General features: G+C 35.9%; 3 protein-coding genes and 3 pseudogenes across 4 annotated transcripts; 4 read left to right on the top strand and 2 right to left on the bottom strand.

The window, feature by feature from the left end:
* The first annotated feature begins 1,660 nt into the window (after positions 1-1,660).
* LOC129375901 (MHC class I-like protein MILL2) lies at positions 1,661-4,914 on the top strand. Its single transcript, XM_055055265.1, has 7 exons — positions 1,661-1,770; positions 1,880-2,134; positions 2,212-2,484; positions 2,959-3,249; positions 3,336-3,497; positions 4,088-4,129; positions 4,478-4,914. The coding sequence occupies exons 1-7, from the start codon at positions 1,710-1,712 to the stop codon at positions 4,516-4,518; spliced, it is 1,125 nt and encodes a 374-aa protein (XP_054911240.1). The 5' UTR covers positions 1,661-1,709; the 3' UTR covers positions 4,519-4,914.
* A 4,576-nt stretch (positions 4,915-9,490) lies between these two features.
* Positions 9,491-14,269, bottom strand: LOC129375900 (major histocompatibility complex class I-related gene protein-like; annotated as a pseudogene).
* Positions 14,270-19,154: 4,885 nt separating this feature from the next.
* Positions 19,155-22,518, top strand: LOC129375892 (uncharacterized; annotated as a pseudogene).
* Positions 22,519-24,320: 1,802 nt separating this feature from the next.
* On the bottom strand, positions 24,321-35,785 carry LOC129375678 (uncharacterized; annotated as a pseudogene).
* Positions 35,786-36,599: 814 nt separating this feature from the next.
* Positions 36,600-42,727, top strand: slc39a7 (solute carrier family 39 member 7). Of its 2 annotated transcripts, none has more exons than XM_055055259.1 (8): positions 36,600-36,669; positions 37,904-38,319; positions 38,739-38,907; positions 39,177-39,257; positions 39,359-39,487; positions 39,874-39,987; positions 40,876-41,072; positions 41,911-42,727. In XM_055055259.1, exons 1-8 carry the CDS (start codon positions 36,600-36,602, stop codon positions 42,163-42,165), a joined length of 1,431 nt encoding a protein of 476 aa, XP_054911234.1. In that variant the 3' UTR covers positions 42,166-42,727. The 2 variants fall into 2 exon arrangements, with proteins under 2 accessions (XP_054911234.1, XP_054911235.1); XM_055055260.1 differs by lacking the exon at positions 36,600-36,669 and adding an exon at positions 36,732-36,952.
* A 3,266-nt stretch (positions 42,728-45,993) lies between these two features.
* On the top strand, positions 45,994-54,243 carry LOC129375924 (chitin synthase chs-2-like). The gene is made up of 21 exons (XM_055055300.1): positions 45,994-46,018; positions 46,349-46,535; positions 46,649-47,529; positions 47,654-47,840; positions 47,974-48,072; positions 48,229-48,390; positions 48,793-48,967; positions 49,046-49,147; positions 49,266-49,407; positions 49,489-49,689; positions 50,195-50,310; positions 50,784-50,952; positions 51,091-51,270; positions 51,354-51,632; positions 51,719-51,884; positions 51,989-52,035; positions 52,174-52,238; positions 52,542-52,652; positions 52,759-52,970; positions 53,070-53,145; positions 53,547-54,243. The coding sequence occupies exons 3-21, from the start codon at positions 47,055-47,057 to the stop codon at positions 53,706-53,708; spliced, it is 3,126 nt and encodes a 1,041-aa protein (XP_054911275.1). The 5' UTR covers positions 45,994-46,018; positions 46,349-46,535; positions 46,649-47,054; the 3' UTR covers positions 53,709-54,243.
* Positions 54,244-60,948: the final 6,705 nt, after the last annotated feature.

Consider the following 60,948-nt stretch of genomic DNA (forward strand, 5'->3'; position numbering starts at 1 on the left):
ACCATCTACAAATGGCTTGAAATTCATAATACGTTCCAGCCGAAGAGGTTTATGTTTATAAATGGATGACAAGAAATATGGAGGATGAGCTGTGGTAAAAGACTCAAACAAAGGCCAAGGTGAAGTGCATCATTGATATGGCAACAAATCCTGTTTGACAAGATAAAATGCAGGAAACACAAAATATATTTACTGGAAAAGTGCAGGAACCATTTCAAGTCAAAACAGTCTTTTAGCACCACATTAAAACACAATGTAGCTTTTTAAAAAATCACACCAAATGATAATGAAGACATTTTAAAAAAAGATAGTTACAAAAAATTGTTTTTCTGTCTCCTTTTGAGCATTTTTAGTAAACACATTGAATTTATTTCATACTCCAGCACCACTGATTCTGTCCTCACTTTATCAGAGGGACATTTCAAACTTCTTTTTGTGAGAAGTGATGTCTGCATGAGATTAATTGACTCAATAATAAATATCAATATATGCTAATTATGCATGCTAAAATACAATACAAGGTCACATTTTTGAAAAATCTATTTCTTTTAAATGCATGTGGTACATAGCTTTAACCATAGAGGTCCATTCTCATAAAGTGAACAATTTACTACATATGAAGATGAATAACTTCTGAAAATATCTATTTTTAGCTGTCAGACTCTTCACAATAGCAAGAAAATACACTGCTCAAAAAATAAAGAGAACACTCAAATGACACATCCTAGATATGAATGAATGAAATATTCTCATATTTCATTCATTCAATGAATTTTATTTCCATTGATGATTTTTGTTGTCAGCACATTCAACTTTGTACAGGACAAAATATTCAATGAGAATATTTAATTCATTCAGATCTAGGATGTGTTATTTGAGTGTTCCCTTTATTTTTTGAGCAGTGTATATTTTTATTACTTTCTGGAGAAAACACTTCTGAAACACAGAAATTTAGTTATGTTCAATGCTCCACAGTCTACCAGGAGGAACCAAAGAACCTCCAGTTTAAAAAGGAACAAGAGGAAGTTGAAATTACCACCATGTTTAGTGGTTCTGTCCAGGTGAAGACAGAAGAACAGGAGGTGGAACCTCAGTGTGCTGAGCTTCATGGCAGCCAGACTGAAGAAATTCTGGAGGAAGAGGGCAGTGGAGATCCTGAGACTTTTATCAGTTACACTGATGCAGACTTAATGGCACCAAAAACTGACCCAGGAGATGATGAGTGTGATGTAATCCAGGATCATAAAAATCCTCTGAACGACATTGGGTCTAATGTTCTGAACTCATTCCTGTGCTCTGAATGTCACTGTCTTTGTTGTCATTAACAGTAGCTTTAAGAAAAACATTCCTCATTTATTGATGTCTTTGCAGTTATCCTCAATGTGCCAAATGGGTAAGTGTTTACAATGGGAAATGAAAGTCAGCGCGTACAAATCTAACTAAGAGGCAGCCCAAGAACAAGGGTATTTAAAACTTAATGCATAAAATAATAAATTATGTTTTAAGAAACAAACAAATGAAAATGATGTATCTGTTAACAGCAGACTCTTGCTGCTGCCTGTACTCCTCCTCAAACACTGTGGGAGGGGCAATTATTGACAGTCGTTCATATTTCAAGTGTCTGCAGTGATTTTTGTTTTAATCTTCGTTTGTGCTCTCAGCTCAACAAACAGTTTGAGAGGATTTAAAAGCTCAGCTTTCTGGGAAAGATGTGTCTTCAGACAAACAAAATATTAATAGTGCTCCTTCTCTGCCAGGCTTCATCATCAGGTATAGTAACCAGTTTTAATGTCACTAATAAAACAATTTATGCATGGAGGAGCATGTGTGTAGCTAATACTAACAATATTGACCATATATCTTCATCTTTTCCTCACAGTAAAAAATTCATTGACAATTTTTGCCATTATTTCGACTGGAATCAGGGATCTTCCAGATCTGTTTACAATAGTAATTGATGAAATTCAAGTGGATTACTATGAGGGCAACGGATTTAGAAAACCAAGCTCAGTTCTCTGGAAGAACATATCAGATTTCTATCAGTCGCCGATATTCTCTAAAGAAGTATTAAACTCTCTGGATGTTGGTTTTACTGAATACTTAATCAGGCTGGGAACCTTAAATCCAGATGAAGGTACTGTGCAGATACTTTGCATAATAAATGTTAAATACTTTAAACAAACTACTATAATTCTTTGCTGTCTGTCTTAGATGTTCATGTTTTACAGTGTATGCTTGGCTGTGGACTGGATGAAACGCCTCCTGAAAATGTCATTTTTCAGCAGTGTGGCTACAATGGAGAAGATTTCATGAAACTATACTCCACAAATATGACATGGACTGCTCAACAACCTTTGGCTGAACAATTAAAACCGCTGTGGGACTCTGCCCAGGACGGATTAAACAACATAACACTGTTTTTGACACTGATTTGCCCCCAAATGCTAAAACAGTTTGTGTCTCTTAGCGCTCTGCAGAGAGAAGGTATAACATTCATTGTTTAATCAGTTTAATTTTAACATTCAGTTTCTGATTTTCTGAGAGTAAGATTACATTTAGCACTAAGAATACAGTAGATCATACTACTGTTTATTATCTCACTTCATTTATGATGATCTTCAGTATGACAAAAATACATAGTAGCTTTTAGTAGCAAAACAAAAAGGATAAAAATGTTTAACTTTTGCATTTGCTGTTTAGAACTTTTGTTTTTATATGAGCAATTGACAAATGCCATGTAAGATTTTGAATAAATTAAGATTAAATCTCTTTTGTCTTTTATACATCAAAATTATTCTTAAACCTATTTTTTGATTTTTGCTTACTGTGGTTCAGCATTGTGGTCAAAGGTTGACGCAGACGCAAGCAACGTCCATTTATTGCATCTTTGCACCATTTCATTTTCTCTTTTGCCTTAACCCTCTGTCCTCTTCTCTCTGCATTGTCTCCCTCATACAGATCTCACTTCTGTCGCTCTCCTCCAGAAGACCCCTTCCTCTCCTGTCCGCTGTTTTGCCACAGGTTTCTACCCAAACACAGCTGAGATGTTCTGGAGGAGAGATGGAGTGGGGATTCAAGAGAAGCCCAGTGAGATCCTACCAAACCCCAATAACACTTACCAGATGAGTGTTGACCTCAATGTTTCGTCAATTGAATCTGAAGACTGGAAGAGATATGACTGTGTGTTTAAGCTCAATAATAAAACCATACTAACCAGACTGGAAAAAGGAGCAATCATTACCAACTGGGGTAAGCTGCTTCTTCTCACAAATTGCACAGATTAAATATCTATTCTACAACTGTTTCATAAAAAGAATGTCTGGTCCTTCTTTCAGATCCAGCATCTCCTCCCCCTTCCCCATCATCTTCCCCTTCCTCTTCCTCTTCTTCCTCTTCCTCTGAGTTTCCTCTTGGTTTGGCCATTGGACTTGTTGTCGGATTGATTCTGTTGTGCTTCTGCATAAGTGGACTCTTTCTTTGGAAAAATGCCAACAACGGTACTGGAAGATTTTTCTATACACTGAAATAGAGTTTATAAAATTTACAAAAAAGTCAGTTAAATACATGTGACTGAAAAATAATTAATAGTAATTATTGATCTTTTTAAATATTTATATTTCATGGTTTTTATTATAGGGTGCCATTTAAAAAGTTACACAATAAAAAAATTAAATATTGCTGTTAGTTTATGTAACCTGTCAGACAAACAATGTGTGTTCATTTTCTATATGCTATTCGTACGTAATATAAATAACAGTCTTCCAAACTAAACATTTAATTAACAAACTAAATATTTAGCATTCAAATTAAATATTCAGCTTGTAAGCTAAATATTGTATTTAGTTTGCAAACTAAATATTTCCAAATCTTAATGTTCAGATTAATATTTAGCATAATTTAGTTTCTGAACTAAGTATTTATGTGCAAATTGAATATTTATTTTGCTGACAAAATTTTTGATGCCTGTTAAAACTGCAATTCATTAATTTGCAGTTGTAAAGTTCCTGTATCAGTTACTAAATAGTGTGTTATTTAACATAAAACAAGGTGTTGTGTTATGAAATAACCAGTTTTTTTCTTCTTATAGCTTCAAAACTTCCTGACACAAGCTCATATCCCACCTATCCAAGTAAGTATTGCAATATAGTTGCTGGCAATATTTCTTGAAGTCCTCTTTTGTGTGACTGGAAATACATTTTGAAACTCAATCATATTAAAGAAATTTACAAAACAACAAACATTTCACCAGAACTGAGTTATGTTAGATTATGCTTGATGGATGTCTGTGCTTCTTAGATTTCAAATGAAAATATATAGCCTCCTAGAGGTAAAACATTCTTACTTTTTAATATAAGCAAATGTTTTATTGACTTTGGTCTTTTAAATATGAATTTTAAAACAGCTGTATACTAGGATTTAAAATCCTAAACAGGACTGATTTCAAATAATTAAGATGTCTTTTTTTCTGTCTTGACAGGAACCATTGAAAATTGTCAGCGTAATTTTGAAATACAATAAGTTTATGATTGAAATCTGCTTGTGTGTGGGATCAAAAGGAAAGACACAGCAAAAACTATTATAAAACCAAACTTACTTGTGACTGATTTCTTAATAATCACAAGTATGTGAGCAATTAAATTGTCATGTAGGATAATCGGACGTGGCAAGAGTTAGATAAATATATTGTCTTAACTTTTATATAAACTGAAATAAAAGGATTATTTTAATGAGTAAACATGCAGCTTTTATCCATCTTGCTGGCAGTTCCAAACTTTAAGTTCTGTTTATAATTATACTGTATATTTTGCACATGATTATCTTGAAATAAGTTGCTTTGCATGACAATTTGTCAGATCAGTGTATAACCTGAATGATGAACAATGTCCTAATTAATTAACTTCTTCCTGCTTTTTATTTTGTGCCTGTTTAATGAATTATTAAAGAATATGTTTTATTGTAATGGTTTGTTTCTTGTTCTTGAGCTCTTTTACTAGAGCGTGTACATTAAAACTAGTAACTACATTTTAACAATAGATTATTTACCTTGTTTGTTAAAACTTATGTTGAACAGTTTATAGAAATGGAGTGAACAGGTGATAGGTGCTTTCTCAACCTAAAAAGGAACTACTTTGTTTTCAACCAAGATTTTGCAAAAGCAAGAAGACACAGGAACCCTGGCATTTCTTCCAGCCTGGCCTCCGCCAGCTGTTCAGTTCACTGAGCGTTCTGACTCTCTGCTTCAGAGCTTGACTTTTTATTGGCCTAACAGGAGGGGAGCAGGGGGGGACAGGATAGCTACCCTGATAACAAGGAAAAGGGGGAACACAGAAATTAAATCTTAGTTTTACTGTCTGAACTTTCTCAGCATCTCAGAAAGTTCTCCTAAAGAGGATTAAGACACCACCTGCAATAACATGTCCGAGGTTAAAGAAAGGTTAGTTATGTCTTACACAGTTTAACAAATTCCTCCTCTGTGGGGTGAGAACACTAAACTGACCTTTAAATGAAAAACTACTAATAATATAAACTACTAATGTAAGAAAGATAAGAAACATATTAATTCTAATAACAGGCAGAAAAAAACAGCAAAAAACAAAGAATACTACAGGTTCTGTTGTTAGCTTCTACTAACCTAAGCAACAAGAAGCTTTGGTAAAGCATCGGAAAGAGGAATGCACTGATGTTTGTGAGGGATTTTAAAATGTTAATAAAGCTCCTGTATCAATAGCAGTGAAATACTGAACATGATAGATGGAATAATATGTCATCTATTTTAATATTTAAAACATAATGATCACTCTCACACTGCGTTATCGAGATGCCCGTTCCCCACTTTGAACCACATGACAGGTTCGCTTCGTGAACCAGAACTGATGCAGAAGAACAATCAACTACAGTCGATTTCATGGGATGGCAAAACATACAGTTCTTTGTTGCTTATTTACTTAAGAATGAAGAAATTAGAGGCAAAAATGGCTAATAATAAAATTTCTGAGTATTTGTAACAAATGATGGACCCAGAATAAAGCCGACAATTCACGCAGACTCTATTCAGAACCAATGACAACCTACACTTCTGATTCTAGTTGATCACCAAATAAAGAAACGGATATTATGAGTGACGTTTCATGATATGAATTGATACAGATTTTCTAAAATTACCCTTTTGAAAAAACAGATACTTGGACACTAACAGGGAAATACCAATTCAAACCTGTTCTTTTTCCTTAAACAGAAACCAAATACTATTTGTTGGCCTATAAGGGAGAGTCAAAACCTGTTCTGGTTCAATTTAACTTTCAAGTGCAAGTGATCTTATCATTGTCATAGCTTCTAATTTTAGCTTTGGGATTCCTGGTTTAGTTATTTTTTTGTTTTGCTTCTTTGTTCCTGATTCTTTTGTTTTGTGATTTTGCTCTAAAAACTCTGTTCTCCTTTCTGATCTGGTGTCAAGTGTGGCTACTGGAAGAACAAAATGCAGACAAGATAGCAGTGGATATGTTTTTAGTTTAATAATAAATAAAGAAGATATGCAATACAGGTGCACAAAACCAGTCCTGGAGAATTACTGTCCTACTTTCAGATGCATTCCATGTTCAATACATCTGAATCTGAATAAGCCATTTAGAGATTGAACAAAGTATTGTAGTCTATAAATGGGAAACGGAAGACTGGTTGATAGACATAAATGTCTATCAAAGGCATCTGGTCGTTATGTAGTTACAAATTTTAACTTGTCAGCCACTTTTATTTTATGATAATCTCTGTTTGTCAGACTGGAACTATTAAACTAAAATTGATGTTTACATGGAGTCCAGGTTTTCCATTATAGGGATGAAACATCATTTCTGTCACAACGGCACTTAATCAAGTCAACATTATCAGCCCCTGGTTGCTTTTCAAGATGTCACAACCCTGAAAAAAACAGATGCAATATTAAAGTGTTAGTTATGTAAAACCATATGGTGAATACAAGTTCCTTGATTTCTTTCCCACTTTTCATCTAAAATAAAGCATACAGTTGTTCTTTATATACACATTGACAGACCGTGCTTTTCAGGTTTAATGATAACAGAAGCCTGAAGCACAAATGCTCATTATTGTAAAATGGTCAGACTCTAGTTTGACCATTAAATATTTTAGGTTTTGAACTATAGAGATGTACAACTGTACTCCACACTCTTTAAAAACAATGGAACAAGTCCATAAGAAACTCTTAGGCAGATGCCAGTTGTGGTTCTTGCAGCAGATTGGTTGAGGCTTCTTCTTTAATTAATAAACAAAAGCTAAAAAGGGCATTTTCAATGTTTTTTTAAGCTTTAGAAGCACCACAGTTAGAGAATTTGTGAAACCTCAATTTTACTGTGGAAAACTAATGTTCACTAGTTTGATTCTTGTTTGGGTTCTTCTGAATCCAAAATCATGTATTATCTTATGAACTGGATGAATCTTTAGATCTCCATTATCTTCTTTAATAGACTTTTAATGTACTAACTGAAAGTGTCGTTATAATGGTTGAACAAAACAATAAAATATTAGTTTAACAAATTTTAAGTTGGAATTTGGCATTTTTTTCATATTTAAAATGAAGGGATATGTGGTGGGCATGAAATGCTAAGACCTATAGAGTCAACATAGATTAGTAAAGTAGCCTGGAGCCATTTATAGTTTATAATGAACTAAATAAAATCATTTTTTTAACCTTTATTCATGGGTAGCTTGTGAATTTTTCCAATCATTGTCCTAAAAGAATAAAACTTCCAGCAGTTTAAATGAACTTCCCCGACAGGGTGGATCCACCTTTGAAGTGATGAGGAAAGCTAATAGGGAACTGAAATAATTTTTCTGTGGGTATTATTTTCTGTGACTTTAAAATATGCTTTAGTTTGTTCTGTATTGCATCTTGTTGAAGGTAATTTGATTCCATTGAAATGGAATAAATCAGATGTGAAGGAAACTTATGAAATGCTGCTGGCTTCATTTAACAAAGTGAAAGAACTGATCAGAAGTAGGAAAAACTGGTTTTACTGCATTATGTTTGCTAGCACCATGTTTTTATGTAAGACACATCAATCTTGTGTTGTCTTTGTTACTTTTGTGTTTAGCAAAATAATCTACATCGGATGGTTTTAAAAAGACACATTTATGTAGATGAAGGTCACCTGTCTTTGTTGAAACATGAATGTTTTTATCTTGTATAAAATATCAAAACATGCAATAGAAACTTTCACCTCATAAGTCAAGAAATAATATTTTTTATTATTATAATTGCATATTTTTTCAATCAATCAATCAATCAATCAAATTTTATTTGCATAGCACATTTCAGCAAGGCATTTCAAAGTGCTTTACATCATAAACACAAGAACACAAAGTCATGCATCATGGAATAAACAATATATTGTTACATATTACATTTCAAAAACAATTCTAAACAGGTGTGTTTTTAATTGCGATTTAAAAGAAGTCAGGGTTTTCGCTGTTTTACAGTTTTCTGGAAGTTTGTTCCAAAGTTTTGGTGCGTAGATGCTGAAAGCTGCTTCTCCTCTTTTGGTTCTGGTTCTGGGGATGCAGAGCAGAACCAGAACCAGAACCTGAGAGTCTGGAAGGTTGATACAACAACAGCAGATCTTTGATGTATTGTGGTGCTAAACCGTTCAGTGATTTATAAACTAACAACAGTATTTTAAAATCTATTCTTTGAGCTACAGGGAGCCAGTGGAGGGACTTTAAGACTGGTGTTTTTATGGATTTGTGACTCTGCAAACATGTTAAGTAAATTTATTCAAATGTTTCAATTCCCAAAGGGGAAATTTTTCCAGTTGATTGTGAGGAACTTTCAGTGAATTGGAACAAAATCAAAACAGAAAAGATTTGAATCGACAACATTAAATAATACAGATTCTATCTGTTCAATGCTGCCCTCTGGTGTCCTGCAGAAGGAAGTATAAATAACACTTGGAAACTGCTAACAGAAGCAGAACTGATTCTGCCTTTGTTAGCAGAAACGGTGCTGCTAACAGAACCAGTTCTTATGGGTTTCTATGTTTTTATGCAACCTGAGAGCCAAATTATACGAATTAAACCCAGTATCCATCCAAATAAATGCCTGAAAACATTTAGATTCTTCCTCTTATGCTGGTGTTACTCTGATGTTAGCCTTACATTTCATAATGCAAAATACATTTTAGCTGTTCATATCACTCAGCTACTTAACTAGGCAATATTATAACTTTTTGTACTGCTTTGAATTCTCTGATCATTAAAATTGATAACAGGATAAATAAATAGATGGTTACTCACACTTATTTAGGGTTCTACTGCAGGTTTCTTCCTTTCATACAGGAGGAGTGATTGCTGTAAAGTTTGTAACTTTATGCAATCACCAGTATTTTTCTTTAAGAAATAAAACTTGTTCATGCCATGTGAAATTATAACTGATGTTAACTTCATTGGTTATGTTATAGAGACGACAAAATAGTCAAACTGGTTTAACTATTAAATCTGTAATATTTAATTACATATTTCCAAACTTTAACACAGCTCCATTTAGAGTTACAATCTGAACTCAATCCTCATAAATGTCCATCTTCACAGCAGGTTTGTGTCTGAGCTGTTACTTTAGCTGCAAACACATCAATGTCAGAACAGACAATAAAATGTAGCATAAAATCACACCTAATTCCCTCTGTTTTGCTGTTGGGATATTGAACATATACAGTTTTACAATGTCTTTAAATTATATGCACTTTTACTGAACATTATGCACATATAATAATGTATTCATTGTTTTATTAAAACAGGATAAGAAGGCTTTATGTAAACACATGTAGTTATTTTCCAATTTTCCAAACAAAAATGATGGTTATGCATTTAAAATAAATATAGCTATGCAGACACATAACTCAATCTGCCAGTTTATAAACAAGAGTCCAACAATGCAACAATGGACAGTTCACAGCATTCACATATACAACAGTCTAATATATTTCTCCAGCATATTTTGTCAGGAAGCAAATTGGGATTTTAATAGAATACTTGGTCATTTAAAAAACTGACAGTAATAAAAACATTTGTGATTTTATTTTAGATATACTACACTTTGTATTAGCTGAAGAAAAACAAAAGGAGTTATGATGAAATGTTTTTTCTACTCATTTTTTCTACTAGAAATGAGTAGAAAAAACATTTCATACAGCCCAGAGCTGTCTAGTACAGTAACAGGTGTTATTTCACACAATAATACCTGCTTAATGAAAAAGCAATTAGGGTACTTATTAGATTATATTAATACACATATAGTACATATGTTAAATGGACATGTGAACGCAGAGCAGGATGTTAGATTTCTTGATCTGGATTTTGAAGTCAGTTTCTCAATGGTATGATTTCAGACTCTGAGGAACCAAAAGAGACTTGCTAATCCTCTGATCTTAGAATTATTTCAGACAATTTGGTGAAACAAAAGATAAATAAATTTCAGCCCTACTTACCAGAGATGACTGGTCTATCTGAAAGTTAAACAGATATTTGGGTTTCAATTTACAAATATGCAATAAAACTTCAAAAGAGAATATATTCATAATTTTTAAGGTTTCTTAATTTAATGCAAAGATGGTATAAAAATAATCATTTGTTTGTTGCAATCTTCAGATTTCGGATACATCATGATGAATCCAAAATCTGACCATTTTTCTTCTTGAAAGCAGCAAATGCTAAAGCAGCAATTATGATGGAAATCACAACAGAAATGACAGCAATGATGATGATATTTCTCTGAGATGATTCATCTGGTCAAAGAGAAACCACAAGAGCTGATCAGGCGAGAGCATCACTAATTGTTGAAGCTGTAGAATTGACTTAGACTTAGACTTAGACTTCCTTTATTGTCATTGTACAAAAAATACACAAGGTGAATCTTGACAACAAAATGTCGTTACTTGGCTACCAGTGTAGCAGAGCTAAAACCTTATACTACACAATGCACCCGAAGTAGCCGCAGCCGAGAATTGGCATATTGTTGCAAAAGATATTTGTTGGGATCTGATTTTCTTAGGAAGACATAAATGTGTGGAAGCTGGCATCACTTTGTGTTGTTAACAGTTTCTGCCCAAAGTATTTCTGATGCTTTCCATGCAGAATGTGTGTAAAATTCTCCTAATTTTCTGCTTTAATCATCACAAACTTACAAATGTATTAAATACTAACATATGTGACACTGAGATATTTATTCTCACCCCAGTTGGTCTTGATTACTTCTCTATCCAGCTTGATCATGATTTTGTCCTCAGCTCCAGTAAACTGAAACACACAGTCATACCTCGCCCAGTCCATAGATGGGATTGATGAAATATCCAGATCAACACGATACTGGAATGTACTATCCTCATTGTTGAGGATCTCTCCAGCATCCACACCCTCATGAATCTCCTCTCCATCCTTCCTCCAGACATCAGGAAACTGTTTGGGTAGAAACCAGTAGCGTGACACCCGACTGGAGAGGAGGGAGTCTTCTGAAGGAGAGAAACTGAGGGGTAATCTGAACATGATGGTGGAAAACAAAAGAGGAAAAGGATGAAGAGGCAGCAAGTGGATTATATAATCAGACTAAGACAATGTTGTGTTGATTTAGTTACATTCATATGACAATGCAGAGCAAGTTTGTTTGAAAAGATGAGGAAATTATTTTTAATAAAATGGCTTCAAAAGCAGAAGAAAATATGGTACAACAGCATAAATATTATTGAAAATGTAGTTTTAAAGATAATTCTTGAAAGAGAGACAGACAGATTCAATGTGCTGAAGTACATTCTGAAGAACTGTACCTGTTCTAAAGATAGAGCCGTGTCCAACGACCAAGGAGTGATTAAGAACCTCATTGCATCGATTTGTGAGGAGATCTCTGTTATGATAGAGATCTTGTGTATCCATATCCCAAAGCTGTTTGAGAAAAAGAGCCTCTTTTCTCATTGCAATCCATTTCAGTCCATTTAAATCAAATTCAAGAAAGTCTTCTCCATCATAACCGTACTTCAAAAATCCAGTAACCTCTTTAGTTTCCATGTTCAGTTCACAGCCACCAATCCTCTGAAAAGTATGAACACCTGGAACAAAAATATTTTTTATTATAACGTGGTGGATTTTTAAACTATAATAAATGTAGAAGTAATAAAATATTGAAATAAATATTATTTTGAAGTGGGAAGAACAATATTTGAAGATTTTTAAAAATTACAGAACATTTTGACCACAAAATGAAAAACAAATTGATAAAAAAAACAAGAAACATTACTTTAATAAGTAAATGATTTGTTATTACCTTTTATTTCTAAAAATTAAGAATATTTATGTTATCTCTATGAGATAAACTAATAATTAACAAACATACATTACCTTCAGTTTGATGAAAGTTCTTCATAATCTCAGGAATTATATATCTAAAGAAGGCAGGATTAGTGACAAAGCAACTAATTTTCAGAAACTCAAATACTTTTGGATTGTCACTAAATAATTTCTTCACCCAGTTTAATTTTACATCAACTACTTTGTTGTTACAGTAAAATCCTTGGATGTCATCTAATTTTCCAATGATGTCAAACACAGCAACGTTTGTGAACCCAGTAGATCCAGTGAAGTAAAACTTCAGGAAGTGTGTCTCTGTATGAAAAAAAAAAAATATTATTAAAAACATATCATCCTCTTGCTGCAGTCCTTGAAAGAAAATATTTGCTAATATTCACTTTATATCTCCTCAAAGTTCTGGAAAGTACCGTATTTAATTTATTGTAAACTTCTCCATTTTGTCTCTTTGATAAATAATTTCCATGAATTTAGCAGATTAACACATAGGTTAAGATTAGATTTAGTTTTTTTCTGGACCTGATAAAGAACAAATGATTTTTACATAAAAAAAAATCACACCAAACATGTGCACTTTTAAAAAATCATTTATGTGTTTAACAGTTTTTTACAATATTTAAAAAAAAATACTTTCATAAATTCTCAACTAAAATTTTTTTTATCAATATATGTCTGCATTCTGTACATGTCAGATAAATACTTAGTGGATGAAAATGGTTTTATCTAAGAAAAAGCTAAAAAAAAGTCTCAAATTTAGCATGAAGACAAATAAGGCATACAAGTCAAAATCAGTTGTAATTAAACATAGAGAAAGAAAATTTTATTTGAATCTGGTTTGTTGAATATGAACAAATAAGGGGTAATAAATAATGTGGTAGTAATCAAGAACAACATCCTATTTAAAAATGTGATGTATATACTCTAATAGTCTGTAGGAAATAATATAAAAATTAATCCTACAAACTACATATAAACCCATATATGCAGTGGGAACATGAGAATATATGGGACTGAAAGAGTAAATTCAGACGTTATGGGGAACAGAGGTTTCTCCTCTGATACCGAGGAAGTGACTGCTGCTGAGTACAGGAATGACCTCTGACCTTTATACAACACATAGAAAGGAAGAGCTAGAATACTGTGGAGAACCCTCAACCTCTTTATGCACATATAAACTAATGTATGTAGTAATTTGTAATTCTCAAGGCCTGTGTACAGAGAATCAGAAGAACTGATTCCTACTGAGTGAGAGACGACTCTCAGCTTTTCTCCCTTTTTATGCTCAGTTTGCTCTCAGTGGCTCTACCTGCTTACAAATGAACGTTTGGTTACTGAGTTTATCTCTGTTTCTATTGTGGTTCTGCTCAGCAGAATTGTTTTCAGTGCTCTGTTCATTTGTTTTTGTGTTAAATCAAAATGTAAAGTTTGATTAAAATAGTCAAAAAAAAGTGCCTTTTGTAACAGATCAAATGCATTAAAATAAACAAGTATAAGGCTTCTTATAAAAACTGCAAGAAAGGATTTATGAACATAAAACGTTCATAATTACCTATCTTAAAGCTAAGATATGAGGATAAGAAGATTTTTGCACAGCTCTTTGTTGGGAGCCACACAAAATGTTCCCTGGTTTTCTGAGAAGAGTCAAACTTCCTTTCACTAGTCTGATAACACACACAAGTCTCATTATAAAGTTCAGAGCAAGGTGAGAAAACATAGAGGAATATGATCTTTACCATAGTCTAAGAAAGGTGCCAACAACTCAGAGATTTGAAAATGAGAAAAAGAGAGAAAACATGCATATGTAATGTTTTGCCTTTTCTTACCTGCAGATGAACTATGGATGAACATGAGAAGTATCACCAACCACTTCATCTTGTTTAGAAAGCTAAAGTGAAAATGAGTTTGAAGGGGAAGTTTCAGTTGTTGAACTTATTGTTTGAGTCTAAAAAGGCTTAACTACCCGCCCAACTGCTCCTGGGCGGGATTAATGTGAGTCCATTCTTGACTGAAGTCTCTTGTCAGTTTCATTTAATAATTCATAGCAGCTTAAATCTATGCTTGTGAAATACAGATTCCACCAGAACACATATTTAAAAATTATGATATTATTTCAAAGCAATGACAGAAATCATTCACTCAGGAGGAAAGAGTTTGCCATGATGTTGTCAAGTCTGTAGACTTAAATTATTTTGTCTCTAGGAAAAGAGGGAGCAGTTCTTACACAGAGATACAAAAATAGTTCCATGAAAGAGGATTGTGAATTAAAGCAAGAGCAAAAACTTGTGATATACAAAACATAATGTATATTTATTCTTAGTTATATACAAGGCAAGGCAAAGTTAATGCTTCTGGAGTTTTTTTGAAGACCAAAAATAGGCACATGACAACCTGACCAGCCAGATAGGCAGCAGCTAAAAATCAAAATGACTCACAGCCAGATAGAAATGTACACAATTCCAACTGCATTCAAGAAGATGATAGTACATCTGATAACTTATTCCTCCTCACACCTCACATAATTTTTTTTTCAAACCCAGATTGTTTCTTAGCAGAGCCACAAATTTATATAGTCTTTTTCTAAAGAAAGTTATTTTAAACGGTGTAAATTCACCTCCATGCAAAGAGTTTCAAACACTCAGAAACAAAACCGTCATTGGATCAACAAGTCTAAACTTGATCTAATATGTGGGTTGATAAACAGGTTTTAACAAAGATAAAATCTGGTTTCACTTCATAAGTGTTATGTGTGTTAATCTCTACATACCTGATGTAATTACATTTATATTCAAGAGTCTCACAGTATCTCACATAAAGAAATGATGATCGACTTTCTGGTCAGTTGTCTGGATTCAGCTTCTTAGTGAGCTCAAGCCACACAGGAGCTAAAAGAAGATAAATAGTAACAGCAGCAATGCGGGTAAATCAGTGGAAGGATTGATGCACTTCAGAAAATGCTCCTCTGTTTGTCTGTTTCTTCATCAGATCCTCTGTTGTTCTCTGTTACTGCTGTCACCAGCTGGTCCCTGACTCCAAAGCTCTCATTAGACTTTAGACTAAAGCTTCCTGGACCTCAATGTCTCCAAAACCAAGGAGATGTGGCTGGGAAGCAGCAAGAAGGGAGGCAATAAAGACCCTGGGCACACCTTCAGGCCAATCAGCATGAAGGGTCAGGAGGTGGAGCAGGTGACTCGGTTTAAATACCTCGGGACAGTTATAGACAGTCACCTACAGTCTCAAGACCATGTGGACTACACATTTACAAAAGGTAGATAGCGCCTGGCTCTCCTGTGAAGACCCAGGGCCTCAACACCAGTCAGGTCTACAAGTCCCTGACCGGGAGTGTGCTGACATTCAACATCGTGTCATGGTATGGGTACCTCTCTGTCAAACAAAAGAACAAGCTGGGACAGATCGTCAACCAGGCTGGAAAGATTTTTGGACTTAAACAGTTGCAACGTTTTATACATGCGGGCCCTAACAAAGAAGGCATATCAAGTCTATCTGGACCCTACTCACCCTGTTCACTACGCTTTTCAGTCGCTGCCATCTGGACGTAGACTTAAAGTCCCAATAGCAAGGAAAAACTGAGTGACATGGGTAGAGAAATATGACTTGATTTTATTTAACAGATTTTGTCAGTTGCCAGTTTGGATCCCCAGTCTGCTTTTCTCATTTCGAAATACAATTAATCCCCTCAGTATGCCAAAAAGACTTTAAATTAAAACCAATTAATTCATAAATGAACCAACAAATTTATGAATCCCTCATCAAAGAATTTGGAAAAACTTGTAAGTTTTCCTGAATTTTGTTTACCAGTTTAAATTGAAGAGTAAAACAAAAGTAATAAAAGCAGAAGTAAAAAGGACAGGGAAGCATTGTTTTTGCACACGCTCAATATTTTTCACAAGAACAATGCTCAGTTTCTCTTGAAAAGTGAACTATGTAAAAGTAAGTGTCTCTTACATGCATGTTTTTGGTATGTGACCATATCTTCTTCTTTCCCTTCAGCATTTGCCCAGTGAATAATCTGTTCTCATTTAGTGCTGTCCTCTCCGTTGCCAATCTTACACCATCTAACTTCATGTCCTCTTTCACCACATCAATAAATCTCCTTTTGGTCTCTCACCCTGTGACTCCAACATTATGTCTTGATATAATCATTGTATCTCCTCTGAACATGTCCAAAAATCTCAGTCTGACTTCTCTAAATGCATCTCCAAAATACCTAACACAAGTTATATGTGTCTGAATAAGCTAGTACTTTAATGAAGCTAAATTATTTCAACCAACTGACTGACCAATCAGTAGTTAATGACCCCAAGAAGGGACAAAAACAATATCAACCTAATATAACATCTTACCGTCTACTCATAAGACAGAAAAACACATTGGGCCTCAGAGATTATTATGATCTTTGTAGCTGCAGTAAAATTTGGGAAAGAGATACCAACATCCAGATGGAAGCATCTGGTTTAGTTTATTCAGATGTTTGGTTTAGAAATAATCTGACAGAGACAATATAAAATAGTATAGAGATATTTGTTGGTACCCATAAAAAGACTGATTCTTGAATTATCCGGCAGTCAAGCATCTTAGTATGTTGAACAATGTTGTGCAGGAGTTTTTAAAGCAACAGAGACCCTATTTCAAGGTGTTAAATTACAAAGTCAAATTTCTTTGAAGTCATATTTGACCTATAAAGCATCTTCATATCAACTACAAAAAGTAACATAATTACATGATTGTGCTATAAAGTGGAACCATGTGCCTGGAAAACATATAATATTGCTCTTTAAGAAGCATAAAACAAAGCAGTTTAACATAAAAGCACAACACAACAAAGGAACAAAAATTACAAAATTAGTAAAAGCATCATATGAAACTAAAGCAAAACTAACTAACTTACCACAAATAATAAGTGAACATTAAAGTGGCAAAATTAAACTATTTCTACTGATAGATGGTGGCAGGTGAGTGATCTGTCGTGTGTTAAAATTAATATCTCCACTTATTGTTAATAGGTTTGATTTGATTTCTATCTGAATTTCATTTCATGAATATTTGCTGCTCTCCAGTTCAGCACCAGCTTTATGTATTGGTGGGAGACATCATCCATCAGAGATGTTGTGAAGACATGGAGCAAGAGGTGACTTTTATTGAATTTTACTGTACTGGTTGAGATTGAACTAAGTTATTCGTTTGAAACTTATGCAGCAGCTATTCTTTGGTGGTTTGTTAACCCCTGTGTAAAAGACACTGAGGTTTGAGACCATATGCCCCTAATAAACCTGAACACATGACTAGACTCATAGCTGCCTAAATAATATATGAATAAATTCAAACTAGGTTTATAGGGGCAAGACAAACAACACAGAGAACATAGCTTGAAAAACAGACCACTGCATCAATGGTAAAAAGGTAGTAATATATTCATTATGTATATTTAGTTTTAATTAATATAAACCCTTTATTATAACTAAAAAGCTGGAGAGATTGGAGTTTATTTGTGTTCACACCACAAGTGATGCATATTTGGATGAGTTACTTGGAAGTTACCATTTAGAACATATCTTAAGGGTTTGTACAGACATTATTTCCTTCAGAGGTTGAAATTTAATTAATTGATGTATTTCATAGATACAATTTTGAAATCTGTAGTTTTATTTTAGCCTTAGCCATGAGAAAAACATCTCCTCACCATCTACAAATGGCTTGAATTCATAGTATGAATTTTATTGAAGAAGTTTAAGTTTATAAATAGAAGTCAAGAAATATGGAGGATTCACCTTGGCTCAAACAAAGGCCAAGGTGAAGTGCATCATTGATATGGCAACAAATCCTGTTTGACAAGATAAAATGCAGGAAACACAAAATATATTTACTGGAAAAGTGCAGGAACCATTTCAAGTCAAAACAGTCTTTTAGCACCACATTAAAACACAAAGTAGCTTTTTAAGAAATCACACCAAATGATAATGAAGACATTTTTAAAAAAAGATAGTTACAGAAAATTGTTTTTCTGTCTCCTTTTGAGCATTTTTAGTAAACACATTGAATTTATTTCATACTCCAGCACCACTGATTCTGTCCTCAGAGGATTGTATTTCAAACTTCTTTTTGTGAGAAGTGATGTCTGCATGAGATTAATTGACTCAATAATAAATATCAATATATGCTAATTATGCATGCTAAAATACAATACAAGGTCACATTTTTGAAAAATCTATTTCTTTTAAATGCATGTGGTACATAGCTTTAACCATAGAGGTTCATTCTCAAAAAGTGAACAATTTACTACATATGAAGAAGAATAACTTCTGAAAATATTTATATTTAGCTGTCAGAATACAGAATACACTGACCCGCCCCCAACAAACCTTTCCGGCTAACGGTTTGATTACTGTCATTGTCTTTGTTGTCATTATTAACAGTAGCTTTAAGAAAAACATTCCTCATTTATTGATGTCTTTGCAGTTATCCTCAATGTGCCAAATGGGTAAGTGTTTACAATGGGAAATGAAAGTCAGCGTGTACAAATCTAACTAAGAGGCAGCCCAAGAACAAGGGCATTTAAAAGTTAATGCATAAAATAATAAATTATGTTTTAAGAAACAAACGAATGACAATGATGCATCTGTTAACATGTCATTGCTTAATTACATTTTGCTTTCCACAGACTCTTGTTGCTGCCTGTATTTGTCCTCAAACACTGTGGGAGGGGCAATTATTGACAGTCGTTCACATTTCAAGTGTCTGCAGTCATTTTTGTTTTAATCTTGGTTTGTGCTCTCAGCTCAACAAACAGTTTGAGAAGATTTAAAAGCTCAGCTTTCTGGGAAAGATGTGTCTTCAGACAAACAAAATATTAATAGTGCTCCTTCTCTGCCAGGCTTCATCATCAGGTATAGTAACCAGTTTTAATGTCACTAATAAAACCATTTATGCATGGAGGAGCATGTGTGTAGCTAATATTAACAATATTGACCATATATCTTCATCTTTTCCTCACAGTAAAAAATTCATTGACAATTTTTGCCAGTATTTCAACTGGAATCAGGGATCTTCCAGATCTGTTTACAACAGTAATTGATGAAATTCAAGTGGATTACTATGACGGCAACGGATTTAGAAAACCAAGCTCAGTTCTCTGGAAGAACATATCAGATTTCTATCAGTCGCCAATATTCTCTAAAGAGTATTAAACTCTCTGGATGTTGGTTTTACTGAATACTTAATCAGGCTGGGAACCTTAAATCCAGATGAAGGTACTGTGCAGATACTTTGCATAATAAATGTTAAATACTTTAAACAAACTACTATAATTCTTTGCTGTCTGTCTTAGATGTTCATGTTTTACAGTGTATGCTTGGCTGTGGACTGGATGAAACGCCTCCTGAAAATGTAATTTTTCAGCAGTGTGGCTACAATGGAGTAGAATTTATGAAACTATACTCCACAAATATGACATGGACTGCTCAACAACCTTTGGCTGAACAATTAAAACCGCTGTGGACTCTGCCCAGGACAAATTAAACAACATAACACTGTTTTTGACACTGATTTGCCCCCAAATGCTAAAACAGTTTGTGACTCTTAGCGCATTGCAGAGAGAAGGTATGACATTCATTGTTTAATCAGTTTAATTTTAACATTCAGTTTCTGATTTTCTGAGAGTAAGATTACATTTAGCACTAAGAATACAGTAGATCATACTACTGTTTATTATCTCACTTCATTTATGATGATCTTCAGTATGACAAAAATACATAGTAGCTTTTAGTAGCAAAACAAAAAGGATAAAAATGTTTAACTTTTGCATTTGCTGTTTAGAACTTTTGTTTTTATATGAGCAATTGACAAATTCCATGTAAGATTTTGAATAAATTAAGATTAAATCTCTTTTGTCTTTTATACATCAAAATTATTCTTAAACCTATTTTTTGATTTTTGCTTACTGTGGTTCAGCATTGTGGTCAAAGGTTGACGCAGACGCAAGCAACGTCCATTTATTGCATCTTTGCACCATTTCATTTTCTCTTTTGCCTTAACCCTCTGTCCTCTTCTCTCTGCATTGTCTCCCTCATACAGATCTCACTTCTGTCGCTCTCCTCCAGAAGACCCCTTCCTCTCCTGTCCGCTGTTTTGCCACAGGTTTCTACCCAAACATAGCTGAGATGTTCTGGAGGAGAGATGGAGTGGGGATTCAAGAGAAGCCCAGTGAGATCCTACCAAACCACGATAACACTTACCAGATGACTGTTTACCTCAATGTTTCGTCAATTGAATCTGAAGACTGGAAGAGATATGACTGTGTGTTTAAGCTTGGAAATAAAACCATACTAATCAGACTGGAAAAAGGAGCAATCAGTACCAACTGGGGTAAGCTGCTTCTTCTCACAAATTGCACAGATTAAATATCTATTCTACAACTGTTTCATAAAAAGAATGTCTGGTCCTTCTTTCAGATCCAGTGTCTCCTTCGTCTTCGCCTTCGTCTTCGTCTTCTCTTTCCCCTTCCCCTTCTTCTTCCTCTTTTTCTTCTCCTTCCTCTTCCTCTTCCTCTTCCCATTTCTCTTCCCCTTCTTCTTCTTCTTCCTCTTCTCTTTCCCCTTCCCCTTCGTCTTCCTCTTTTTCTTCCCCTTCTTCTTCCTCTTCCTCTTCTCCTTCCTCTTCCCTTTCCCTTTCTCTTCTCCTTCTTCTTCCCCTTCCTCTTCCTCTTTCTCTTCCCCTTCCTCTTCCTCTTCTCTTTCCCCTTCTTCTTCCTCTTCTCCTTCTTCTTCCTCTTCCCTTTCCCCTTCCTCTTCTTCTTCCTCTTCTCTTTCCCCTTCCCCTTCTTCTTCCTCTTTTTCTTCCCCTTCTTCTTCCTCTTTCTCTTCTCCTTCCTCTTCCCTTTCCTCTTCTTCTTCCCCTTCCTCTTCATCTTTCTCTTCCCCTTCTTCTTCTCTTTCCCCTTCTTCTTCCTCTTCTCCTTCCTCTTCCTCTTCCCTTTCCCCTTCCCCTTCTTCTTCCTCTTTTTCTTCCCCTTCCTCTTCCTCTTCTCTTTCCCCTTCTTCTTCTCTTTCCCTTCTTCTTCCCCTTCCCCTTCTTCTTCCTCTTCTTCTTCCCCTTCCTCTTCCTCTTCCCTTTCCCCTTCTTCCTCTTCCTCTTCCTCTTCTCTTTCCCCTTCCTCTTCCTCTTCCCTTTCCCCTTCCTCTTCCTCTTCTCTTTCCCCTTCTTCTTCCTCTTTTCTTTCCTCTTCTTCTTCCCCTTCCTCTTCCTCTTCCCCTTCCTCTTCCTCTTCCCTTTCCCTTCTTCCTCTTCCTTTTCTCTTTCCCCTTCCTCTTCCTCTTCCTCTTCTCCTTCCTCTTCCTCTTCCCCTTCTTCCTCTTCCTCTTCCTTTTCTCTTTCCTCTTCCCCTTCCTCTTCCTCTGAGTTTCCTCTTGGTTTGGCCATTGGACTTGTTGTCGGATTGATTCTGTTGTGCTTCTGCATAAGTGGACTCTTTCTTTGGAAAAATGCCAACAACGGTACTTGAAGATTTTTCTATACACTGGATAGAGTTTTTCAAATTTACAAAAAAGTCAGTTAAATACATGTGACTGAAGAATAATTAATAGTAATTATTGATCTTTTTAAATATTTATATTTCATGGTTTTGATTATGGGATGCCATTTATAAAGTTACACAGTAAAAAAATTAAATATGTCTTAACAGGAACCATTGAAAATTGTCAGCGTAATTTTGAAATACAATAAGTTTATGATTGAAATCTGCTTGTGTGTGGGATCAAAAGGAAAGACACAGCAAAAACTATTATGAAACCAAACTTACTTGTGACTGATTTCTTAATAATCACAAGTATGTGAGCAATTAAATTGACATGTAGGATAATTGGACGTGGCAAGAGTTACATAAATATATTGTCTTAACTTTTGTATAAACTGAAATAAAAGCAATATTTTAATGAGTAAACATGCAGCTTTTATCCATCTTGCCTGGCAGTTCAAAACTTTAAGTTCTGTTTATAATTATACTGTATATTTTGCACATGATTTTCTTGAAATAAGTTGCTTTGCATGACAATTTGTCAGATCAGTGTATAACCTGAATGATGAACAATGTCCTAATTAATTCACTTCTTCCTGCTTTTTATTTTGTTGTGCCTGTTTAATGAATTATTAAAGAACATGTTTTATTGTAATAGTTTGTTTCTTGTTCTTGAGCTCTTTTACTAGAGCGTGTAAATCAAAATTAGTAACTACATTTTAACAATAGATTATTTACCTTGTTTGTTAAAACTTATGTTGAACAGTTTATAGAAATGGAGTGAACAGGTGATAGGTGCTTTCTCAACCTAAAAAGGAACTACTTAGTTTTCAACCAAGATTTTGCAAAAGCAAGAAGACACAGGAACCCTGGCATTTCTTCCAGCCTGGCCTCCGCCAGCTGTTCAGTTCACTGAGCGTTCTGACTCTCTGCTTCAGAGCTTGACTTTTTATTGGCCTAACACAGGGGTGTCAACATCCAGTCCTCGAGGGCCGGTGTCCTGCAACTTTTAGATGTGCCTCTGCTGCACCACACCTGAATAGAATAATTAGGTCATTAGCAAGGCTGTGGAGAACTGATCTACACAAGGAGGAGGTAATTAAACCGTTTCATTCCAGCGGTTTGTACCTGTAGCACATCAAAAAACTGCAGGACAGTGGCCCTCTAGGACTGGAGTTTGACACCCCTAGCCTAACAGAAGGAGAGCAGGGGGGGACAGGATAGCTACCCTGATAACAAGGAAAAGGGGGAACACAGAAATTAAATCTCAGTTTTACTGTCTGAACTTTCTCAGCATCTCAGAAAGTTCTCCTAAAGAGGATTAAGACACCACCTGCAATAACATGTCCAAGGTTAAAGAAAGGTTAGTTATGTCTTACACACAGTTTAACAAATTCCTCCTCTGTGGGGTGAGAACACTAAACTGACCTTTAAATGAAAAACTACTAATAATATAAACTACTAATGTAAGAAAGATAAGAAACATACTAATTCTAACAACAGGCAGAAAAAAACAGCAAAAAACAAAGAATACTACAAGTTCTGTTGTTAGCTTCTACTAACTTAAGCACCAAGCAGCTTTGGTAAAACATCAGAAAGAGAAATGCACTGATGTTTGTGAGGGATTTTAAAATGTTAATAAAGCTCCTGTATCAATAGCAGTGAAATACTGAACATGATAGATGGCATAATATGTTATCTATTTTAATATTTAAAACATAATGATCACTCTCACACTGTGTTATTGAGATCCCCGTTCCCCACTTTGAACCACATGACAGGTTCGCTTTGTGAACCAGAACTGATGCAGAAGAACAATCAACTACAGTCGATTTCATGGGATGGCAAAACATACAGTTCTTTGTTGCTTGAATAAATTAGAGGCCAAAATGGCTAATAATAAAATTTCTGAGTATTTGTAACAAATGATGGACCCAGAATAAAGACCCAGAATTCACGAAGACTCTATTCAGAACCAATGACAACCTACACTTCTGATTCTAGTTGATCACCAAATAAAGAAACGGATATTATGAGTGACGTTTCAATATGTGAATCGATATCTTCTAAAATTATCCTCTTGAAGAAACAGATACTTTGACACTAACAGGGAAATACCGATTCAAACCTGTCCTTTTTCCGTAAACAGAAACCAAATAATGTTTGTTGGCCTACAAGGGAGAGTCAAAACCTGTTCTGGTTCAATTTAACTTTCAAGTGCAAGTGATCTTATCATTGTCATAGTTTTTAGTTTTAGCTTTGGGATTCCTAGTTTAGTTATTTTTTTGTTTTACTTCTTTGTTCCTGATTTTTTTGTCTTGTGATTTTGCTCTTATATGGTTTTAAAAACTCAGTTCTCCTTTCTGATCTGGTGTCAAGTGTGGCTACTGGAAGAACAAAATGCAGACAAGATAGCAGTGGATATGTTCTCAGTTTAATGATAAATAAAGAAAATATACAATACAGGTGCATGTGATGGACCGAGCTAAAAAAAACAGGAGTCACAGGATATATTTAGAAAAAAACAGGGTTTCTATTTTAACCCAAAAATTATAAATGACAAAAGATAAACTGAGCTCATAAAAAGAGTCAAAGAAACAAAACTGAACTCAGGCAAAAGTATAAGCAAACTAACTTCACAAACAAACATAACTGACCTAACAAAGAAATGACACACAGGGGTTTATATACTGGCTGATCAGACCAAGACACAATAGGGGTGACTAAAAGAATACAAATATCACAAAAGCAAATAGTACAGCTAAATCTGGCTAAACTAAAGACCCAAAAATGAAAATCAAGAATAAACTTCAAATACTAATGTTTACATCAATACAAAACTTATCTAAACAAAACTACCATATCCCCCTGCCAGCAGGAACCAGTGGTGTAATCCAGTAAGCACTTAAGCTTACTGAGCTCTGGCCCCCATCCTTTGTTGACATCAGGGTGTGGTCATAGATTTGTCCATCACAGTGCACAAAACCATCCATCCATCCATCCATTTTCCGTCACCCTTCTCCCTAACGGGGTCGGGAGGTGCTGGTGCCTCTCCAGCTGCGTTCCAGGCGAGAGGCGGGGTCCATCCTGGACAGGTCGCCAGTCTGTCACAGGGCAAACAACCATGCACACACACACTCACACCTAAGGAGAATTTGGAAAGACTAATTAACCTGACAGTCATGTTTTTGGACTGTGGGAGGAAGCCGGAGAACCCAGAGAGAACCCACGTACGCACAGGGAGAACATGCAAACTTTGTGCAGAAATACCCCGGGCCGGGAATCGAACCCAGCAACAGTGCTACCAACGGCGCCACTGTGCAGCCCTGCACAAAACCAGTCCTGGAGAATTACTGTCCTACTTTCAGATGCTTTCCATGATCAATACATCTGAATCTGAATATGCCATTTAGGGATTGAACAAAGTTCTATGAATGGGAAACGGAAGACTCATAATTATTGTGACATATAATGTCACAATAATTAATCCTAGAGATAACAAAGGCATCAGGTAGTTTTGTAGTTACAAATTTTAACTTGTCAGCCACTTTTATTTTATGATAATCTCTGTTTGTCAGACTAGAACTATTAAACTAAAATTGCTGTTTACATGGAGTCCAGGTTTTCCATTATAGGGATGAAACATCATTTCTGTCTCAACGGCACTTAATCAAGTCAACATTATCAGCCCCTGGTTGCTTTTCAAGATGTCACAACCCTGAAAAAAACAGATGCAACATTAAAGTGTTAGTTATGTAAAACCATATGGTGAATGCAAGTTCCTTGATTTCTTTCCCACTTTTCATCTAAAATAAAGCATACAGTTGTTCTTTATATACACATTGACAGACCGTGCTTTTCAGGTTAATGATAACAGAAGCACTGAAGCACAAATGCTCATTATTGTAAAATGGTCAGACTCTAGTTTTATATCTAGTTTAATATTTTAGGTTTTGAACTATAGAGATGTACAACTGTACTCCACATTCTTTAAAAACAATGGAAAAAGTCCATAAGAAACTCTTAGGCAGATGCCAGTTGTGGTTCTTGCAGCAGATTGGTTGAGGCTTCTTCTTTAATTAATAAACAAAAGCTAAAAAGGGCATTTTCAATGTTTTTTTAAGCTTTAGAAGCACCACAGTTAGAGAATTTGTGAAACCTCAATTTTACTGTGGAAAACAAATGTTCACTAGTTTGATTCTTGTTTGGGTTCTTCTGAATCCAAAATCATGTATTATCTTATGAACTGGATGAATCTTTAGATTTTCATTATCTTCTTCAATAGACTTTTAATGTACTAACTGAAAGTGTCGTTAAATGAGTTAAACAAAAAAAAATATTAGGTTAACAAATTTTAAGTTGGAATTTGGCATTTTTATCATATTTAAAATAAAGGGATATGTGGTGGGCATGAAATGCTAAGACCTATAGAGTCAACATAGATTAGTAAAGTAGCCTGGAGCCATTTATAGTTTATAATGAACTAAATAAAAACATTTTTTTAACCTTTATTCATGGGTAGCTTGTGAATTTTCCCAATCATTATCCTTGTGGTGTAGCACAAGAAAGAGCAGTACTGCTCACCATTTCGGTTCCTCCTCCAGGCAACAAAAACAAGAGTGCAGGCCAGTGCTGCTAACAGCAGCAGAATCACTCCAATGGCAATACCAAGGTGTTTTCCAAGAAAAGAACCTGGAACCATAGGAAAACATTTCAAATAACGACTTAAGCAATTTGATTGAGATCTGTTTCAAGAGTTATTGCAGTGAAAAACAAAAAGCAATGCAAATAAACCTTTCATCTCTATTTGAATCCTACCTTGGTTTGTTCTGATCATGGTTCGGTCCAGCCTGATGGTGATGCTGTCTTTCAAACCGGCGAACAAAAAAATGCAGTCATATCTCCTCCAGTCTTCAACTGTGACTGAAGAAATATTGAGATCAACGCTCATCTGGAAGGTCCCATCATTGTTAGGGAGGATTTCTCCTTTCTCCACGCCTCCACGGAGTTTCTGTCCATCTTTCCTCCAAAACACTGTGGCTCTTTCAGGGTAGAAACCTGTAGCGTGGCAGGTGACTGCAGAGGAGGGAGTCTTCTGCAGGAGAGACACTGAAGGCTGAACTGAAGACACAGGCCAAAAGAAATGTCAGCTCAAAAAGAAACAACTCAAAGAGAGGTCATGAAAGCCGTAAACAAATATATCTATAAACATGAACAATATAGGAGTATATAGGAAATTGAATTCATACTAAAATCCAAGTAGGATGTTTTGCAATATTCAATAGAACAATATGCTCTGATATATTTAGTGCTGCATATTAAAATAGAATGATGCACTCCAAAATACATTAATGAACCATCACCAGGATAAAAGGAGGCAAAAATATGTGTTTATATCCACGAATAAACTATATGACTGGGGGTTGGACCTGTTGTCTGTAAGGAACTTTTCCCATAATTCAAATACAGCTTAAGAAAATGTACGCAGTCCTCAGTCAAAGCATACTTCCAAAACAGATTATTTCCATCACTGTCCCAGTTGTGTTTGTTAATGACAGTCTGATGTCTTGGACTGATCCAGGACAAGGTTTTCAGGTCGAAGCTTATGAGGTCTTCCCCGTCATAACCGTATTGATTAAAGCCATCAAATTCTCCAGTCTCATTGTCCCAAAAGCATCCATTTGTCCTCTGAAAAATGTGGACACCTAAAATAAAAAGATGAATTTAAATGTTTGGGTTTAGTAGTGAGACGACATCAAAACAGCAAGAAATCTCTCATCAAAGACAAGTGAGTATTGAGAGATACTGTCTAGTTTCTTTCAGCATGTAAATGTGTCTGGTACAAAAAGAAAGTCTTAACAAGGATCACAGATTATGTTATACATTAAATACATTTAATACATTTAATGTCTTAAATGCATTTTAAGACTTTTATTTTGAAGTTAGGGAGGAAGTAAGTCTTGCATTGTGAACTTGTAGACAAAATAAACGAACAAAGTCTTAATATGAAATTGATGGACAACCTTTAATCAAGTCATCACTAAAAAAAATCCAAAGCTAATTTATTTCTGCAGCAACATTTTCAGTAATCTGTGCAAAGCTACATGTTAACTAGCTTTAAGCAATTTTTGAGAACAGACAGAATACCATAAATATTAAATGGATATTTCACAATTTTTTTCATGAGTTACTACTTATAGAGTTTTAAAAACTTAAATTTATAAAATCGTTATTGCAAATGTTTTAAAAAATCAATACTTCATTGACCATTATTAACTGATAGACAATGTATATCAGCAACCTTTGGCACCCACAGAAAAGCCCCTATTTTTTTTATTCAACAACATCACAAATAAGTGGCTGATTCCCCAAGGACAAGAGTGCAGCTTTGCTCTTTGAATCACAGCAAAAGGTCTGTAGTCTGTTTTGTCTAGATTTCTGTTTACCTTCTTTTTACATCGGCAAGCATAAAACTCAAACCTGAACAACAATATTTCACAATGATTACCTATTTTTTAACCCTGGTTAACAAAATGGGAACCTTTGCTGTGTTTGTAGAAACAAAAACAGAGATTTAAGCAATGAAACCAGATATATTATTACAGTCTTATGAACCAAACATTTATAATGGTCCTACATTTATATAGGCATCTTACAAAATCTGTCACTTACCCTCTGACTGGTTGAAGCGCTCTTTCAAGGTTATAATTGTCGCTTTAAAGTCCAAGCGGTTTAACAAGCACTTGTTATTCAACCACTGCATATGTTGAGGATCCTCTTCAAATAGTTTACTCATCCAGTGGGTTTTGGGTATCACATCCTTTAAGCTGGATGTGATACCCAATACGCCACCACTACACCATCAACTACTGCAGATGCCAAAAACTCTGGAAAATCTGAGATTCCTTTAGTGGCAGAAAGGATATACCACAGCGAATGTGGTTCTGTGGGAGAAAAGCAATTCCTTGTAAATCTTTTAGTTTACATGTATAAATCTTAGTAAAAATCTGCAGGTTGTAGTTTGCACTGGAAGGAAAATAAAAAGTTATTCATCCATCAAAACATGCAAACTGCAGAAAAATGTCTCTACAGAGACACTGCAGTGAGTCAGCATTGCTAACCCCAAACCACTTTGCACCACCAATAGTCTAATAATAGTTGTTTCTATTAGTTACAATAATTTCATATTCTATTTGAAAACAGCAGAAACATCACCTCACTGAACAAATCACTACAGTTCATAAACTTTTCATTTCCTGTTTACACAGACTGGACATTGAAAACATCTGTTTCCAGGATCAGTCTCTCCTGTGAAGTAATAAACCACCAGGAAGCTCCATAAACAAATGTCTGCTATTCAGAGGTCACTTAATTTCCAATTAGAAATCAGCAAAGTAGCTTTACTGTTCAGTAATTATGATTTAGAAGAAGAAGAGGGAAGACTTTACCCAGAGATGCAATGCGACAGATGAGAAGAAAGGTAAAAAGCCTCTTCATCCTCTTACAGAGATTATGGATAAAAACAAATCTGCACTCAGAAAAGCATGAAATCTGTAAACATTCTTAGCATGTCAATTTCCCTGCATCTGTGTTTACAATCATTTTTGGTGCCACACTTATTGAGAAGAATTAGCTTCCTGTGTCCATCAGCTTATTTGTGTTTATTTATGAAAATTAGACTCCATTAGAAACATTCAATTCAATTTATAAACATTCAATATTTATATTACAATCGTCATTTATTAATTAAGCCTTTAGAAGGCAAGCAATGTCTTTTTAAAAAATATATATATAACCCAAATCACAATGCTTTTGTAAACAGTTACAGTGCTTATCACCATACGGTTGGATCTGCTTTAGTAAACAAGAAAAATTACAACTAAAATTAAAAAAGAAATTCATATTCGGCTTAAACAAAAACCGAAACATCTACAACCCGGGAGAAATAATGAAATAAACATCAAATTTGGTGATTTCATGAAACGTTCTGTCATCAGCCTGGGTTGTGTTGAGTCAGCATGTTTGCAGAAAGGTGAACACTCACCTGTTGTTACGTCATGCTGCATTTAGAGAATATTCTTTGTGGTATAGAATAATTAGGAAACTTTTTTCTATAAAACCCGTTAGTGCGTCAGCTTAAAGCGTCTCTTCCTGTTACTGACATGAAAGAAGAATCATGACAGAGTGGCCAGTTGACCAATAGGAGAGCAGCTTTCATCCCACATCAAGCAATGAAAGGCGGGAGCTGCAGAGAAAGTGAAAGACTGTGTAGTTTAAATCAACAAGCTGGATGGCATTTGCAGATTTACCTTTTATAGATTCTGAGTGCCAGCTGTAGATTTTAAGGACTCTGTTGATGCATGTGTGAGATAGAAAGCTGTAAATAATCATCAGACTCACAGTCAATATCTTATATTTACACCATAAAAATCTTTGCAAATCTATTACCAAAACATTTTTAATGATCATTTTATTGTGGCTTTACGTTCACCTCATTTATAAAGCCATTTTAAGAGAACTAAATGTTTCGATGTTTCAGTGATTTCTAATACAAACTAAGCATTAATTGTCAATATGTGATTTAATGTCTGATCTTTGTCTCCCTCTAGTGGAATGTTGCTTAACATTCCACTAGACTGCACCAGTCTACCAACAACCTGATCCTGAATGTCAACAAGACCAAGGAGATCATCGTAGACTTCAGAAAATCCAGACCCACCCACACACCACTCCTCATCAACGACTCAGCTGTGGAGGTCGTCAGCAGCACCAAGTTCCTGGGGGTGCACATCAACAAAAACCTCAGCTGGTCTCCCCACATCTCCTCACTGGTGAAGAAGGGCCAGCAGCGCATGCACTTCCTGCGTCGGATGAAGAGAGCATCCCTCCCGTCCCCCCATCCTTCAGACCTTCTACAGAGGGACCATCGAGAGCCTACTGACCAGCTACATCTCCATCTGGTCTGGGAGCTGCAGGGCGTCTGACTGGAAGTCTCTACAGAGGGTGGTGAGGACAGGGGAGAAGATCATGGGGGCTCTGCTCCCCTGCATCAAGGACATCGCAGAGAGGCGCTGCCTATCTCGCGCTCACCAGATCCTCTCCGACCCCACCCACCCCAACCATGGACTGTTTTCCCCCCTGGCGTCTGGAAGAAGGTTCTGCAGCATCTTGTGCAGAACAACCAGACTACTGACCAGTTTCTTCCCCCGGGCCATCAGACTGCTTAACGCCACATAACACCCCTTCACACACACACACACACACTCACAAACCAAACCACCCCCCCATGGACATGGTCAATACATGCACTTTAGTTTAGTTTTGTTTACAACACTGAACCTGTGTATTCTATGGCACTTGTATTTATGATTGTGTAGTATAAGGTTTTAGCTCTGTTACACCGGTAGCCAAGTAACGACATTTCGTTGTCAAGATTCACATTGTGTTTTTTTTGTACAATGACAATAAAGGAAGTCTAAGTCTAAGTCTAAGTCTAAGTCTTAAACATACCTTTGATATAAAGTCAAAATCTATAAATGACACATTCCTCCCTACATACTGCAGAAGCTGCACCGTGCATATGTAATTTATGTAAAAATTTTCATGAAAAAATGACCTGAACTTGTTTGGTTTTACCACAATCAGAGGAATGAAACACTAAGTGAAAGGTTTCGATCTCCAACAAACCCATTCAAGACTAGAATAGAAAAGAAACTTTACTGTCATTGTCACATTTGCAAGATTAAAAGTAACATCAGCCAATGCAATATGCACGCAATAAAAAACCTAAAATTACCTAAAAGATATACACACATCCATATAGTAAAGGCATAATTGGTCAAACTCCAAAATCAACAAAGCAACTGTTTGGGTTGCTGTATTAGAAAATGTTCATTCAGAGCCCCTCTCACTATGACTGATGACCAGACATGACTGCACTAAATGATGCTTATGTCTAATCCAGTATATTTGCCATCTCTGTGTATATTGCTGGACACAGCTTAACTGTACTCTAAATATCTTTTATGCAGTACCAGTAGCTCTCTTTGGACATGAAGCCATTGTGCGAAATCAGAGATGTTTCTGAAAAGGTCAGTTTATTGATTCTCTCCACAGTTGATATCTTCTCCTGTAAAGACAAACAGTTAAACAATGAAGCCTTGTTTGTTGCAGTGGATATAATAGCATTCACTCATTTCAAAATATATATAAGAAGGCTTTATTAAATGTACTTAAATGGTGAATAGTTACCATCAGCAAGCTGGAAACCTGAAATACAGACAAGACGCACCAAAAATGAATTAGTGATCAACCAGTTAAAAAATCTTAAATATTAATTTTGAATTCTGTCAATTAGCAAATTTTTCCTCACCAGTACTTTTCTTCATCCAGAGGACAACTACAGCAATCCCCAGAAGAAGAAGAAATCCTCCAACAATGCCTGCAACAGGAGCAGCTGGGAACTCTGGAGGATAAACTGAGAAGATCCAGTTAAGAAATTAAACAGTGCAGATATAAAATACTTTCTTTTTGAGTGGATCTTTACAAAATTTTAGTTTAATACAAAAAGAAAAATATTGTTTGTGAATTTCTGAGTAAAAGAAAAACATTCTACTGTCTCTACATCTCCATATAATTAAGGAAATGTTATCTAAAACAGACAAATCTATTGTAATGTATATTTTTAAATAAATATGCACAGTATTAGCAGAAAAAGGACAGTCTCTCAATTAAAGTCCTCATTTATCAGCCTTATTCTTTCCAATGTGTCCAATATTTATAAAGAACCCATGTAATATGTAGCTACAACATTGGGATCCCTCTTCTTCTTTAGCCATGTTTATGTATAAATGGTTTTACAATGTCATGTTTATATGGAAATACTAAAAAATATATGTTTTTGAAAGAAACATATGTTGCTCAAAAATCTCAGTTTATTGTCCCAAATAAGCGGTACCGTCACAGAGGTGTGTCTTACCCCAGTTTGTACGGATGACAGATTTATCCAGAGTGATTTTTATGTCGTCTCCAACACCAGAAAATTGAAACACACAGTCGTATCTCCTCCAGTCATCAGGTGCGACTGATGAAACATTGAATTCAACACTCATCTGGAAGGTCCCATCATTGTTCAGGAGGATCTCTCCTTTCTCCACATCCTCATGGATCTCTTCTCCATCTTTTCTCCAGAACATTTCAGCTCTGTCAGGGAAGAAACCTGTAGCATGGCAGCTGACCACAGAGGAGGGAGTTTTCTGGAGGAGAGATATGGAGGGGCTTTCTGTAGAAAGAAATTATTCATAAATAATTATTATTCATAGCTTCACAGCTATGAAAAAATCCCTGTATAAACTGAATAAATGTACCTGTCCTCTGCAGAAAGCTCTTTCCATGATGAACATACTTTTTCAACCAGTCAGGACATTTGTAGATGTAATAGTTTTTATTATGTTCTAATCTGGCTTTCTCAGCATCCCATATGAGTTTTGTGAGCACAGCTTGTGATTTTGGAGCAGTCCATGTCAGTGTTTTCAGGTCCAGGGCTAAGAAGTCCTCACCATTATAACCATACTGATTAAATCCTATAACTTCTCCAGTCTCGTCGTCCCACTCACAGCCATTCATTCTCTGTAAAATGTGGGGACCTTAAAGAGAGAAAATTTCAATAAACATAAAAGACATCTTAAGTGAAATCTTAAGGCTAAATAAGTCTTGTACCTATATAAAAAATAATGATACCTGAACTTGTGAGACTGACTGTAGCTTAAGCATGAAGCAGAAATGAACATGAACAATAAAAACATTTTAAGGGAAGCTGTTTGATCAAATTAAACAGAATTTAGCAAGAAATTAAATGAACAAATAAAGCTAAAATTAGGAGAACAATATATGGGTACAGCATAAATTTGCAATAAAGTAAAATGAAAGCACTGGAAATAATTTATTTTATGGATTCAAGCACAAAAAGGCCAAAGCAATACTCTACAGTCAAAGGACAGTGCACTGCTTTACAGTTTGTTTGTTGTAAGGCTTATATTACAACAAAAAGAGATAAAACAGACTGGACATATTGGTAGCACATATAACCCTTTCTATTCTGCTCCAAACATAGCATATCTATCTTTAGTATAGCTATGATTTACTAATACTTGAAAATGATTCCTTTATCCTGGTGGTGTTTACAGAAAGTAGGTCCTGGTTTTGTTATTGTTTTAAAAGAGAATGGAAATACAATTAAGAGCACTAAACAATTGAAATTCAAGTTTATCCAGATACTGTTATTCTACAACGACTTTAAAAGAAAAAATTAAGAGGAAAGTTTTCTACAGTGTGTGCAATAGGTTAGTTTAGGCAGAGCTGAACTAAGCAAGGCAAAAATGCTTGCTTTGGACCAGAAAGCAACAACTATTGAATTATGATGAGGAATGCAAGAAATGTATGTATTTATTTATTTATTTTTGCTGAACCCATGTAGTAATATGCAAGTTATATTTTCTCAAAAAACCTTCTTAGAATCATGTACTCCATTAGTAAAAAAGTACATCTAAGGCTATGTACTTACAATCAAGATTAGAATAAACTTACATTTGCAAAATACAAACAACAGCAGATAAGAGAACTCAAACTTCTGTTGTTATATTTTATTGAGTATGCATATAATTCTATTACGGTAGACTGGGTTATATTCATCATGTCTGAGGTTGGAAGCACAGCTTTTCTACATCCTTCATCCATCTGACAGGATTGAAGGACAGACTCAATCACAAAGGTGAAAGTGTGAGAAAAATATTCATGTAGTCTACAGAATTTTTTCCACTGTAAAATGACATTTAACTTAGTCAATTTTAAGATATGACAACACCTAAACATTATCATGAAAGTGTCAAAAAGTTTTTAAAGTTATACAGCAGATTACCTTCAGTGAGGTTTAGGCGTTGCTTCAAAATATGAATGTTTGCCCTGAAGACATGCTGACTTCCAAGACACTTCTCAGAATACCACTTCAGGTGTTCAGGACTCCTTTCGATCAGTTTCCTCATCCAGTCTTGTTTGGGCTTGGCTGTCTTGATGTTGCTGTCACAGTATCCCACCTGAACTTCGTCTACTGTTGCAGCACCAACAAACTCTGGAAAGTCTTGAACTCCATAGGTAGCAGTCAGAAAATATCTCAGGGAATGTTTTGCTGAAGAAGATTAATATTAAAAAAAGTAACTCTATACCTACATTAAGAATTCAACAATGGACAATTTTATACTGTATTGGGTCACAAACAAACATGACAACAACATACTTTACTCAAGGAATTTCACAAAGTACATTATTCTGGCTGTCCTTTGTGTTATTATGATAAGTGTTCTATGATTACATTCATCAAACACAGGTTAGGTTTGTTTATTGCTGAAACATAAACCATGTTTCACATTTTTAGCCAATATGTCCCTCATTGGAAAACATACCTTAATATACATGTAATGATAGCCAGATTACAGCCTGTTGGGGGTCAAGGACTGTCTTGAAGTATTATTGTACTTTTATATTCGCTATAAAAGTTAACATTGTGTTAAATGGACACACGAAAAAGAGAAAACTTTTATCTAGCGTGGAATATGTGACTATAGGTACAAGCAGTAGCTCATGATGAACGGATGTGTAAGGGATTTTATAAATAATATCAAAACTGCAGCGTTTCGGTATTGAATGGACAAAAGCCACGCAGGCCAACTTAAAAATGAAACTATCAGAATATTGCAACACAACATGCAACATTGTCTTACCCGAAGAGGCAACGTGAAAGAGCAACAGTAGACCAAAGTAATTCATGATTGCGATTAGTTGGAGCTCTTCAGAGGGAGAAGAAACAGCTGAATAAACATTACGGAACCAAAACAACCTACCGGAAAGGGGCGTGTCCACGTTCACTGACGTTGTCACATCAAATGCTGAAAGTAAACACAAAGGTGAGAATTTAGGGTCAATGAAAGAGTTCACCGACTGACCCTTTGCACCCTGCAGCATTTTGGTGAAGGTCGATTAACTCCTGTATTTATGTATTATTTGTTTGTTTAAAGTTCTAGCATGTTAAATATTTCTCTATTATTCAGAGATGTATGTCACATTCCTCTCTTTTCAAGGGAGAGAGAAAAAAACCCTAATACTTTTAGAAACCATGGGACAGGTATTAACCATCATCTTGAAATTTAAGTCGCTCAATAGAACCATCACACAGTCCATGAGAATTTGAAAACATTTGCTTTACTTGCCAAAGTTACATTTAGCTCAGCTGTTTGAATACCGCCTTCTCCCCCTCCATAACATGAGGACAAATTAATGTACTTTAGTTGTATTTATCCATCTGACCATGGTGAACAAATCTGATAGGTTTGGAAACATTTGAAACAAAATTAACCTGTTGGAAATGATTTGTCCCACCTCCATGGAATCAATTAACCAAATTCATTCACCAAGTCCTTAACTGGGCTTATTCCTCTCACCATGGACAAGAAGTCATGCAGACTTGAGAACATTTGCTCTTCATTTGCTAAAGTGCAAATGAACTTGAAATATGATCGTGAAAAATACATATCTTGAGAAAAGATCAAAACTGAAACAGGCCGTTAATTCGAATGACATTTTAACTCACAACATGAAATAGTTTAGAAATTTTCCAACATTCAGCTGATTGTGAAAAGTACTCTTCAGTTTTCTGCAAACGATGGTCCTGCTGTTCATCTCGCGATATTTTGTATCCTCATTATCTTTTCTTTGTGTTCTGCAAATTACAGGTAAGGTGTTGCACAAGTAGACTTTAAAGTTTCATGTGTGTCAATTCCTGTAAAGTAATTTTCTACTCTCAGTCATACATATACTTCATCTCTGGTGAGCAACGGATAGAGACGTAAACATACTCGGAATGAAACGTGTCCCCGCGAGATTTGGAGGAGTTTAGTTGTGCAAATGCCACGTCTGACAAGCAGCATCAACGCAGACGGATCTATCAGCTCCTTTTCCTCTCAGGACAGAAGGTTATTTAGTGGCAAAATAAGCCGATATATTGAACACTATTTGGTAAGACTGCACTGATTGTTTTTCATTGTATTCCGCTCTTTGTAGCGATGCTCAGGTTGCTGCATCAAGCTAGCACATCCACTGGTTGTTAGCTTCCTAGCTAGCTCTGCTGCAGCTCTGGAAACAGCTTGCAGAAACCGGTGGTGATTGTTTAGCGGTCGGATTTTACTGTTTTCTGTTAGATTAAAGGTGGTTCTTTTCTAAGGGAATTAAAGAGGTTATCTTTAATCCCACAACAAATAAATAATCACAACACAGAGACACCAGACTTCTGTGAGTGTTTAAATTAACGAAAATACTTTATACAGCTGGTTTTGTTATAAGGAAAGAGAAAAGCTTCATTAAAGATTTCTGAAAGCTGTACGCTGGTAACCTGTTGTGTTCAAAACTTAAATCAAAATCATGTATGTAGTTTTGGGTTTGATGCTAATAGTTTCATCCAGGGTTGATGATTCAACTCAATGTAAAGAAGAGGGATGTTACAGTATTTCATGCACACCAATCAGACATAGAGTCATATTCTTTCTATCTCTCTCTTTGCTGCTAAAACCACGCTGTGCTGTCCAGGCATAGGATCTGAGTCCTGTAAGATGTGAGGCTGGTGGATCTGATTTGTTTCACATAAGCTCAGTTTGATTGAGATCCAGCCAAATCATCACCACCTAGACTGTGGCATGCTCTTCATGTCGCTCTTCGACCAATTTTGCTTTTCGCCAGAAGGTCGCAGACACCACAGAGTCCATACAGTTTCTTTCCTGACTGGTCTGTGTCTACGCAGATGCATATGCAAAACGCTGTGATTTACTCCTATATTCTGATATCCAAAATTATAATTTGTCTTGTTTATATTTTTCTTTTGCTTATATTGAATTTTTCAACACAACATACAGATGCCAACAAAAAAAGAAAACAAAGTTTTTTATTTTTTCTCCTCATTTCTCTTTCTCATAGAGTCTAATATGGGCTGTTTACGTCTGCTGACACTGACACTGGCTGCTTCTGCTGCACTGCTGTTATCCTCTCAATTGGCTACAGCTCACAGCCATTCCCATGGGGACCATGAGCACAGTCACCACGGCCACTCTCATGGAGAGGATGATGGACACGCCCACGGCGCTCAGGTGAAGATGTTCCACGGAGCGAGCAAGTGGAGCGCTGAGGCCAACCTGCCTCAGCACGAAGAGGAGCAGCACCATCACGATCATGGACACGCACACTCCCATGATCACGGACACGCACACTCCCATGATCACGGACACGCACACTCCCATGATCACGGACACGCACATTCTCACTCTCATGGATCAGAGAGAGCAAAGAGAGAAGCAGATGGAGAGAAGCGTGACTTAGTGGAGCTCTGGACTCAGGTACACACAGAGGAATGTGTTGCTATAATTGTAAAAATTTCCATTTTTACGATGGAGAAGTTATTTTTCCATTGTAAAAATGGAAAAATAAAGCCACAGTTTTACTATGTGGCTTTACGATTATAGCCACATAGTGAAAATGTTGGTATAATGGTAACAAAGATAGAAAATCTTTCTTTCAAAAAGTGGAAGTTGTCATGTTGACTTCTTGGTGATTCGTTTGGGGATTGATATCACATTTTTTGTACTGAATTGAACTAAAATCTAATTGTTCTGGCTAAAAAACAATCTCACCACTAAGCTACGAGTATTGATCACTATCTTTGATCATGATCAATTCTACCTTTACCCGGACTCTTCCCTAACATGTAACGTTTTTGAGGAGCGTCAGCTATTGAGCTTATTTTCATTCTCTGCAGGCAATCGGAGCCACCCTGCTGATCAGCGCGGCTCCGTTCCTCATCCTGTTTCTGATCCCAGTCCAGTCCAACAGTGACCAGCACCAGAACCTGCTCAAGGTGCTGCTGAGCTTTGCTTCTGGTGGACTGCTGGGCGATGCCTTCCTGCACCTCATACCACATGCTCTTGGTCGGTTCTCTTTTGTTTTGTTTCATAGCTTATACAAATTAAAGTTTTACTCAGAATTGTTTACATTTCCACCACGTGAAATCATACTGAAGGTTTACATGAGAGTAAAAATATTTTTTTAATATATTTTGCTGTTTTATTGAATATAATAGATCGGTCTTTCTGTTCTGTTTCTAAAATCCTTTATTTTACAGATTATAGCTGCAGACTTTACAGTTTGACTTTCTAAATTTAATGCCTGTTTCTTTATGTCATTGTGTTCTGCATAGATCCTCATTCCCATCATGGAGAGGAAGATGAGGAACACGCTCATACAAGCGAAGAGTCACATGACCACGGCCACTCCCATGGTATTCCTAGATCCTCTTTTCACTCAGCTGTTATGCAATAAGGTCAGCGATATTCCATATCAATATTTCCCACCTGTGAACTAGAAACCTTTCCAACACAGGAGCCGCCCACGGTCACATGATGTCTGTGGGTATGTGGGTTCTCTTGGGAATCATCGCCTTCCTGGTTGTTGAAAAATTTGTGCGTCTGCTGAAGGGAGGACACGGACACTCCCACAGTCACTCTCACGGTGGGAGAGAAATTTCTGAACTTTTTACAGATTTTTTTTTTTTTTACTTTAAGGTTGATATTTAGAAGTATTTTAAAATATGATTCTGCTTCTGATGTTTTCTGGTCCACTGTGTGAATTTAAAGAAAGGACTTATATAATCAAATGCATTATAGTGTTTATCGTATTCTGTGAATGAACAATAAGGCACTGATAAAAAAAAAATCTTTAAGTCTGGACACTTTTAGTAGACATAAAATAGATAAAGATGGCAAGTGTATTTACATCTCCTTCCAATATGCATTTTGACCACTAGATGTCATGCTGGGCTGGATTACGTCTTTTAGGATAACTAAGTTTTACCTTTGTGAGGTAAATGATACATTTCCTGGATGTCCAACTTTCAGCTGCTACCAAAGAAAAGGTGAGTGATGGAGAAGAGGAGAAGGAAAAGAAGACAAAAGAGAAGAAAACAAAGAAAGGTGCGAAGGTGGCGGAGCCTGAGGAGAAGAAGGGCGCAGGCGAGTAATCTCATTTCCTGGGTTTTTCGCTATCGTTACCGTTCTTCCCTCTCAGGTTCCCTCAGGACTTAATGTAGGAGGTGCTTACAGTTTTCCTCTTCGAAATGTGACACACTTTCAGGAAGCATGACCAGTTCTCAGCACAAAATATTTTTATAGTCAAAGATTACCAAAAATGTTTTTTCTCATGAAAAACAAACTCACTATAGGTGTAGAAGCTTTATAACATGATAATCTCATACTGGCTCAAGAGCAATAAAATAAAAATACATTGTACATTTTGTTTACAAACATCTTAAGGATTTATTTAAATATTCCTACAACTAACCACAGTAAAAGCAAAGGGAAGGTATCAATTTTTTAATTTTTTGAAAAATATCTTTGATTCTGTAGAAATATTCACACATTTAAAAATTAACTTATTAATTCTTCCTTTGACAACATTAAAAACATCAGTAGGAGGTGTGTCTAAATCTGAGTTATTTCTCTACAGATGGAAAAACTTCATAAGAAAATAATTATAATTTTAAGAAAACATTCTGTGGTTTATCAATTGTTGTTTTTCTCTATGCTCTTTTTTTCTTTTTGGTTTCATAAACTAAATCAATTTTTGAATTTGACCTGACAAACTATAAGTGGTTAAGCAGAATTATCATTATACATATTCTTATTTGATGTACATACAAATGCCATTTCTGTTTGGAAAAAAGTCTAAACTTGAGCTAGTATTGCTTGAATTTATGTAACTCTTCAATTTTTACATTTTTTCAGGTGTGGAACGAACCTGAACACGTTATCAATCATTATTGATAACGTGTCATGGTCATATAAGCTGTCATTAAATATTATTACTTGGTAAAAACTGTTTCATTTTCTCCTTGGGAACAGAAATCAAGGTGTCAGGTTATCTGAACCTAGCAGCTGACTTCACACATAACTTCACCGATGGCCTGGCAATCGGAGCGTCATTCCTGGTCAGTCCAGCTGTTGGCGCTGTCACCACTCTGACAATCCTGCTTCATGAGGTCCCACATGAGATTGGGGATTTTGCCATTCTCGTCCAGTCTGGCTGCACTAAAAAGAAGGTATTTACATTTTACATTAGGTTTTATCATCTACTTTTTAAAAAAAATAAACATCAGAGCTCTTTAGCTTTATCAGATTTGTTATTTTCTTCTTTCCTTACGCATCAGTTTTGTCCTTTTTTCTAAAGATGCTGTTTCAAGTTTGTTATATTTTACTAAAAATTTAGAATTTGCCACAAACCCCATCAGTGTAAAAACAGGAACATTTAAAAAAAATGCAGCAGGTCTGAATATGTATTGCATTGTTTGCTTCTGCAGAACAGATGGCTCAGTCTTTCTGTTTGTCTCAGAGGTCAAACTCAGCAGCAGCATTCACTCTGGAATGATTTACGTGCCCTTATTGTGTGACCAAAGTTTCAAGTTGCAATTCCTGGTTCAAAGTTTTTGTGTCTTTCCTAAGTTAATCCAACGTTGTCTGCTGCTATTTGTAACAATCAAACATTTTCCCATGCAGGGACCCAAGCAGCCCAAATTTGAGATTAGAATTAGTGAAATATTGTGAATTGTATCGTTACAGTTTTAGTTAAAATATAAATATTTCTCTGTTCACTAAAATAAACAGCTGAAAACAGAAAGTTACACAGTATTTGTGTATGAAGTTTTAAAATGGTGAAGAATGTTTATGGGTATGATATGAAAGTAGGTTAATTTTGTAACAATTAGGAATTGGTAAAGGTGGTAATGACCACACATTCCCTAATAGTAACCTAATCATTTAAACTGCATATGTGCTAATATTGTTAAATGATCATTTTTAGCATTCCTTTAAATTGAGAGAAACAGGAAGTGTGCAGGTGATGATTAAGCTGAGTTTCTGTCGTTCCTCTTTGTGCATCAGGCTATGTGTCTGCAGCTGCTGACCGCGGTGGGAGCTCTGGCCGGGACGGTTTGCTCCCTGATGGCTGAAGGTGTCGGCGCCACAGCGACCGCCTGGATCTTACCCTTCACAGCTGGTGGGTTTGTTTACATCGCCACAGTGACGGTGCTCCCCGAGCTGCTGGCGGGCCGCTCCAGTTTCGGCCAGTCTCTGATGGAGATTCTGGCGCTGCTGTTTGGAGTCGGCATGATGGTGCTGATCGCAGAGTACGAATGAAACGCTTTATTTTGGAGCGGACAGAAACTTTTTCAGCACAAGTGAAAGAGAACAGAGACACTGACAGGGAAAAATACGCAAAATTCAAATGATTTTTTTGTTTCTTTTTATTGCCTTGTTTTTGATCAAATTGAATTTTCTGTTGTTTTTTTAACCAGAAGGGTCAATGTTTTCTGAAAAAAGAGGTATGGAAAGAGATTAGTGGGTAAAAACTGATATCAGGATAAGGAGTTTTGCAGTAGAATGGTCTGTAAATTCACCTTCCACTTATGTTAAAACAGCCATCCGACTTTGAGTGTGACTGCTGCATAAAACGCAGAGCAGCTCCTCAGTACAAGAGAAGAATGTTTCTTCTACAGTGACCTGCAAGTGTAAAATCCTATTGTTGGGTACTGAATGTTAACTTTTTTTACATTCCATGCAAAATGATGATGTTGCTTTTGTGTGGCCAAACTGTGCATCACGTTTTAAATTTGATTTAATTTGCTTGAAGAAATATTTTTCAGTACCTTGTTTGAATTTGCTGGATGTCCCCAAATAAAGGCTCATTATTTTCTAAGTATTATCTGGTTCTTAATAAATATTAAAATAAAGTGTATATCATTTAAGAAAATGTATGTGATGGCAAAAGTATTTAGAACCTGTTTAATCAAGCATCAAACCTATCCATGATGTAGCAGTTCGGCCAAGACATTGGAGGAACAGAAAAAGACTAGTAAAAACTCTGAATCCCAGAATGCAAAGCGTGAATCCCTTTTTATGCACAGCAGAAATCCCTGTGATATTATAGAGCAACAAAACTCTATGCAACATCAAGTTTCTCATCTTTGTCCACAGCAGCAGCGGCATTTGGAAGAACATGCATGTGAACTTCTTCTCATTTACAGAGTTATAGAATTCATCTTTTAAGAAACTTTGGATCCAAAATAAAGTATACAGTTGTACTTTAAGAATAATAAAATCAAATAAATGTGCATTCAGTGCAATGTTTTTTAAAAGCCTAGATTTGCTTTCGAACCCCAAAATGTTCACTCTAACAAATTTAAGAGTTAGGAGATTAGTCCATAACATTTTAAACACACTATTTGAAATGTGAACTAATAAACAATGATGGGTGATTTTAAATAAACATTTATGGATTCTGGATATAAATGTTTATATTTCCTTCTCCAGGAAATTCTTGTATTCCCATAACAGCAGTGTTCAATGATGATTAGGTTCATTCACAAAAGGAAGTGAAAGAGGGATCAAATGTCAGGAGGAAAAAAACTGCTGTTTATGTGCCAGTTTCTTTCAGTTTTACAGTTTTCCACGCCTAAAATCCAGGGGAGACAAGCAGATTATAATAGGTTTTTGTGAAGGTGTGGTTCTTCTCCAGAAGTGGCTCCTCCTCCTCAGGACCGCACATTTCAGTAATACTCATGACATAATTCCCTTTCTCATGACAATATTAGAGCCCTTTTCCCTTTCATTTTATTTTCCAGTGAAAAGAGAAAATTTGGAGAATAAATGCCCATGAATATTATTATGTCATCTCTGTTTTGAGTCAGTTCTCGGTGGTTAAGTTTCTCTCATTCTGTGAAGCTCGGTTATCCTGAGTTTTCTTTGTAGTTATGCTACTACAGCCTTAGGCAAAGTGAACACTTTTTCTATCTCACTTCTATTACTCTCCAATTTGCATTATTTGCTGCTATTTCAATTGTAAACTTTTTGTTCTCTGTTGTTTTTCTCTCTATAGACGCTACATCTGGTCTGGCATTCTGTTTGCCTGTGATATATTCCTGGGGGAGGGAATTGGCTAAGATAATTTTGCCAGTAACTAAATGTTCTCTCTCTCCGATTAACTTATTTGTCTTTGACTTAGAAAGTATTCCTACATCAATTCTGCTTTTTTTGTGTACTGACTCTGTCTTCTCAAATCCCCAGTTATTCATGGCAGATGGCCCATAAAACTGAAACAGGTTCTTCTGGACGTTTCTTCCTGTAAAAGGGAGTTTTTTCTCTCCGCTGTCGCTGAATGCATTTTGCATGCTAAGTTTGAGGGATTGCTATCAAGTCAACAACACAACATGAGATATTGTCTGCTGTTGCAACTTGATGGTCCAGAAGGAGTGAATGCAGCAATTCAATGATGCATTTGCTTTGATAGAAAACCTTTTAAAATAATTTGAATAAGAAAGTACTTTAATGAACTGTTTGGCAACTGGGGTTAATTGGAATGTAATTCAGCTGATAAGACTTTTTTGATGACATATGTTGTTAATTCTGTTTTTGATTTTTCATCACAATGACCGGAATTAGACAAGGTGCCAAATACCAGCAGGTTTTGAGCCATCTCTTTTGTAGAAATAAAAGCCAAAGTCTCTGATGACAGAAACAAACCCAAAGCTCTTTTTGTGTTTTATGTATTGTGTTTTGTCAGCCAGCATATTGTTGCTTACAAAGGAAAACATCTGATACGCAGAGTCGGTAAGCAGGCTGGTGTGCTTTACAGGAAGCATCACACTTCTCTCTTCTAATGCAACCAAAGTAAACAATGAATTTTTTTCATTTAATAAATACACATCAAAAGAGCATTTTTGTTTGTTGTCTTAAAAATATGTCTTCCTCCTTATGTAATTATCAGTTTGTTTGGTATTAAAAATATTTATGGCTATCAATTTTCTGCCTGCTGTTTTAGTGTTACCCATAACAAAGGAATAAATTATCTGGACTTGTGTACACAGCTAAACTAAATGCATACATTACCTTCATGATTCCTGACTCAGAAAAGATTGGACGTTAATGCTGTCTAATCACAAACACCATATCTAAACATTTTGTTTAAATAATTTCTTCATGAACTTCCTGGAAAAACATAAAAACATAATCAGCCACAATTTAGGGTAATATTTAAATGTCAAACATCGAGCACACATTTTATTACAGACATAAGGATGCAGCATAAATATCAATCTTATCAATTAAATCTTATTAGAGAATTACCCAGTGTTGACTGAAAGAGTAATTTTTAGAGCTATATAAACAAACTGTTACGTAGTTTTTTGTTTTTTGTTTTTTTTTTTTGGGGTGGGGGAAAGATGTGGGAAGGAGGTAAACTTCTCTGAATTCATATCGCATATTACGAATTCACTGATCTGAACTGTTACACACTTTCCAGGCATTTAATGGAGGCGGAGCTTCAGGTGGCTTCTGAGTCATATAGGTGTCTCAAAGTATGAGACAAAAACAGCAGAGCACACAGAGAGCATCCATCAGCGGGACGTACGATGAAGGGAAACGGAGAGCTCAAGTAAGTAATTTGTAAACTTGCCTTTTATATGTGCTGAGTCTGTTGTAGCAAACGGCAACATTGATCCAGAAATTAATATATTAAAAAATATAAATTGATATAACTATGTACAATGTCGTAAAAAAGTATTTGAGCTCGTACTATCTATTTGTTTTTGTTCCTCTTTAGTGTCTTAGATTGAATAATCAACAAAATACAAAAAGCTGTTTTCTTAGGATAATTTAATCTATTGAAGGAAAATAATATTTATACCAAATTGGCTTCAGGAAAAAGTTATTTCCTTAAGCTATGTACTATATTGTGCCACCCTTGACCTCAACAACTTGCATCAAACATTACTAATATGCTTTTACATTGCCAGAAGATGCAAAAACTTGTTTTAGCGACCATCCTTATGACAATTTAACCCCATGCATCTATTCCAGGAGGCCGTGGGACACCTGTCGGGAGGTTCCTGTAATTGAAGACGAGCACACACCTTGGAAGTTGATAAAGCTTCTAAAGATCATCGCTTTGTTTGCAGAAGCTATCATTGTGTTTGGATTGGCAATATGTAGCAAGGTTAGCTTCATTTTACAGCTTTATATTTGACTTCCTAACATGTTTCTGTTATACAGAAAATCCTATGCTGCTTAATATCGTTGTAGAGAGATACAGCAAATATAAATGTAGTCACTGATTGTCATAGGGGGTCAGGGTATTATAAAGAGCTGCTACAGGGGTTTCATTCTGCCTCACCCAAAAACTACAAATGAAATAAAAGGTTCATTTTTTTGGTAAAACGTAACACAGAACATCCATATTGTTTAGTTTAGTTTCAAAGTGGCAAATACAAATTGTCAACAGTCAGTAAAGGTACCAGTGTCCTTAAAAGGCTTCTTTTTTTTCCAGGCTTCTTTCCTTCTCCTCATCACTTTGTCCCATGAAGACACAAAGACCCTCCAAGCAGAGCAGAAACCCGTCGCACTGCTGTGTATTGGCTGCTCTCATTGCACCCACTGTTCTTGTGCTGCTGAAAAGCATCTGGAAAGCATGTTACAAATCATCAAAGCTGCCAAGAAAATCATCTGTAGCCCTGGTAAGAAACAGGATAATATTTACTCATTGTATCTGATCTGTAACTGATCCTCACATGATTTATTTCCTTGCTTCTGTGATGATTTGTTAAATTGAACTTTTTTTGTCCCTCAGGTTTTGTTCTTCGAGTTTCTTGTTTCTGTGGGGTTAGCAGTGCTTACCATTGTAGCAATGCCACACTTGGACATTGTAACCAATGTGGCCATCCTGAACAGTGTAGCTGTCCTCTCTGGATTCCTTCAAGCAGTCGCTCAGTGCACTGTCAAAAGGATGAACATCTTCCTGCTGCCTTCCCATCATTGGGTTCCTGCTTATTGTTTTTGGTTACTGCCTTTTCCTGGTCCTGTACATTTTGAAAGACCCTGCAGATGTGAAGACAGCCATCTGGGTGGGTCTTGCTGTTGGTGGGTCAATCTTGGTATCTTTCAACTGGTGGGAGAATTACTTCAGGGTGGTCTGTGTGAAAAGCAAATCCAACATCCTGAAAAACCTGTTTGAAGACTTGAACAAGAGTCAGAACATGCTGCACATCATGTCCAGCTTACTGAGGATCGTGGTCACTGCCTGTGTGCTTGGTGCCTATGTTCCTCTGGCCCAGATGGACTGGGACATTGTGACCTCCATTCCAAGCAGGGAAACAAGAATAATAGCCATCATCATTGGGGTCCAGCTGATCTCCTCTGCACTTTGCCATTGGTTTGCATTGGCAGCCTGTAAGATGCATGCTGTACGCCGATGCTTCATCGTTCCTTTGTACCTGGCTTCACTGGCTGTGATGGTGCTGTTCATCGTTCCTGTTATTCTGGATTATCAGGACCACCAGTTAAACTTGAACACAACTGAAAACATCAACTTCACAAGTTACTGTGCTGAAGCTGTGAATGTAAGAAATCAAAGTCTGAGTGGTAACCTGTTCCCACACTTGGTTTTGGATGTTGCCCAAACGCTCTGCTTCCTGGACATGTCCAACACAGCCGACATCGGCTTACTGACAGGTAAGAAGAAAACAAAGAAATTATGTTGTAATCTGGGTAGCTTGCTTTTTTGCAGGTTATTTGTTTTGGCTGTTTTAGTATTTAAGCTTCAGTAGGAGTGATTTTTTTCTTTTTTTCCTATCAGGTGCAGCAGCATCATGGTGGATCGGTCTTGTGCTGGTTACTATCCATATATGGTACTTTAACATTAATCGTATCCAGAAGACACAAGACTTGTTTGTTCGAAGACTCTATGAGGGAGCCTTTATTGAACAATCGTTACTCCTCAACACACGTTTCAACATCGAGATCAGAAAACGCAAGAAGAAACAGTAAGTTATTGTGTGCATGTGTCTCCTATGTCTTTCATGTTTTTTCGTAGAAAGAAATTTCAGTTCATTGTAAAGTAATAATCACATTACAAAGAAAACAGTTTCTCACGTTGGCAAATATTTTCATATCAAGGAATAAGGAGAACACCACCCCTGCTATGTTGTATCTTTGTGCAACAATGTGGCATGAGACCTATGAGGAGATGATGAATATCATGATCTCAATTTTCAGGTGAGTTAAACTCATGTCCACCTAAAGAGTCTGTGTCATTTTAGCTCATAATATCTGAAATTCAATTCTGAAATGGAAAATAGTTACGATTTCCAAGTATTATTGTCTAAAAACTCTCATTTTAATTCATCCACACTTTGCATTTGTCTCATCAAGACTGGACAAGTACAGACCAAAGATAGACCCTAAGTTTGATGATTTCACCTTCGAAGCTCATATCTACTTTGATGATGCCTTTGAAAACGCTCAAGGAAATCAGGATCGTCATCTGAACACATATGCAAAGGACCTTGTGCAAATCATCACAGAGGTTTATGGGTAAGAACCATTTTCACAGCCAGCCTGTGTCAGACAGACCAGGCCATGGGTAGAAAACACATTTTTGAGACCAAATGTGTGCGTTCCTAGAAAAGTTGTGTCTTACATGTTCAAGTGTTATAAAAATGTTGATAACGAGGCAAGTTTTGATTTTATTATGAGTATGCTGTTCAAATATATCTCAGTGACATTCTGGATAATGAGATAAAGTCTGTTACCCACTTGTCTATATCATCTCACTAAATGCAAAATGATATATCTCCTGGCTGGCTCACCACTCAGAATATCCTCATAATTATGAGTATTCATTCCTAATGACTTAAATGTTGTGTAAATTAATTTTACTCCTTAGATGGAAAAAATCCAAGGTTATTGATTGTTATCTCTTTTCTACATCATCAGCATCTTCAAGAACCTTAATAAAACATTCTTTGGAGTACAGCAACAAATTCCAGATCAGTCAATCATAGAGACCCCATATGGAGCTAGACTTGTTGTTGAAATGCCTCATGGGAATAACATTGTAGTTCACTTCAAAGACAAGCAGAAAATTCGGAACAAAAAGAGATGGTCTCAGGTAAGGAATAGCAAATGGATAACCTCAACACTTTAATCAACAACCTTTAATTTGCTAACTGTTATTTATTGTCTGCAGGTGATGTATCTTTACTATCTTTTGGGTTGGAAACTCATGACTAAATATCACAGACTCTGGCAAAAGGGGTCCGATGAAAATGATCTAAGGAAAGAGTTCCAGGTGAGAGAAGACTTTCTGGATATTTATTAGAGCAAGGTTGCTAATTTTACTTTCAATGTTTGGTCAAAGACAACAGAGTTGAATGTACAAAAACCAAAAAACTGTGCATTTGTTTAAGAGAGAGAAACACAACACCTACCTCTTGGCTTTGGATGGGGACACAGACTTCCAACCAGCTGCTCTGCTGCTGCTCATTGATCGTCTGAAAATGTATCCCCGTGTTGGTGCAGCATGTGGCAGAATTCACCCCACTGGATCAGGTTGGGAGCAAACCAGGGCTATTTTGCATGAGACAAAGAGCCATGGTGAGGTTATAAACCAGTCGTCTAATTTTCCTGCAGGTCCTGCTGTTTGGTTCCAGAAGTTTGAGTACGCTGTCAGTCACTGGCTGCAGAAGACAGCTGAGCATGTCTTTGGCTGTGTACTGTGCAGCCCAGGGTGTTTCAGTCTGTTCAGAGCAGAGGCGTTAATGGATGATAATGTGATGAAGAAATATTCAACCAAATCCACTGAGCCCAGCCACTACATCCAATATGACCAAGGTACAAAACTGAACACTGCCAAAATTTTGAAATAACAGTTTTTTTTTTAAATTATATTATATAATCTAATGACAGCTAATCATTTCACAATGGATACTTTTTGTACTACAGAGCAGAAAATTTTCTGTAATTACTCATCGGAAAAAGTTCCTAGTTAGAGGTTTTCTGTGGGAACTTTGCTTGTTCTCTACTTGTATGCATATTTTACTCCCCAAGGTTCAAATCTGGCATGTGAAGTTAATTGATGTTAAAATGTGTTGGTCATATAGTTTAATGTTTTGCCATGTGATGAACTTTGAAACTGTCCATTATGTTCCTCATAGACCACTGTTGTTAGACTGTGTGACCCAAGAAACATTGCTTGGATGAAAGGATGTTGAGAATGGATGGATGAACACATCTAATTATTCAATAAAGTCAAATTTCTTTCTCCCCCTTTATGTTCCTTCCTTTCAAGCTTTCTCTTTACTATTCCAGCATCTAAATATATATATTGTTTTTACAGGTGAGGACCGCTGGCTGTGCACTCTGCTACTGAAACAAGGCTGGAGAGTTGAATACAATGCAGCATCTGATGCCTACACCAACGCACCACAGGACTTTAAAGAACTGTACAACCAGGTAAGTAGATAAACAGTGCAGAACATATTAAATGGAATTATAATTTCAAATGTAAAAACGATGATTATCAACAAAATTATCATCACCTACTAATGTTGACTTGGTAGCCTTTAAAATACAAATGCACTGCAAGAAATAATAATTAAATCCTTGGTTTCCTGTGGATTAAGGTAATTTGGACACCACTGATGTCACCCAGTGCTTTAGTTAGCAAAGCCTCCAACTCAATGTTATACTCATTGTCGCCTCTAAAAAGATTTTTTATTATATACTACTGTTCTGCCAAACAATGGATCTGTGACTGTGCTCGGTTGATGCTTCTGTAAATATCAGTCCTAATTATATTATATATTAGTCCTTTTTAAATTTCCGAGCAATTTCAGTAATTAGTTAATTTATGGAATTTTGGTGAATAAAAGATTTCGGGACAAAAAAATAGTGACATTAAAAATAACTACTGTTTGTCAACTTAGCGGAAACGATGGGGCCCTTCCACGATGGCAAACGTTGTAGATCTGCTTGGTTCCACCAACCTGGTGTCCAAGAAGAATCCATCCATGTCCAAACCGTTCATGTTCTACCAGCTGTTTGCCATGATTTCAGCCATTCTTGCTCCGGCCACCATCTGTCTCATGGTTGCAGGTAACTGTCGTTCTGTACTCTGGACTTAACATCTACTATTTAGATGTTATTAGAGTGGACATGTACAACACTTGTAATCCATTCACATTTAAGCAGCTTGTGGAAATATCTTTAAAATATATTGTTTTCTGTACCCAGGGAGTCTGTCCTTCATTTTGAACATACCTTCTGCTGCTGCTCTGGTCTTAGCTGTGATACCTCCTGCCATTTACTTGGGTCTTTGCTTTAAGCTCAAGGCAGACACTCAGATCACTATTGCAGCAGTGTTGAGTGTCATATATGCATTCCTTATGATGGTGGTAACAATGTCTATTTTTGGTAAGTACATAGTTATATCTAAAAAAATAATTTGGGTATTGTTGTTTCACCTCTAAACATTGGTATTTTTTGTTTTCTACCAGCCTCAATAATGAAGGAAAAGACCATTCTGACACCCAGCAGCATTTTCATTGTGGCCATGTCCATCATTTGCATTGTCACTGCACTGCTGCATCCTCAAGAACTTCCTTTGTTGTTCTATGGCCCACTCTACATCATCTGCATCCCGAGTGCCTACCTCCTGCTCACCATCTACTCCATGGTCAACATGAACAGTGTCTCATGGGGAACCAGAGAAACAAAACCTGCTGCAGAGGCTGCATCTACTGCAGCCACCATCCAGCAAACTAAATCACAAAAAGGTAGATCGGTACCACTCTGAATGGTAGTAATAGGGTTGATATTAATGCAAAATAAACTGAAACTATTTTTCTTTTTACCTTTGCAGCAAAAAGTACCTTCAAACAACTATGCTCCTGGAAAAAAAATAAAAAATCGCACGAGCAACTACAAGAGGAACAGCTCACCATGAGCCAGGAGATCCCAGAGCCGATACAGGTTGAACCTCAACCCCAGAACAGTATTGTGGATGATTCCCCTCAAAACGAACAACAGTAAGTTTTAAAAATATAAAAAACAAGTGAAATGCAAAGTGGTAAAGCAGTTACAAATTGCTTTACTAAAAACTAAAAACTAATGTTTTTTTTTTCTTTTACAGTTTTCCTTTTAGGGAAGAGGAGACCATTTTTGACTCTCCAGCTCAATGTAAGTGAAAGAAAATAGTTACTTTTATAGAGCAGTAATACCACAGTAGTGCATTATAATATATTGATATAGTTTTTCTTCCTAACACTTTATGATATTAGGTTTTCAAATAATTTTCTGCTCTACCCTGTTACTTAGGTTGGAAAGCACAAGTGGAGAGTTTGTCCAGCGACATTCAGCTGCAGGTGGATTCTCTCGATGAGGTGCATGTCCTTTAGCTTAATAGAGCCTTCACTCTTATAAACACTTACTGCCATTTATTTAATTCTTTTTTTTACTCTCTAAATAATAAATAGCATAATTGTTCACCACTCATTATTCACATCCCCCAGTTGAAGGTGATTTATCTGGTTTTAAAGGATTGTTTAATCTGGTGATTCTATATCAGAATTTGACTGGTTAATTCACCAGTAAACTGTATGCAATACTTATGAGCTTGTATTCACTGAATGACACCAGGCTGTTTGCTAAATATCAACAATGCCATACTTCATTTGTTGTTGCAGGATGAGGACCAGTTTTGGAAGGAACTTATTGAAAAGTACCTGGAACCTCTGCAAAATGACAAAGAAAAACAAGAAAAGACTAAAAATGATCTGCAAGATCTTAGAAACAAGGCAAGTATGGAGGACTGGAATGTAATGTGTTTTAGATATGCTAGAATATATATGCTGTATATATATATTTTTTTATGCTAACCTTTGTACTTCTCTCCTAACACAGATTAATTTTTCATTCTTCTTCTTGAATGCCCTGTGGTTGGTGGCAGCCTTTGTATTTCAAGTCTTCGAGGTCTTTAAACTCCAGTTTGACATTGTTGACTTGAACCTCAATGAAACTGGTGGAAAATTTCAAATTGAGCCGATGAGCCTCATGTTCATCCTGGGCTTTGCCATTTCAGTTTTGCTTCAGTTCTTTGGGATGTTGTGCCACAGGTGATCATTGATCAGATTACATTTTTATCAAATATATTTCTGTAGCTAGACTCAATTAAAAAGAATCATGCAATAATTTTATTTCTCCTGCACTTTTAGAGTCTTCACCATCATTCATTATGTGGCATTTTTAGAAACGGAGCCAAAACAACAGAAATCTGCTGCAATAAAACAGGTATTATTTCAGTTTATTACTCAAGCTAAACTTAAATATTGCTCACATGTCTGCTATGTTGTAACACCACAGATACTCCAGCTGTAATAAAAAATGGCCAGTATTGTCAGAGCACCTTTTCGGAAATATTGCAAAAATTATCTCCAAACGTTTTGCTCAAGTAGAGCATGACAAAGGATTCATAAGTAAAAATAAATGTTGCTTCATTTAAAGTATATTACTGAATTACATTAGAATCAACAAAGTGAATAAAACCAGCTTCTTCTCATAATTCTTAAATATTCCCAGTACAATAATTTGACATACTTCCTGTTGATGAGTTTATGGAGTTATTACTTGATGAATGTGCTCAAAGCATTGCAGCATTTTTATCCACTGATGTTTCTTTGATTTCCTTCCAGAGTGACTCCATGTCCACTGCAGATTCAACCTCAGGCTTTTCTTCCATTACTGATCTGAACAACATGACAAAGGATGAAACTGAGCTTGAATTAAGTGATGGGTGGGACAGCGGCAACGACTCTCCAGAGTTGGACTTTGAGGACGGAACTGAGGAGGTTTAAGTTTTAAACCAGATTGTTTTGTAGCAGGATTGGCACTTTGATCAATTTTCTGTTTGAAATGATGATGCAAAGTAGGACACATACCATCAAGATAACCTCAATATGAAGTATTTTTATTTAATATTGTAATTTCTTAATTATTTATGACTTCTAAAATATAGTTCATGCAACAGTGTTTTTTATGTTGTTCCAAATCTTACTGTGTCATGTACAAACTGAGCCTGGAAGTCAGTGGTTATTTATTTTGATTCAGCTAGTTAATCCATTAATTAAAGATTATTAACAACGTTAATGTTTATTTTAATCTTTTTATCTGCCATTTTCAATAATACTGTAATTTCAGTTTAGTACAGTTTATAAAAGGCAAAAATGTGAATTAATTGAGATGTTGCTACTGTTGTAAGTTGATCGAAAACGTTTTTCCGATGAATTCTGCTGGGATCACTACTTGGATACATACAGGTATTACCTTGAAAATTGTTTTGTGAAAGTACAAATAATAAATTATTTTAGTTGTTTTTACATCGTTTTGTGTGACAAGGAGATCATACAAGTTGTTTACAATATTTATTTTCTGTTGTCATTTCAGTGTCTTCTTTTTTCTTTTCAAACTGTTGAAGTATGTACATTTAAAATTTTCAAAATTACTTATGCAATCTTGCCTGTGTTTTTTTTTTGACATAAAAACAAAACATAAACACATGACATAACATGAATATGAAGAAAAAACTGCAGAAAAGGGCAGTTGACAAAAGGCCTTTTGAGGCCACCACCATATTTTTATTCAAAATATGGTGGTTATTACTGCCCGTGCATGAATTAGTTCAGTAGTCTTAAATGTTAATTATGTTTAACATTTGAATCCTCGTTAGGTTTTGCGCTGGCCACTAGATGTCAGGCTAGGCTGGATCACATCTTTTAGAACAGTGGCGTCTGAGTCCAGTTCTCGAGATCTGCCATCATGCGACTTTCAGATGTTTCGTCTCCAACACACCTGGATCACATGACGGTGCAGGTGTCCTCAGAGATGAGTCACTGCTAGTGAGAGAAGTCAGCCTTATGACTCAGGCGTGTTGAATCAGGGATGCATGTGAAAGTTGGAGGGAGGGCATCAGCTCTCAAGGACCGGAACTGGGCACTTTTGCTTTGGAACAATTATTTTTTATAAGATTAATTTTTGAGGCAAATAACTATTTTTTCAGAATTTACAACAAGAAAAGGACTGTAACGGAGAGGATGAAAAAAGGAATAGAAGACAAAAGAGAAGAAACCAAACAAAGTTTCAAAGGTGGCAGAGAAAAAGAGCACAGATGAGTAATTCTATATCCTAGGTTTTTTTTTTTTCCTGCCACCTTTCTTTGATGGCAGGAAATTCCTCTGGACTTACTTCAGGAAGTGATGCCATTTGGAAATATGACACAGTTTCAGGATGCACGATCTGATTCTGGTTCTCAGTAATTTATATTTTCCAGTATTTGTTACTTGATACGATGATAGTTATCAGTTCAGTGGCACATTTTTTTTTCATAGTTGAGGAACAACAAAAATGTCTTTTCACATAAAAAACAAAACAAAAAAACAAAACTTATTTAGATGTAGAAGCTTTTTCAATCCATGCTGTACATTGAGAAAAGCTATATAAAAGATTTGTATTATTCAATTATTCAAAGACTTTATTTAAAAATTCTTACAACTCTGATGGCATAAAAAGAAACAAGAGGCAATCTATCTCTTATTTTTATTAAAATATCTGTGACACTTTAGAAAATTGCACAGATTTAAAAGTTGGTTTATAAACGGTTCCAATTAGAATATACAAAAAAAAAAAAAAAAATGAGTGGGAGGAATGTCTAAATCTGGGTTTCATTCGTAGAGATGGAACATCCTTTTAAGGAAACATTTTTCTCTCACATGCCTGTAATTATAACGTCAGATTATAATTACAGTTATCTTTCCTCTTAGCCTGTTTTAGTTTTTGACTTGATAAACTAAAACTTAGTTAAAAATCTGTTGCTTGTAACAACAATTTGTGACTCTGAAATGACATACTACATGTGGTTAAACTGAATTATTATTGCACATATTGTTTTATGCTGTACATAAAATTGCTAATTCAGTTGAAAAAAAAATCCAGTTTAACTAAACGTGGGCTAAATGTTGCCTGATAACATTTAGCCAGATAAAGGACCATCAAATTTCCAGATAAATGTTTGAGCTATGCAAATAAATTACTATAAAGGCATATAAGAAAGTTTAATTAAACTTGTAATGCCGGGAGAGTGACTTTGTGTCTTTATGGGGCCGTTAATAAAATTTTTTTCTAGCTTGTTCAACAGATTTATGACCTGATCCAGCATATGCGTGTGAACGTCTTGGGTACAACAAAACTCTTGGCAGCAGCAGCATGTTCCTTGTCTTTTCCCACAGCAGCTATAACATTCTTGACCTTAATTACAGAGTAAAAAACAGAATCTTCAAAGAAGCTTTGGATCAAAAATACAGTGTGAGCTTCTGTTTGTGTGTCTGGTTATTATTCCAGATGAAAATGAGCATTAATCTAGCTTTTGTCAGCTCTTACAGAAAATAATCTCATTGAGTTATAGATTTTCCAATATGTTCTAATTGTGTTGACAAAGTGGTTTCCCCTCCTCTGTGAGAGAAAACAACATTAGGAAATGTAGTTCTGCACGTCTGCTAGACGCTTCAATGTCAGCAGAAAGTGAACCGCAGCATTTATAAACATGCTAGATGTTGTCTATGTTATCGCAGCTACTAATGCTAAATCTCTGCCATTGCAAAGGCAAACTCAGTTAGTTTGCATCATCATCCATGTGCACGATATTTTTATGAATACTTTTTAAAAGTACACATGGAACTTAAAGGTATTGAGAACTGCAAAATTATGTTTTTTTGTGTGTTTTTACTTCCATTTTGCTGGTTTTTCATTTCATTCAATTAATCACAGTGAGCTGAGTTCACACAGTGCAATTTTTATTTTATCTTTTGTTTGACCTTGTGAACTGATTCTCTGAAAAGACACCAGTTTTCTTAATTAGTTTTATTTAAGTTCATTTGATTTCATTCCAAATCCTTCAAAAAAAAAAAAAAAAAAAAAAGTTCTTATACATATACACAATAAATTGTGAATATTTCTTTATTGGTTTTAGATTCTCATTTGTTCATTTTTACACTTTTTGTAGTTTGTTATTTGCATATGTACTTATTAGTTTTGTTGATTTTAGAGTTTTAACTTAAAGCTCAAGTATTTTGAACTTATATCATTTTATTTTGAAGAGATGTGGGTTTTCTATGTGTTTGTAGGGGTCACCACAAGGTCTTTCCTGCTATGTTTTAATGACACACCTCACCAGGCAGGTATTCACAGAACATAAATAACAGGGACAAAACGCTGCTTACCTAATTATTTTTAATAACCAGGTGGTGCCAACTTGGTAATTTTTCTTAAAATTGCTGTGTTAATTATCTTTGGCACTTAAAAGTGTTATTAGTTAAATTAAGCCTATTGTTGTACAACTCCTGAGAAAGATCTGGGAAGAATGTTGAGTATTTGAGTTCTTGAGAAGAATCTAAGGTATGCTCAGTGAGCTGACAGTCGTTTGTTGTTGTCCAGTGTTTTGCAAACCTGGTCTCCACTACCTTACGTCTATTAGGCACCGAAAAGATGTAAGGATACCCAACTTCAATTGATGGCTGAATCACAGGCTTCTGCGGTACTTAAAAAATATGACGCAAATGTGGGAAACCTCCTTCGGAAGCTAAAAGCCCTTCCAGTTAGACACAACTACTGAAGTATTAAAGGGGCAGTATTATGTAAAATAATTTTTTGAGCTTTACATCATCTCATAATGTTATAAAAATCCTATCTGAAGTGTTGTCTGGATTCTTTCATGAATGCTTGAGAATTTTGCCCCAAATAAAAAGCTCATTATTTTGTAAATACTATTTGCTTCTCAATACATATTAAAATTAAGTTTATAACCCTAAGTTAACTTATTGCACTTAAGTACTTACGACATATTTGCATATTTGCTCAAACATCAAACATATCTCTGATCTAACTGAAGAAAGACTGGAGAAAACTCTCAATGCAAAGTGTTAATCCATTTTCATGTACAGCTGGGATCCTCATGGTGTTAAAGTATTAATGCTACCTGAAAGTACACATGGGACCCAAAGCTAGTATGTTGAATACATAAATGTGTTTTTACTGCCATGTTGGTAGTTTATCGCTCCATTCAGTTTCACAGTGAGGCGAGTTCACACATGAAAACTGTTACATTTTGTTCGCTTTGTCAACTTTCTGAACAAACACTGTTTGTTCCAGGTTAATTTTAATGTTAGTTTGATTTCATTCCAAATCCTTCAAAACATAAACTTGGTTCCAATGCATGTTTACACAGACCTGGGATATAACTTGTTTTATTGGTTTTAGAATCTTAATTATTTTGCATAATTTTCATTTGTACCTTTTGGAAGTTTTGTTGCATTAGCCCACTAGGATTTCTTACTTGAAGTTCAAATATTTTGTAAATACATTATTTTATTTTGGGGGTTTTTCTATGTGTTTTTAGGGCTTGCTACAAGTTATTTCCTCCTTCAATGTTTTAATGCCACACCTCACCAGGCAGGTATTCAGAGTCATAATTGGCAGAGACAGAAAGCTCTTTGGTTAATTATCCTTAATGACCAGCTGGTCTCAATAAAATTGCCATGTTAATTAACTTTGGTACTTATTCATAGTCAAACTACACCTATTTCTGTACAACTTCAAGTCTGAGAACGATACTGAATATTTGAGTTTCTGGAAAGAACTGAAAGAGGCATGCAGCGTTAGTGGGATGGTTCCTTTTTGTCAATATTTAAATGTAAATAGCACATTTAAAATAACAACAGTGGTTGACCAAAGTGTTTCACAAGTTACACAAACCATAATATCATAAAACAAAGATTGAAAAAATAAAAGTGAAACACAGAGATCTTAACCAGCAAACAGTAAAAGAGTCCAGTGCTTTCCAATCCTGATCTCCGTCTGCCCTACATATTTTAGGTGTGTTCTGGCTGAGAAGAGTGCCACGTCTTTGAAGTCCTGGGTTGACTTAAGGTTAGCTGTGTGTCATCTGATGGTCTCTTGTTGTCAGTGTCAATGGAAAATTTAACTGTATAATACACTTAAAACAACAGCAGCTGAACAAACTGCTTCACAATCTGCATCAACCATCATAACATAAAGATTAACATAGACAAAATATCACAGCAATATTAAACAGAAAACAAGTCCAGTCCACATAACAGTCTAGTCGTTTCTCTTGAAAGTTACATTTGGTATATCATCCCAAATTGCAGGAAGTCACCAAAAGTGACTTACTTGCAGTGAGTCACTTGCAAGTAAGTAGCTAGACGTTTACCTAACTTCAAGGTACTTCATGTTGATGATACACCAACATGAAGCACATAGTCAAGAGTTTGAAGGAAAAGGAAACATCTTTTAAAAGGATTTTATAAAAAAGACTTGAAACCTTCTGAGTTATTCAGCAATCCAGGATCAATATTTTAAAGAAATACCTTTCACTGCAGCCACAACTCCATCCATCCATCCATCCATCCATCCATCCATCCATCCATCCATCCATCCATCCATCCATCCATCCATCCATCCATCCATCCATCCATCCTCCATCCATCCATCCATCCATCCATCCATCCATCCATCCATCCGTCAGTCCGTCAGTCCGTCCGTCCGTCCGTCCGTCCATCCATCGTCTACCTGTTTTTCCTGCAGGGTCGCAGGGTAGCTTTACTCCACCCGTCATTCCAATTAGCAGTTTGCAGAGACAAATCAGCTTAATGCTCATGCTTGTAGATTGTTGCAGGAAACTACAGTAAACAAGGTAAACTCCAAAGAGAGAGACCCCAGGTCAGATCATTTGTGCTGCAATGCTACAACCTACTGTTCCACCGTTCAGCCTGCTTTGCACATCTACAGACTGAAATGAATATTCTTTCTAAATAAACCAGCTCAGCTACACTGGATAAAGAACATCTGTGGACATCAATTTGCAAGTCTAGCCTCTCATTCTCATTATGTTTTAGGTCTTGAATTTGATTGGGCAGTTTCAACACTTGAATATGTGCAGTTCATTGCAGCTTGGGTGTGTTTAGAGATGCTCTCCTTGAATGTAATCTCCTCCCCAGCCTCATGTTTTTCTGCTGCCTGTAACAGTTTCTTTTGTCCCCTCTGTGTGTAGTTTATTTTAATTAGCCATCAACTCTGAAACCCCTCAGTAAGACGCAGCAGCCAACCCGTTTCACTGTGGGAGTGTCATGTTTAGGGTGATAGTGTGTTTTATTATGGTCACACCTTACCATAGTGTCTTTGCTGTAATTTCCAAATGTGACGTCTTATTGGCTTTTAAAATAATCACTTTCTTCCATAAAGGTCACATTTGTAAAGTGTTGCTCTTGAAAGGTTGTCCCACCTGAGCTGTGAGTCATTGCAGCTCATTCTGACCCTCTCTGCTTGCTGCTCTTCATATCTGTCCAGTCAGTTTAGATGGAGATTCACAGATTCACAGATTTACAACTGTGCAATACTCTTTTTATGTTTGGATGATACATTGAACAAATCTCTGTGAGCTGTCCTAAACTTTGCATATCGCTTTTTAACTTAACTCTATTGTAAATGTCTCCACAACTTTCTCCCTGACTAGTCTGCTGTTTTCCTTAGTCTTCATGATGCTGTTTGTTTACTAATGTTCTCTAACAAACCTCTGAAGCCTTTAAGCAAAATTGGATTCGTAGTAAATGTAACTAAATGTGAATAAGAATAAAGGGAAGTAAAACTTTTGCAAGGCTTTCAGAGTTTCAGGAGAAGAAATACAAGTAATTTATGTTATTATGGATGGTGTAATATTGAATTATCAGGCAAAAAATTAATTAAAGCAGTGGTCTCAAACTCCAGTCACAATGACCAACCTTTTATGTGTCTCTTGACCTACATGCTTGGATTACGGTACAGTGAAACTGCCTCACTAGACAGCAGACAGCTCTGCAGATCTCTGCTAATGAAGTGCTACTGGAGCCAGACGTGCTGAAGCAGAGAGAAATCTAAAAATATGAAACTACTGGATTAAAGTGTCCTTAAGCAGATTCTGAGCAAATAGAACGTCAGACTTTTTTTCTAAATGAAGAGAGCACTCTTTGGAATTGCTGTAATTAAATG

The sequence above is a fragment of the Poeciliopsis prolifica genome, unplaced genomic scaffold (genome assembly GCF_027474105.1).
Source record: "Poeciliopsis prolifica strain line A6 unplaced genomic scaffold, Auburn_PproV2 SCAFFOLD041, whole genome shotgun sequence".
Classification (NCBI taxonomy): domain Eukaryota; kingdom Metazoa; phylum Chordata; class Actinopteri; order Cyprinodontiformes; family Poeciliidae; genus Poeciliopsis; species Poeciliopsis prolifica.

Bases quoted from the DNA above. Each gene is read 5' to 3' on its own strand.
- slc39a7 (XM_055055259.1), top strand. From the start codon at position 36,600: ATGGTCCTGCTGTTCATCTCGCGATATTTTGTATCCTCATTATCTTTT. The intron at 38,320-38,738 runs GTACACACAGAG...CATTCTCTGCAG, and splicing joins TAGTGGAGCTCTGGACTCAG to GCAATCGGAGCCACCCTGCT. The intron at 39,258-39,358 runs GTATTCCTAGAT...TTTCCAACACAG, and splicing joins TGACCACGGCCACTCCCATG to GAGCCGCCCACGGTCACATG.
- LOC129375901 (XM_055055265.1), top strand. From the start codon at position 1,710: ATGTGTCTTCAGACAAACAAAATATTAATAGTGCTCCTTCTCTGCCAG. The intron at 3,498-4,087 runs GTACTGGAAGAT...TTCTTCTTATAG, and splicing joins TTGGAAAAATGCCAACAACG to CTTCAAAACTTCCTGACACA. The intron at 4,130-4,477 runs GTAAGTATTGCA...CTGTCTTGACAG, and splicing joins CTCATATCCCACCTATCCAA to GAACCATTGAAAATTGTCAG.
- LOC129375924 (XM_055055300.1), top strand. From the start codon at position 47,055: ATGCTGCACATCATGTCCAGCTTACTGAGGATCGTGGTCACTGCCTGT. The intron at 51,271-51,353 runs GTAAGTACATAG...GTTTTCTACCAG, and splicing joins GGTAACAATGTCTATTTTTG to CCTCAATAATGAAGGAAAAG. The intron at 52,239-52,541 runs GTGCATGTCCTT...TTGTTGTTGCAG, and splicing joins AGGTGGATTCTCTCGATGAG to GATGAGGACCAGTTTTGGAA.